Here is a 72,089-nt window from a genome sequence, read left to right as displayed (position 1 = left end):
CAGGGGCGTTACAAAGTCCAAATGGCATGCGTTTGTAAGCAAAAGTACCATAAGGGCACGTGAATGTGGTTTTCTCTTGATCTTCGGGTGCTATTGGAATTTGAAAATATCCGAAAAATCCATCTAGAAAACAATAGTAACTATCTCCGGCTAATCTTTCCAACATTTGATCTATGAAAGGTAAGGGAAAGTGATCTTTTCTGGTGGCGTCATTTAATTTTATATAATCAATACATACACGCCATCCTGTTACAGTCCTAGTAGGAATAAGCTCATTTTTCTCATTTGTAATGACAGTCATGCCACCCTTCTTAGGCACGCATTGAACTGGACTTACCCATGGACTATCAGAAATTGGATATATCAAACCTGCATCTAGCAGTTTAATAATCTCTTTTTTAACTACATCTTGCATATTAGGATTTAGTCTTCGTTGGCATTGCACATACGTTTTATGACCTTCTTCCATAAGGATTTTATGTGTGCAATACGAAGGACTTATTCCTTTGATATCATGAATCTTCCATGCAATGGCTGGTTTATGGGCTTTCAACACAGAAATGAGTTGTGATTTCTCATTTTCAGTAAGAGAAGACGATATTATTACAGGTAATTCAGATTCACCATGTAAATAAGCGTATTCCAAATGGTTTGGAAGTGGCTTTAACTCTAATTTCGGAGGTTCTTCTATCGATGATTTGTATTGATATCTGTCTTCTTCTTTTAGCATTTGAATTTCTTCTGTTGTTGGTTCATATCCATTAGCTATAAGTATAGCTAACATTTCAGCTTCATCAATTGGTTCATTACCTTCTCCTAAAGAACATTCTCCTGTTCCTTGTAATTCTGGAAATTCTTCTAATAATTCTGCATGTGCATCTATAGTTTGAATATAATAACATGTATCATCTGCAGATTGTGGTTGTTGCATTGCTCTATCAACTGAAAAGGTAACACTCTCATCCTCTATACTTAGGGTCAGTTTCTTACCGAACACGTCTATCATTGCTTTAGCCGTGTTTAAGAATGGTCTTCCTAATATGAGAGGAACTTGAGAATCTTCTTCCATGTCCAGAACAACAAAATCTACTGGAAATACTAAGGTACCAACTTTAACTAGCATGTTCTCCATTATCTCTCTAGGATATTTTATTGATCTATCGGCTAGTTGTATGCTTATTCTGGTTGGTTTCAATTCTTCAAGGTCTAGTTTAGCGTATAGTGAATACGGCATTAGATTTATACTAGTACCTAAGTCTGCCAATGCTTCTATTGAACTAAGACTACCCAGAAAACATGGAATTGTGAAACTTCCTGGATCAGATAGTTTTTCTGGTATCTTATTCAATAGCACTGCTGAACAATTAGCATTCATAGTAACAGCCGAGAGTTCTTCCATTTTCTTTCTATTTGAGATTAGATCTTTCAAGAATTTAGCATATCTAGGCATTCCTGAAATCAAATCAATGAAAGGAAGATTTACATTTATCTGTTTAAACATATCCAAGAATTTGGATTGCTCGGCTTCAAGTTTCTCTTTCTTCATTTTACTCGGGTAAGGAAGTGGTGGTTGGTATGGTTTAACATAAGGTTTAGCCTTAACTGTGTTATCTTCATTAACCTTTTCAACTACCGGTTCTTTTTCCTTATCTTGATCAGGTTGTGGTTCTTGTGGAGTAGGAATAGCTTCATCAGAAGTTACAGGTATTTCAGGTGGTTTAAGTGTTGTACCACTTCTTGTGGTAATGGCTTTAGCTGTTTCATTCCAGGGGTTAGCATTTGTATCACTAGGTAGACTTCCCGGTTTTCTTTCACCTATTAACCTTGCTAGGTTACTTACTTCTTGTTCCAGATTTTGAATAGAAGCTTGTTGATTTCTAAATGCTTGAGCATTTTGTTCATTGGTTTGTTTTTGAGATGTGAAAAACTGGCGTTTGAGTTTCAACTAGCTTCGTCATCATATCTTCTAAATTCGGCTTTTTATCATCGGTTTGTTGTGGTGGTTTGTTTTGAAAATTAGGTCTTTGCTGATTGTAAGTATTATTGGATACTTGTTGATTGCTAGGACCTTGTTGGTTATTGTATGGAATATTTCTGTTATAATTCGGGTTTTGATTGTAAATTGGTCTTGGCGGTTGATAATTATTCTGATAATTATTTCCAGGCCTTTGGTTTATGTATGAAATATTCTCTCTTTGTTCCATTGTTAATTCAATACTGAGACAATCTTTTGTCAATTGTGGTCCTCCACACTGCTCACAACTAATTCGTATCGAGTGAATATCTTTAGTCATCTTTTCCATTCGTCTCTCCACAGCATCTATCTTTGCGGAAATGGAATCTAAGTCATGGCTAGAATCGGCTCTAGCTGCTTTAGATGATCTAACGATATCTTTTTCTTGGTGCCACTCATGTGAGTGGGAAGCAGTGTTATCAATAATTTTGTAAGCATCAGTTTCGGTTTTCTTCATAATAGAACCACCAGCTGCTATATCTATGTCTTTCCTTGTAGTGATGTCGCATCCTTGGTAGAATATTTGTACTATTTGACAGGTGTCTAAACCATGTTGCGGACATCCTCTTAATAACTTTCCATATCTTGTCCACGCCTCATATAGAGTTTCATTCGGCTTCTGTGTAAACGTAACAATTTATGCTTGAAGTCTTACAGCTTTAGATGCCGGAAAGAATTGTTTAAGAAATTTTTCAACTAAAACATCCCATGTATCAATCACCCCTTCAGGTAACGATTCCAACCAATCTTTGGCTTCTACCTTTAAAGTCCAGGGAAATAACATGAGATATATCTGTTCATCCTCCACTTCTCGGATTTTAAATAGTGTGCAGATCCTATTAAAGGTACGTAGATGTTCATTTGGATCTTCCTTCGGCGCACCACTAAATTGGCATTGATTAGTCACCATGTGTAGAATTTGTCCTTTGATTTCATAATCTGGCGCATTAATGTCTGGATGAGTAATTGCGTGACCTTGGCCAGTGGGTTTAGCTCTCATTCGGTCTTCCATACTTAAAGGTTCCAGATTCTCCATAATTGAATTTGTTGAATCGGAATCACTAGAGGATTCTGATTTAATGGTTCGTTCCTCAACAATCTCTGTTTGAATGATTGGTGGTTCCGGAGGAAAGTTTAGTGGTTCAGGATCTACGAATCGTTCCTGAATATTCTCCGGATTCTCAATTGTGAGGTCGGGTTCAAAAAATGGATTATCGGAAATTTGAACTGAAGTACTTGGTCGACTGGATGACGATTCTAAAGAAAAATCAACGGCGGTAATATTTGTTAAATGTCTTGATCTAGTTACAGGTGGTGAACGTACAAAAGGTGGTGAACGTCTTGCTCGGTGCATTCACTGAATATCCTATTAGTTTTTAAAAGGAAAGAAAAATTATAATAAGTTATCCAATCAATAGACTTTTCTGATTTTGCCCACGTTTCGAATAGCCAAAAGAAGCAGCAGAGGGGCAGGATTTGTTTGGTCTCAATATAATTGAGGACCGTTTGGCTCCAATAACCCGGTCCACGTACAAATCCAACTATTACTACGAACCAGAAAATTTTGATGTCTATTAATTTAACCACTTAAAATAAATTTTCGTAATTTTAAGAAATTTAGATAAAAAGTAGAATAAAAATCTATGTCCTAAAAACTAGAATAGCGAGAAATAAGAAAGAAAAAGAGTTCGTCGAAAAAGGTCGAAAAAGAAAAATGGTTGAAAAATAAAAGGTGACGAAAAAATAAAAGAAACTTATAAAACTTAAAAATACTTGACTAACCTAACCTTATTACTACAACTAACTTAAAATTATAATCGCAAATTGAGATTACTAATTGGAATGATAATTGATACATAGGTAAAAGTGTCTAAAAATATTAAAGCTTACAATAAAAACTAAATCCCAAATGGAAATAACTTAAAAAGAAACTAAAACTTAAAAAGGCGTCGCAAAATTCTAAAGCACCTAAATCTTATATCACACCCCCAGTTAGGGCCTGGGCGAAATGTGATTCAATATCATAATACATACCAACATATTATAAAATGAGAACAAATACTATATGAATAAAACCAAATTTGCAGCGGAAGGATTATTAATGTCGTTACAAGAATTATAAATTGTTCAAATGCAGAAAAGTAAATATGCGATAAGTCTTGATCCTAGCCAAGTAGGTCATCACATAAGCAGTAGATATAGAGGTCCTGATCATTCGGTACCTGAGACAAACATGCTAAAAGTGTCAACCAAAAAGGTTGAGTGAAATTCATAGGTTTAACAAATATGATTGACCGTTTGTTCTTAGACCACAAGATTTGTTATAAAAGTAGATCACGCAGATCCAAAAGTAGTACTGATTCGTGATATTTTAGACTAAACGTTTGTTTTGTTGCCCCGATGATAAGTTGACAGTACCTTATCACCATGTTTAAATCATTATTAAGTAATACAAAGACATCGCGGTCAAATGTATCGGGGACGTTACTCCCGATAGGCCTACCCCCAATAATTAAGAATGCCTTATCCTGAAAGCAATTAAAAAATATCACTGTGGGGTCTTAGTAGCATAAGCTAGTCATAGTACAGTTTAGGTTCGTACTTGTGTCTAAGTTGTTTAAAGTATAAAAGCAGCATGTGTCTCACCCCAGTAAGTATAAAAAGTGCTATAGCAATAAGAGTAGGGCTATGAAAGTCACCTTAGTAATTCGGTGAGTGAAAGTATTCCTTAAAGAGAAAGTATGGATGATCGAAGCACAGAGAAGTCAACCTAAGAATAAGTTGAGAATAGTTTAGATGTTTTGCCCGTATTATGATAAGTGTAAGTATTTTCTTTTATAGTAAGTTTAAAGAAGGTTTATCGTTTTGGAAAGGCTTTTCATACTAGACAAGCTTCCAATCTAACACTTTCAATTTAAAATGGCCTTTTCAGGTCATAGGTTTCTGAGCCACAGGATCCTTTAACTCGGTAATCCAAACTCTCCGCCTAGACTTTCGAGCGTCCATCCACTCGAGAAAGATCAAGATCTATACCCATCTAATATACCGTTCCAATACGTTTTTAGGTGCGTATAGAAACACAACACTTTATATACTTTACTTATAAGTGTTTAATATATATATATTATATATATGTAAGGATACATATATATATATATATATATATATATATATATATATATATATATATATATATATATATATATATATATATATATATATATATATATATAGTTTAAATTATGTTTTAGATCAATATAAGCACCAATAATTATCTAATGATGCTAACAAGTGTTTTATTGATTTCATAACAGTAAGTAACTTGTATAAAACATAATAAAAATTTTCTATACATTAATATTAAGTTTTGTGTATTAAATATTACTTTTTATAATTGTTTTAATAGTTAAAATGCAAATAAATAGGTAAACAAGTTTAACACCACATCTGATATTTTTCTTAGGTTCTACTGATCAAAATAAACTTAGGAAAATTTTATAAATTTTTGTTATGGTGTAAAAGTATTTATTGCTAATTTCTTTTTCGGTTTGCAATAAATCAAAGTTTATAAAGTAATAATTATTAAATCAACTAAATTAATTCAACCAATAATTTTCGTGAGCTTATATTAGTATATTAAGCTTAGAAAAATTATTTGTATAATTATATTAATAGTTTAACTATTTAATTCTACTTTTGTATTGTTATTAGTTTAAATTCGAAATTAACTAGAAATATATATTCATTAATTCAAAAAAATAATTTTTATAACTTTCTTAATAGTTCCAAAGTAGTTTATATTAATTATTGTAGTCATAAAAATATTATACCATTTAGTTCTCTTTTTATTTTAAAAAATACTGTTTTCGGCTACTGTAGCAAAACTAAAGAAAATACAAATTAATTATTTAAAATGACAATTAAATCAAACATTAATTTTTATAATTACTTGTATAACATATGTGATAAGCGAAAATTGTAAAAACATATATATATATAATCGTTTACTATTTATTTATTATATATCTATATATACCGAATATAAAAAAAATCAGTTTTTGATTTTTAATAAATATAAATTCGAATGTATAATTCATAAAAATAATTTTTATAGTCATTAGGATACTTAATACTAATTATCATGTATTTACATTATTTATTATAGTTAATTTCGTATTTATTTGGTATTTAACATAAAACTAGCACAAAAATATGATAAAAACTAAATAAAAACTATAAAAATAATATAGAGAACTTACAAAAATAATTTTTGAAGAGGTTTGAGAGAGAATTCTTCAAGTTTTTGGTGTACAAAATTTGTGAACTAGGCTATGGTATTTATAGTTACAATTTTTGGTAAAGAGAAAATAAAAAAATACAAAAGTTTATATAAAAAAATAACTAGTGTCTTGTAAAAAAATTAAAAGTATTTATGGCCAGTCATGCCACCATTTCAAAATATAAATAAATAAAAGTAAAGTTAAAAGTAGGAATAAAATAAATAAAAGTGGATCTAGATCTAGTTTATATATAAAAAAATACTACTTTAAAATATATATATATATATATATATATATATATATATATATATATATATATATATATATATATATATATATATATATTTCATAGTTCTAAAAATGTTAACTAACTAAATTTCTATTTTTATTTAATTATTAAATACGAATTTTGATAAATATAAATATATATTCGGTATTTATAAAATTATAATTACTAAATGTGGTTTTTATTTAATTAAATTATTACTTTATAATTTTATTAGTTTTATATATGTTACTACATTTATATATACTTGTATTTATTAATTGTATAATATATTAACTAAATACAAAATTAATATAAGTATTTTATATGTAATCATGTTATGACATAAATTTTTTTTTTTTTTATAAAAATTCTTACGCGTACGTTGTTGAATAAAATTTATTATTCGTTTAACGTTCGTTAATTTCGTATGTATATAATGACCTTTTATTAGTACTTAGAGTTTATTCATTATACTTAAATCTTTTGTTCGGGCATTATATAGATGGAAAAATGAGGGTCGTTATAGTACCTCCCCGTTAATGAAAACTTCGTCTCGAAGTTTTAAGTGGAGTTCTCGTCTGCTTCATCAACAGTTGGGAAGAGATGGGGGTATTTTCGTATCATTTGGTCTTTGCGTTCCCAGGTATATTCGGGGCCTCTACGCGAATTCCAACGGACTTTAACAATAGGTATGTTGCTCTTACGAGTCTCTTTGACCTCTTCTTTCATAATCTCTATAGGTTCTTCGACAAAGTGCATTTGCTCATCAATGCGGATATCATCCAAAGGAATAACAAGAGTATCTTCGGCGAGACACTTTTTCAGATTTGAGACATGAAACACATCATGTACTTGACTTAGTTCAGCTGGAAGTTCTAATCGATACGCAATGGGACCGATTCTTTGAATAACTTTGAAAGGTCCAAAATAACACGGACTGAGTTTACTTCGTTTACCGAAGCGGATAACACCTTTCCAAGGAGATACTTTTAACATAACATTATCTCCAACTTGGAATTCTAACGGTTTTCGGTGAGGGTCGGCATAACTCTTTTGTCGACTACGAGCGGTTTCTAAAAGCTTCTTGATTTGCACGATCTTTTCGGAAGTTTCATGAATAAGTTCAGGACCAGTTAATTGTCTGTCCTCGAGTTCATCCCAACACAACGGAGATCTACATTTGCGACCGTATAAAGCTTCGAATGGTGCAGCTTTAATATTAGAGTGATAGTTGTTGTTGTAAGAAAACTCGACTAAAGGTAGGTGTTTATCCCACCCTTTACCGAAATCGATAACACATGCTCGTAGCATATCCTCCAAAGTTTGGATAGTTCGTTCACTTTGACCGTCCGTTTGCTGATGATAAGCTGTACTCATGTCGAGTCGAGTTCCAAGAGACGCTTGCAAGGATTTCCAGAAATTGGAAGTAAATCGACTATCGCGATCCGAGATAATAGAAGTAGGGACACCATGACGAGTAACAATCTCTTTAACATAGAGTCGAGCTAACTTTTCCATTCTGTCTGTCTCTTTGATTGGTATGAAATGTGCAGACTTAGTGAGACGATCAACTATGACCCAAATCGTATCATTGCCATTTGCAGTCTTAGGCAATTTTGTGATAAAGTCCATAGCTATACCATCCCACTTCCACTGTGGAATATCGGGTTGAGTTAGAAGACAAGAAGGCTTTTGGTGCTCGGCTTTGACTTTCTAACAAGTAAGACACTTACTCACATAAGTAGCAATGTCGCCTTTCATGTTGGGCCACCAGTAGAACTCTTTCACATCCTGATACATTTTACTAGAACCGGGATGAATAGAATACCTAGTCTTATGTGCTTCATCCAAGACTAGTTCACGGAGATTACCATAACGAGGAACCCAAATTCTATTACCAAAGTATCTTGTACCATTGGACTTAACTTGCAGTTGGTTTTCGAAATTTATAGGTCCTTCTCCTTCGATAAGTGTAGGTTTGATAGCTTCAACTTGAACTTCGCAGATTCGAGAGATGAGATTCGATTTGATCTTAAGATTCAAGGCACGAACACGCCTAACTTCGTCCTTTCGACTTAGAGCATCGGCAACTACATTTGCCTTTCCCGGATGATACTTTAGTTCACAATCATAATCATTTAACAATTCGAGCCATCGTCTCTGTCTCATGTTTAGCTGTTTCTGATTAAAGACATGCTGAAGACTCTTATGGTCGATGAATATCGTAAACTTAGTACCGTATAGATAATGTCGCCACATCTTCAGAGCGAATACCACAGCACCTAACTCCAAATAGTGTGTGGTGTAATTAACTTCATGTTTCTTTAATTGTCGGGAGGCATAAGCGATAACCTTCTTGCGTTGCATTAGAACACAACCGAACCCTTGTTTCGAGGCATCGCAGTAGACAACAAAATCGTCGGAACCTTCAGGTAAAGATAAGATCGGAGCAGTGGTCAACTTCTCTTTCAGAATCTTAAATGCAGACTCTTGTTCTTCGGACCACTCGAATTTCTTCCCTTTGTGAGTTAACTTGGTGAGAGGCTTTGCAAGAAGAGAAAAATCTTTAATAAATCTTCGGTAGTAATCGGCAAGTCCCAAAAATTGGCGAATATGCTTCGCAGTCTTTGGCACTTCCCAATTCTGAACAGCGGTGATTTTAGCGAGATCAACATGTATTCCATTACTATCTACAACATGTCCAAGGAATTGTATGGTTCTAAGCCAAAACTCACACTTAGAAAATTTTGCGTAGAGTTTTTCTTTTCTTAAGAGTTCAAGAATCAATCGTAAATGTTACTCATGTTCTTTCTCGCTTTTAGAATAGATCAAGATGTCGTCGATGAAAACAATAACGAATTTATCAAGGTAAGGCTTGCAAACACGGTTCATAAGATCCATAAATATGGCTGGAGCATTGGTTAAACCGAAAGGCATAACACAAAATTCGTAATGTCCGTATCAGGTGCGGAATGCAGTCTTAGGAATGTCGGACTCCTTGACTCTGAGCTGGTGATAACTGGATCTTAAATTAATCTTAGAATAAACGCTTGACCCTAGAAGTTGGTCGAATAGATCATCAATGCGAGGTAATGGGTAACGGTTCTTTATGGTAAGCTTGTTGAGTTCTCGGTAATCAATACACATTCTCAAAGTACCATCCTTCTTTTTGACAAATAAGATAGGAGCTCCCTACGGGGACGAACTTGGACGAATAAAACCTAGATCCAAAAGTTCTTGGAGTTGGTTAGAAAGTTCCTTCATTTCGGAAGGTACTAAACGATACGGTGCTTTAGCAATGGGTGCAGCACCTGGAGATAAATCGATTTGAAATTCAACTTGACGAGGCGGTGGAAGACCAGGGAGATTTTCGGGAAACACATCGGGAAAATCTTTAACAACCGGGACGTTTTCAATACGCGTTTCTTCGGATTCGATCATTTTAACGTGAGCTAGTAAGGCGGAGTAACCTTTCACAAGGTACTTACGGGCTTTAAGACATGAGATGATATTAAGATTGGAACAACTTCGTTCACCTTGGATAATAAGAGTTTCTCCACTTCCTAACGGAATTTGAACGGTCTTATCGAAACACATGATGGCTGCTCTCAATGGACCTAACCAATCCATTCCAACCACTACATCGAAACTACCTAGCTCGACCGGCAAAAGGTCTATCTTGAATTCCTTATCGGCTAGAATTAGGTTGCAGTTTTTATATATTTTATCAACTTTCATTAACTTCCCATTAGCCACTTCTACTAACCGTCTGGTTTGTAGGGTTTGGGGCTTTTCAGTAAAAAGGGTGCAAAACTCATTTGACACATAACTCTTATCGGCTCCCGTATCAAATAAAATAGTGGCATAACAATTATTAACGAGGTACGTACCGGTAATGACCTCATCCTCATCACTGGCTTCTGCAGTAGTAATCACAAAAGCACGACCTTTGGCAGTAGCATTTGCTCTAGTAGCTGGAGTATCTTTCTTCTTTGGACAACTCGGGCTAATATGCCCCTTTTCACCACAAGTATAGCATGTTGGAGGAGCTCTAGCCGGAACAATGGCTCTATTCTGAGGTAGGGTTCTACAAGTCTTTGCAGCATGGCCTATCTTCTTACATATTGTACACACAGCAGTGCACTTTCCCGGATGATGCCTTTCACATTTAGAACAAAACGGACTAGTACCCTGATAACCGGGTCTCGTACCATTCATCGGTTTCTTATTAACATTTTGAGCTGAACCCTGAGATGGTTCAAATTTCCTCTTATTGTCACCGTTTTTTAACTTCGACTTGTTTATTAACCGAAACTCTCCTACGTTTAGCCATCATTAAACTCTGTGCCATGTGGATCACAGCATCCACAGTAACCTTCTCGGCAGAAATCACATTCCCTTGAACATCCTCGGGTAGACCCTCGATATACCGCTCTATCCTGCGGGCTTCAGTTGGGAACATTTCGGGACATAAGGTAGAAAGCTCCAAAAAACGATTGGTATAGCTTTCGATATCGGTTCCTTTAACTCTGAGTTCCCAGTACTCAGCCTCGAGCTTTTGGACTTGACTTCTTGGGCAAAACTTAGTGATCATCATGCCTTTGAGTTCATCCCATGGGGTAGTATTAGCATTATCTATTCCCACAGATTTGGCATGAGCAGTCCACCATGTCATAGCATTGCCAGTGAGTGAACTTGTGGAAAACTTCACTCGATCATTATCTCCTCAGTTACAGATACGGAAGATTGATTCTAGCTTTTCAAACCATCGGACCAGTTCTACGGCTTCTTCTTTTCCACTAAAAGTGGGTGGTTACAGTTCTTAAAATCTTTATAGGAGCAAGTTTTAGAAGGAACATTATGATTGTTGTTGTTATTGTTATTGCTTTGGGTGGCCGCTAGCAACAATTGAAATTGCTCAGTAGAAAGAGTGACATTTGGTATAAGATTGTTGTTGTTGTTGTTGTTGTTACCACGAGTTGAGTGAGCCATTGATCTTCAATACATAAATACATTATTAGTTGAAGAATCAAGATGTTATAAGTTTACAATCATGATTTATAACGTTTGCACAACACACATAGGTGAATAAGACAATATGCTTAAATAAACACTTAACATTATTGGAAACGAGGCATTATATAAGCCTTTATTACACGAGTTTGGAACGGAAAAAGTTTAGGCATAAGCCTTTACATAGATGGGTAAATGGAAAATAGGAAAACAAAAGGTAGGTTTTAGTTCTTCTTTTTCTCGTTCTCAGCTTCCTTCATAAATTTCTCTATCTTTTCATTTTTCTCCTTTTGTTTCTCGTGGAGGTATTCAAAATTATCGTAGAGGTTAGTGATGCGGCTGTTGACAAAGTTGTTGTTGAAATCCTTGATAGCCAGTTGATGATTGATTCGGTTTTTCTCTATTTTTATCTTAGACTCAACTAGTTCTTGGAGGTAGGCAAGAGATTGCTTTCCCCAACGGGTATTCCGTTCTTCCTCAGTCTTCACTTTCATTACTGTCTCCATTACTTTGTCCATGTTATTTTTCACAAGTTTTTCTAGTTTTTCAGTTTGAGAGTCGAAGGACTCTTTGATGATTTCTTTCAAGATTGTGTTTTCTTTTTCTAGGTTGTTTAGACGCATTTCTATCCGAGCAACTTGGCGCCTACTATACTCTTTATTCTTATCACAACTTCGCTGAAGGTTGAGGATATCAGACTTCACCCTTACGTGTTCCATGTTATTACAAAATAATGGATCGGCTTCTCTAGTGGCGACGGGTTCGGGTTGTTTTCTCTTTCGAGATGAGTTTTCAGATGATTCTTTAATAGGCTCTTCTTCAGGCTCATAACCTGAGAAGTCACTATCGTAGTTAGGGAGGTCTTGAAGAGCATTCCGTTTGGGAGTATTCATCGGTTGATGAGAGTCAGCAGTATTGGCATGATGTTTTCCTTTGCTTTCATTTCTCGGGGTTGGATAATATTCGGGAGACCCACGCGAGTTGTAACGAGTGTTCGGGCTATAGTTCATTGGTGGTGAAGGAGGACTATAAAGTGGGCTTCGAACTGATTTTTCGGTAGAAGATCCTTCAGTATCTTTCTCAGCTGGTTTGAAAAGAGTCATTTTGTTTATTTGATGATAGCTTGACATCCTAACATTAAGATAGAGATTTTGATTAGATTTTTAAGCTAGGATTGTAAAGAATGAGAGGTAGGGTTGAACTCTTTGCTTTAACATTCTAAGGTAATCCTAAGTGATTTAAAGTCTAAGGCAGGAAAGGTTATAGTTTCCTAGATCGCTAAGGTACCCTAGCTAACAAGTAAGGCACACATAAAATGCAATCCTGGTTCTCTATAACAGCCTGGTTATGCTCTGATACCAATCTATCACACCCCCAGTTAGGGCCAGGACGAAATGTGATTCAATATCATAATACATACCAACATATTATAAAATGAGAACAAATACTATATGAATAAAACCAAATTTGCAGCGGAAGGATTATTAATGTCGTTACAAGAATTATAAATTGTTCAAATGCAGAAAAGTAAATATGCGATAAGTCTTGATCCTAGCCAAGTAAGTCATCACATAAGCAGTAGATATAGAGGTCCTGATCATTCGGTACCTGAGACAAACATGCTAAAAGTGTCAACCAAAAAGGTTGAGTGAAATTCATAGGTTTAACAAATATGATTGACCGTTTGTTCTTAGACCACAAGATTTGTTATAAAAGTAGATCACGCAGATCCAAAAGTAGTACTGATTCGTGATATTTTAGACTAAACGTTTGTTTTGTTGCCCCGATGATAAGTTGACAGTACCTTATCACCATATTTAAATCATTATTAAGTAATACAAAGACATCGCGGTCAAATGTATCGGGGACGTTACTCCCGATAGGCCTACCCCCAATAATTAAGAATGCCTTATCCTGAAAGCAATTAAAAAATATCACTGTGGGGTCTTAGTAGCATAAGCTAGTCATAGTACAGTTTAGGTTCGTACTTGTGTCTAAGTTGTTTAAAGTATAAAAGCAGCATGTGTCTCACCCCAGTAAGTATAAAAAGTGCTATAGCAATAAGAGTAGGGCTATGAAAGTCACCTTAGTAATTCGGTGAGTGAAAGTATTCCTTAAAGAGAAAGTATGGATGATCGAAGCACAGAGAAGTCAACCTAAGAATAAGTTGAGAATAGTTTAGATGTTTTGCCCGTATTATGATAAGTGTAAGTATTTTCTTTTATAGTAAGTTTAAAGAAGGTTTATCGTTTTGGAAAGGCTTTTCATACTAGACAAGCTTCCAATCTAACACTTTCAATTTAAAATGGCCTTTTCAGGTCATAGGTTTCTGAGCCACAGGATCCTTTAACTCGGTAATCCAAACTCTCCGCCTAGACTTTCGAGCGTCCATCCACTCGAGAAAGATCAAGATCTATACCCATCTAATATACCGTTCCAATACGTTTTTAGGTGCGTATAGAAACACAACACTTTATATACTTTACTTATAAGTGTTTAATATATATATATTATATATATGTAAGGATACATATATATATATATATATATATATATATATATATATATATATATATATATATATATATATATATATATATATATATAGTTTAAATTATGTTTTAGATCAATATAAGCACCAATAATTATCTAATGATGCTAACAAGTGTTTTATTGATTTCATAACAGTAATTAACTTGTATAAAACATAATAAAAATTTTTTATACATTAATATTAAGTTTTGTGTATTAAATATTACTTTTTATAATTGTTTTAATAGTTAAAATGCAAATAAATAGGTAAACAAGTTTAACACCACATCTTATATTTTTCTTAGGTTCTAATGATCAAAATAAACTTAGGAAAATTTTATAAATTTTTGTTATGGTGTAAAAGTATTTATTGCTAATTTCTTTTTCGGTTTGCAATAAATCAAAGTTTATAAAGTAATAATTATTAAATCAACTAAATTAATTCAACCAATAATTTTCGTGAGCTTATATTAGTATATTAAGCTTAGAAAAATTATTTGTATAATTATATTAATAGTTTAACTATTTAATTCTACTTTTGTATTGTTATTAGTTTAAATTCGAAATTAACTAGAAATATATATTCATTAATTCAAAAAAATAATTTTTATAACTTTCTTAATAGTTCCAAAGTAGTTTCTGTTAATTATTGTAGTCATAAAAATATTATACCATTTAGTTCTCTTTTTATTTTAAAAAACACTGTTTTCGGCTACTGTAGCAAAACTAAAGAAAATACAAATTAATTATTTAAAATGACAATTAAATCAAACATTAATTTTTATAATTACTTGTATAACATATGTGATAAGCAAAAATTGTAAAAACATATATATATAATCGTTTACTATTTATTTATTATATATCTATATATACCGAATATAAAAAAAATCAGTTTTTGATTTTTAATAAATATAAATTCGAATGTGTAATTCATAAAAATAATTTTTATAGTCATTAGGATACTTAATACTAATTATCATGTATTTAAATTATTTATTATAATTAATTTCGTATTTATTTGGTATTTAACATAAAACTAGCACAAAAATATGATAAAAACTAAATAAAAACTATAAAAATAATATAGAGAACTTACAAAAATAATTTTTGCAGAGGTTTGAGAGAGAATTCTTCAAGTTTTTGGTGTACAAAATTTGTGAACTAGGCTATGGTATTTATAGTTACAATTTTTGTTAAAGAGAAAATAAAAAAATACAAAAGTTTATATAAAAAAATAACTAGTGTCATGTAAAAAAATTAAAAGTATTTATGGCCAGTCATGCCACCATTTCAAAATATAAATAAATAAAAGTAAAGTTAAAAGTAGAAATAAAATAAATAAAAGTGGATCTAGATCTAGTTTATATATAAAAAAATACCACTTTTAAAAAAAATAAAATAAAATATATATATATATATATATATATATATATATATATATATATATATATATATATATATATATATATATATATATATATATATATATATATATATATATATATATATTTCATAGTTCTAAAAATGTTAACTAACTAAATTTCTATTTTTATTTAATTATTAAATACGAATTTTGATAAATATAAATATATATTCGGTATTTATAAAATTATAATTACTAAATGTGGTTTTTATTTAATTAAATTATTACTTTATAATTTTATTAGTTTTATATATGTTACTACATTTATATATACTTGTATTTATTAATTGTATAATATATTAACTAAATACAAAATTAATATAAGTATTTTATATGTAATCATGTTATGACATAAATTTTTTTTTTTTATAAAAATTCTTACGCGTACGTTGTTGAATAAAATTTATTATTCGTTTAACGTTCATTAATTTCGTATGTATATAATGACCTTTTATTAGTACTTAGAGTTTATTCATTATACTTAAATCTTTTGTTCGGGCATTATATAGATGGAAAAATGAGGGTCATTATATCTTAGTCTAAAGAAAAAGCACTTAAGGGATTTTACGGCAAAGCCTAAAAATCTAGAGGTAAAAATAACTATGGCAAAAACTAAGTTTAAAACTAAATATGAGCTAAAAATACAAATATTACGCTAAAACGATTAAAAAGGGACAAAATATAAAAAAATACAAAAAGTTGTAAAAATTATAATTTTTATAAAAATATTATTTTAATATTATTTATTTATTAAAACTACTAATTTTATAAATTAATTAAACTAATTAATACTAAATACATAAATTAAATAAAAATTAAAAGTAATAATAAAACTAATTATAATAATAATAATAATTAGGGTTAAATAGTAATAATAATTAATAATTACCCGTAATTAATGCTGAATTAGGGTTCTGTCAGCGTGTCAGGGAAACTCCGCGAGTTGCGGTATTTAAAGCAGCAAACCCCGCGAGTCGCGGGGTTCCAGAATTCAGCTGACAGGTTTAAATATTCGACGCGTTTTTCTTTTTTTTCCTTTTTTTTCTGTTTTATATTTTTTTTTCTGTTTTAAAATCTAAAATTTATATATAATAAAAACTTATATTTTAAAAACTTTAAATAAAAATTGAACTACTTTATAATTTTATAAATAAAAATCCTAAAGCTAGATTTATATATATATATTTTTTTTATGTTTTAAATAAAAACAAAATACTTAAATAAAACTTATATAAAAATAAAGAAACTTTATAAAACTTAAATATTTAACAAAATCTTAAAAATATTTATATTTTTGTTTTTTTTTTTATATTTTCGAATATTTAAAACGTATTTTTATAAAAATGAATTTTAATAAAAGTAAACTAAAAATCTTTTTTTTTCTTTCTTTTTTTTATATTAGCGTTGCGCTTCCGGCTTTTAAGAGCTTCCCCGGCAGCGGCGCCAAAAATACTTGATGTTAAAGCTAAGGGGTATAAAATATTATTAAATTTTACTAGAAATACTATTAAATACGATACAATTTTACACAAGATATTTATTTATTTAGAGAATGCATATACTTAAACCTTGCTACAACACTTATAGGCAGTGTACCTAATCGTACAGTAGTGTAGTTTTTAGTAAGTCCGGTTCGTTCCACAGGGAATCTTTTTAAACAAAGCTTAACGCTATATTAGTTTACTTTTATAAAAATACAAATATATATATATAAGTAATATTATTATTATTATAAAGGGGGTTTTTACCGTTTAATGACCGGTTTGTCGATTTTAAAACTTTAGTCGCAGTTAAAAACAAATGTAAAATAATAAAAATAAATACAAGACTTAAATTAAAGCATAAAGTAAATAACGATAATGAAATTGCGAATAATAAAAGTGCGATAAAATAAACTTGCGATAATTAAAAAGTACAATAATTAAAAATGCAATTAAAATATAATAACAATAAAAATGCGATAATTAGAAGTGCAATTAAATATAAAATAAAGGAAATTAAATATGAAATAAAAGAATTATGCTTATTTAAACTTCCGTAATCATGATGTTTGACGTGTTGATTTTAGTTTTATTGCCCATGGGTTAATTGTCCTTTGTCCTGGATTATTTAATATGTCCATACGGATTTATCCATAATAGTCCATCAGTCATAAATATAAAGAGTGAAAGCCTTCGTCAAATTATTCTTATTCCCGAAGTTAAATATTCCAACTAATTGGGGATTCGAATTGTAACAAGGTTTTAATACTTTGTTTAATGAATACACCAGGTTATCGACTGCGTGTAAACCAAGGTTTTACTACTTTGTTAACAATTACACCAATTACCCTTGAATGTAATTCACCCCTGTTTCAACAAGTCTATTAACTATTAATCCAGTTCCGTATCCGATAAAATGAATAATTATTGGTATCTATAGATATCCCGCCCACCGTACCCAGTCAAGCGTATGTGGTTATATATAAATACGTCGAATTATAAGTTTGTATATTAAATTAACAAGGTATTGTTTAGTTAATATAAAACCTATTAATAGCCCATAGTCTAATTTCCACAAGTGTCGTTCTTTTATCCAAACCCCAATTATGGTACAAAGCCCAATTACCCAATTTTAGTAATTAGCCCAACATCATGATTACTTCGGATTAAATAAGCATAATAATAACTTAGCTACGAGACATTAAATTAAAAAGGTTGAACATAACTTACAATGATTAAAAATAGCGTAGCGTTACACGGACAGAATTTCGACTTACACCCTTACAACATTCGCTAACATACCCTTATTATTAGGATTAAAATTAAAATTAAAATTAAAATTAAAATATAAATATAAATATATACGAAATATTGAGAGAAGAAGGAAAAAAAGATGATGAAAAATGCTCAGAATTCGGTTGGCTTTATAGGGAGTTTCAAAATTTGGGGCTCCGCGACTCGCGGCATTTTTGGCCTTCAAACTCCGCGAGTCGCGGAGATTGAAATTACAGCTCAGTCCCTTTTGGAGTCTTTCTTGCCGACGGTTTTAAATATTAATATAATATATATATAATTTTTAAGAATTATTTATATATTATATTATATTTATGTGCATAGTTGACTTGTAATTTTTAGTCCGTTGCGTCGAGCGTTGAGAGTTGACTCATGTCCCGGTTCTGGATTTTCGAACGTCCTTGCGTACAATTTAATATCTTGTACTTTGCGTTTTGAATCTTGTACTCTTGTAATTTCGAGACGTTTCTTATCAATAATTGGAACCTCTTTGATTGTCTTTTGTACTTTTGAGCTTTTTGGTCGTTTGCGTCTTCAATTCGTCGAATCTGTCTTTTGTCTTCACCTTTTATTATTTAAACGAATATCACTTGTAAATAGAACAATTTCAACTAAAAGCTTGTCTTTCTTGAGGAATAATGCTATGAAATATATGTTCGTTTTTAGCATTATCAGAGCCGATATCGCGTGCCATGAGAAATCTATTCGTGTGAAGACCCCTAGTGGGGGAGAGTTAATTATTCACGGTGATAAACGAAGAAGGCTTGTGACGTTATGTTCTTTTGCACGGGCACGTCGTTTTCTTGTTAGTGGTGGCATGGCTTTTCTTGCCCATGTTGTTGATACTCGCGATGAGTCACCCCCCATCCATGAAATTCCGGTGGTTAGTGAATTCGAAGACGTTTTTCCGGACGAGTTACCGGGTGTTCTGTCAGAAAGACAAGTTGAATTTCGTATAGAGTTGGTTCCGGGAGCTACTCTCATTGCTAAAACTCCTTATCGTTTAGCACCAACGGAAATGCAAGAGTTGTTAAATCAAACCCAAGAGTTACTTGAGAAGGGTTTTATTCGACCGAGTACTTCGCCATGGGGCGCTCCAGTTTTATTCGTGAAAAATAAGGATGGTAGTATGCGAATGTGCATCGATTATCGGGAGTTAAATAAGGTGACAATTAAAAATCGTTATCCATTGCCTCGGATTGACGATTTGTTTGACCAACTCCAAGGTGCGACATATTTCTAAAAGATTGACCTACGGTCCGGCTATCACCAAATGCGGGTCCGTGAGGAAGATATTGAGAAAACGGCTTTTCGAACACGTTATGGGCATTTTGAGTTTGTAGTTATGCCTTTTGGTCTTACGAATGCACCGGCGGCATTCATGGATCTTATGAACCGAGTGTGCCAACCTATGTTGGACAAGTCGGTGATTGTGTTCATTGACGACATACTAGTCTACTCAAAAATTATGAACGAGCATGAACGTCATTTGCGTGAAGTATTGAAGACGTTACGAAAGGAGAAGTTGTATGCTAAGTTCTCCAAATGTGAATTTTGGCTAAGGGAGGTTCAATTCCATGGTCACATTGTGAACAAAGACGGCATTCAAGTAGATCCGGGGAAGATAGAGACGGTGAAGAGTTGGAGACAACCGACTACGCCTACGGAAATCTGGAGTTTTCTCGGATTGGCCGGTTATTATCGTCGGTTTATCCAAGACTTTTCTAAAATCGCTTCTATATTGACGAAGTTGACAAGGAAGAACGCGAGATTTAATTGGGAGGACGAGCAAGAAATTGCTTTTCAATTGCTAAAAGAGAAGTTGTGTCAAGCTCCGGTGTTAGTATTGCCAGAAGGAGTGGAAGACATGAGGGTTTATTGTGATGCTTCGTTAAATGGACTCGGGTGTGTTCTAATGCAAAGAGGTAAAGTCATCGCTTATGCCTCTCGACAATTAAAGGAACACGAGACGAGATATCCGACCCATGATCTTGAGTTAGCGGCGGTTGTGCATGCGTTGAAAATTTAGCGCCATTACTTGTATGGTGTCAAGTGTACGATTTATTCGGATCATAAGAGTTTGAAACATCTCTTTAATCAACGAGATTTGAATTATCGTCAACGTAGGTGGATGGATGTGGTAAAAGACTATGATTGTGAGATACTTTATCATCCGGTCAAGGCGAATGTGGTCGCGGATGCGTTAAGTCGAAAGAGTCATCACCCGACGTTACGATTGGGATTGTTACGTATGATTATTACTAACGATTTTCTTGAAAAACTCGGTGTGATTCAAATAGAGGCTTACGTTCACAACAAGCATGCGGAGCGAATTGTGGGACAATCGGAGTTCATTACTATGGGCTCGCGGGGTTTGTTGTCTTTTCAAGGAAGAGTGTGGGTGCCTAAGATGGGAGATTATCGACAAGTGCTACTTGATGAAGCACATAAGTCAAAGTATTCCATTCATCCAGGCGCAACAAAAATGTATCTTGATTTAAGGAAAGATTATTGGTGGTCGGGCATGAAACGTGATGTTGTGATGTATATTGAGCAATGCGTCACGTGTTTGCAAGTTAAAGCCGAGCACCAAAAGCCGTATGGTAAGTTACAACCGTTAGAAATCCCGAAATGGAAATGGGAGCACATTAGCATGGATTTCATCACAAAGTTACCTAAAACGGCGAGAACCCAGTTTGATTCGATTTGGGTTATAGTTGATCGACTGACGAAGAGTGCTTTGTTTCTTCCCATTAAGGAAGCGATATCGTCGGAGACCTTGGCTAAGTTGTTTATCAAGGAAGTCATCTCTCGACACGGTGTTCCTATATCGATTGTTTCGGATCGAGATACTCGTTTTACATCTCGATTTTGGGAAAAGTTTCATGAGGATATGGGTATGCAATTGAAATTGAGCACGGTGTATCATCCTCAAATGGACGGTCAAACTGAACGTACGAATCAAATGTTGGAGGATATGTTACGGGCATGTATTATCAATTTTGGTGGTAGTTGGGACGAGCACTTACCTTTGGTGGAATTCTCGTACAATAATAGTTATCATACTAGTATTGGGATGCCACCTTATGAGATGCTTTATGGGCGAAGGTGTCGAACCCCGATTTGTTGGGGTGAAGTGGGACAAAAGGAAATCGGGAGTACCGATTTGGTTTTAGAGACGAATAGTAAGATTGATATGATTCGAGAGCATTTGAAGAAGGCTCAAGATAGGCAAAAGTCGTATGTCGACAAAAGTAGACGAACGATCGAATTTCAAGAAGGTGACATGGTGATGCTTAAGCTTTCGCCATGGAAAGGTATTATTCGATTCCGGAAACGAGGAAAGTTAGCTCCTCTGTTTATTGGACCATTTAAGGTTTTAGCTTGTGTTGGTGAAGTCGCGTATCGTTTGGAATTATACGAAGAGCTTGCTGGGATCCATAATACATTTCATGTTTCCCATCTCCGTAAGTGTCTTGCGGATGATTCATCTTGGGTGCCATTAGACGAGATCGAGCTAAACAATAAGTTAGAATATATTGAGGAACCGATTTCCATACTTGATGAGAAGGTCAAAAGGTTGAGACATAAAGAGGTTAGGACTTTTAAAGTTCAATAGCGTCGGAGTAAGGGTTCCGAGTTTACTTGGGAGCCCGAAGAGTTTGTGTTGGTTTATCTTCCTTCTTGTCATGCGACTTGGATCGCGAGGACGCGCTTCGATTTAAGTGGGGGAGAGTTGTAACATCCCGTTTTCCAGTACACGTCTAAAGGTGATCGAGCTGTTCAGATGCAGCCTTAAGCCGCGCCGCGACAAAGGGGTCCGCGCCGCGGCATATAAAGCAATTCCAGATCAGGAGGAGGGATAAAAGGGGTAGTTTTTCCTTCGATACATCGCGCCGCGACAAACGGACCGCGCCGCGGCATCTCTGCTGTTCTGACTCCGATTTCTACTCAATTTAAAAGGGTTTTTGGGGTAATTTGGTCTTTTCGCGTGTAGATCAGATTGGAGCATTAAATCATAGCCACTTATCCATTTATTTCATTTCCTTTTCTCTTTTCTTTCCAATTTCTCTCCCAAAACACAAAACCCACTTAGATTAATCTTGGGATTTGAAGGTGAAGATTTGTGAATCAAACCTAGGAGCAAGAATTAAAGTTGTTCTCCTTGTTGTTAGCTACAAGAGGATAGTCTTGGTAAGTTCTAACTTTATGTTTTAAGTTTTAATTGGGTAATGGCTAGGGTTTTGGTTACTAGAGATTTGTAAGACCCATTTGGTGGTAAAATGGGTGAATTTGAGTTATGTTGTTGTAATAAAACCCTAATAGCTACAATCTAGGGTTTTAGCCTTGTGATTTGAGGTTGTAAGTGTCAAATGGTGTTGTTAGTCACTAATGCACTTTTAGATTTATGAAAGAAGTGTTAATGGGTAAGTTTGACTTGATTGTGAGTCTAAGTAATATAAAATGGGTCAAAATGTACTAGTTGACCTAATTAGATGAAATGGGTATGGATTACCCTAAGTTTGTGTTAATTGAAGTTAGTAGACTTTAATTCACTAGCCTTTGTGATTAAAGTCGAGTCTTGTCCATTTAAGGGCGGTTTTGGGTGTGTTTGAGTCATTTAATGCGAATTGGGTCATTAAATGCTCAAAGTATAAGTAATGTGGTAAAAGCCATTAGTTGTGTATTGAATGTGTACCTATGTATTAGGTACTTTGCTCGAAGTGTACGGAAGCATTTGAATCACCACCAAAGTGTTAAGGTGAGTGGAATTATTATATATGCATGTATATAATTTATTTACTTGTGGGGTATGAGTTGAAGTTCGTTGTTGAAGATACCATACCCTAGAGTATATTATGTTATTGACGAGGGTTTAAAATTCGTTGTTGACGATACCTCACACGTATGGACTTAAAGTTCGATGTTGACGATGCCATACGATTATTATAGTGACGTTGATGAGGGCTTAAAGTTCGTTGTTGACGATACCTCATATGTGGGTTTAAAGTTCGGTGTTGACGATACCACATTAATATAGGCGAATGGGATTTAAGTTTGATGTTGACGATACCATTCGTTGGGCTAGCCTTGAGATCTTGAGTACTATGGATGTTGTGAACATCATCGTTATACTTGTGTTTTAGCATATTGTATTGTTGTGTTATATGCTATTGTTATACTAGCCTTGTTATCGTGATACTTAGCGTTATACATGTGAAAGGTATGCTAATTATGTAACTAGCCTGTATGTGGATTTGGTAAGTGTTTGCAAGTAAGTAGGTTATATATATGTATGTATAATTGTTGCACTCACTAAGCCTTGCTTACCCTCTCGTTGTTTCCCATTTTATAGGTTCCGGCTTGGACAAGGGTAAGGGCATACGTTTGGACTAGTGGTCTCCCGCTTATGTTGTCGGGGGGTGCTTTTGGTGTTAGCTTTTGAAGTTGGCCTAACGTTTTGGGTAGTTTAGCCCCAAACCATGCTCGAGTGTCGTTTGGATTATAAACTATCATTGTAGTGGGTCAAACTTGTATTAAACTTAATTAATGGCCTTCGTGCCTTTTGTAAACATTTAAATTGATGTACGTTTAAATGGAACTTGTGGAATGGTTTACATATTTAATTGGCGCGTAAATGTGTATTATATAAAAAAAAATTATCGTATGGAATACGGGTTGGGATGTTTCAACCACTTTGCATATCTTCCCTAATAGCTTGGTAACTAATATTTACATGTTGTAAGAACATGTATACGCGAATCCTATTGATAGATCTATCGGGTTTGACAACCCCAACCGGGCTAGTCGCTCTAGTATCGTAAACGGTTGCATAGTACTTCGTTTTTACTACACTTGATACAGTGTAGGGAGATTTCATAATAAAGGGAATATGCCACATTAATGGTTAAGTATGGTTACCGAAGCGCTCAACAACTTATAGAATACTTTTATACACTTGCGAGTGTACATATATTTATAACTATGAAATCTTGTGGTCTATATTTATATCGATGATAAACCTATATATCTCACCAACCTTTGTGTTGACTGTTTATGCATGTTTATTCTCAGGTCCTTAAGAAAGTCTTCCGTTGTTGCATTATCTGAGCAAGCTGTGCATGGAGTCTCATACTTTTATTTAAATAAAGTGTTGCATTCAATAAAATCTTTGTCATGTATTATATTCGACTGTTACGTCACGTGTGCAGTATTTGGAAACCGATGTATTTTGGGGATTATTTCTTAAATAATCGCCCACTTGTTTAAAACATGCATTATGTATAATAATGGTGTGCTTTTTATGAAACGAATGCAATATTTTCTAAAACGTATCATATAGAGGTCAAATACCTCGCTATGGGACCAATGAGAATGTACTACATTTATAGTAATATGGACGGGTCATTTCAAGCCATGACACCACTTGGAACTTCAATTCAATCAAAATCGTGTTTTAGCCATAACGGGTGATTCGTGGCTTGGATTTAGATGACCCGAACATGAAAGTTCGTCCCATCATTAATCCTAACACACTAACACACCCTAAAGTCACCAAATATGGTCACAAAGTTGGACCAAACCTGGTTCATATAAATATCACATTTCAATCTTAACAAAATACCATTTGATCATATTTAGGGCTCCGAAAATCGAAACGACATGAATCCGGAGTCTAAAATTAATGTCTTGATGAGAGGAACTCATCTAGATACTTTATTTTCACTTTTATAACAGTTAAAATACCAGAAAAGAACGTACAAGCTGCTGTCCCAATTAAATCAAACCGAAAACATATGTATTTGAGTAACTCTACGCATACAAACATCATTACAACAACAAGTAATCATCATACTATTAAAATAGACATCAAAAACAGAAAAATAATGAAAAATTAAAAATTCTAGGGTTAGGGTTTATACCCTAAACGATAATCAAGAAGTATAATCGCGTAGAGGAGATTGAGAGGAACACATTGATGCTATTTAATCCTTGATCCAAGCAAGATTGAATGATGATGATGATGTTGGTGGTGGGTGCCATCTCCAAAAAGAAGGAAGGGAGGAAGGAGAGCAAAAGTTTTAAGGTTAGGTTTAGATAAAAGTGGAATGGAAAAATAATAATGTTGCAAAAATAAAACAAATGGGAGTATACTCCCCTCCCATTCATTCGGCCGAAATTGGGATGGGGTGGGCCCCATAGTGGGCCAATCTTGATAAATGATAATTCCTTGTGGCCCGAAAGTCCGAACGAAACCCGAAACGCGAAAACACGCTTACGCGATTAAAAATCCGGAGAGATAATAACTACGCGACGAAAAATAAATATAAATACTATATATAATTATATGATCTTAAAATATCATATTTAAAATATTTAGAATTTAAAAATCCCAAAAGCTCGACCGTTGGTATGAAAACCGAAAAGATACGCCGGATAGAAATCTGCGACACGTAGAAACGTGTAACTTAAAATATGAATACAAATATTCACATAACACATAATAATTAATATTAATATATATATTATTACAAAAATAATAATATAGGTCATAGAAATGACGTGGCACGAATAACAGTTAACGGTCGTTAAATAATTAACGGTAAAAGATAACGGAAAAAGTAGGGTCGTGACAGTAACTTCCCGTTACAGAAATTTCATCACGAAATTTAAGCAGGTGCAGGGGTTGACTCAGCATCTGGGAACAAATGCGGGTACTTCTGCTTCATCTGATCTTCACGCTCCCAAGTGAACTCGGGACCGCGTCTGGCGTTCCATCTAACCCGGACAATAGGAATTCGGCTCTGCTTAAGAGTCTTAACTTCTCGATCCATAATTTCAACAGGCTCCTCAATAAAATGTAGTTGCTTATCAACATGAAGTTCCTCCAGAGGAATAGTCTCATCGGCCTCAGCCAAACACTTCTTTAAATTTGATACATGAAAAACATCGTGAACAGCACTGAGTTCTAGTGGCAACTTCAAACGATAAGCCGTCGGTCTAACTCTCTCAATGATCTCAAATGGTCCAACAAAATGAGGACTCAACTTTCTCCTTTTACCAAAACGTATCACACCTTTCCAAGGTGAAACCTTTAACATAACACGGTCACCAACTTGAAATTCTACATCTTTCCTTCCCCTATCGGCATAACTCTTTTGCCTACTTCTAGCGGTTCTCAATCTTTCCTTAATCTGTACGATCTTCTCGGTAGTCTCATGGATAATTTCTGGACCTGTGAGTTGAGCATCCCCAACCTCATTCCAACAAACGGGAGACCTACACTTCCTACCATACAGAGCTTCAAATGGTGTGGCTTTAATACTTACATGATAACTGTTGTTATAAGAAAACTCAGCTAGCGGCAAATATTTATCCCGCCCATTACCAAAATCAATAACACACGCTCGTAACATATCTTCTAATGTCTGAATGGTCCTTTCACTCTGACCATCCGTTTGAGGATGATAAGCGGTGCTCATATCTAACTTAGTTCCCAAGGCTTCCTGTAAGGATCGCCAAAACCTCGATACAAATCGACTGTCTCGGTCCGAAATAATAGATACAGGAACACCATGTCTAGAGACAATCTCCTTCAAATACAAACGAGTAAGCTTCTCCATTGAATATGTTTTCCTAATCGGCAAAAAGTGAGCCGACTTAGTGAGTCGATCAACAATCACCTAAATATTGTCATAGCCACCCGCAACTCTCGGTAACTTAGTAATAAAATCCATCGTAATTCCTTCCCACTTCCACTCAGGAATCTCAGGTTGCACCAAAAGTCCAGACGGTTTTTGATGTTCAGCTTTAACCTTAGTACAAGTCAAACACTTAGCCACATACGTAACTACATCACCTTTCAAATTAGGCCACCAATACAGCTCCTTAAGATCATGATACATCTTTCCTGAACCAGGATGAATAGAGTACCTAGACTTATGAGCCTCATCTAAAACAAGTTGTCGTAGTTCACCAAACTTCGGAACCTAAAGACGTCCCGTAAAGTATCTAGTACCATCTGCTCGTACCTCAAATTTCTTAGCCATACCTCTTACGTTCTCTTTCACAAAATTCTCTTCCTTTAACGCTTCTTGTTGTGCCTTAAGAATCTGCCTTGAGAGGTTTGTTCTAATTGTCATATTCAAGGCCCTAAACCTGCGAGGTTCAACCCTTTCTTTACGACTTAACGCATCAGCCACAACATTGGCCTTACCCGGATGATATAAAAGTTCACAATCGTAATCATTCAACGTCTCAATCCATCTTCGTTGTCTCATGTTCAACTGTTTCTGATCGAGGATATGTTGAAGACTTTTGTGATCTGTGTACACAGTACTCTTAACCCCATACAAATAATGTCGCCAAATCTTAAGCGCAAAAACAACGGCCCCCAACTCTAAATCATGAGTTGTATAATTCTGCTCGTGAATCTTCAATTGACGTGACGCGTACGCAATAACTTTCTTTTGTTACATCAAAATACAACCAAAGCCTTGACGCGAAGCATCACAATAAACAAAAAAATCATCATTACCCTCAGGTAGTGACAATGTCAGAGCAGTAGCCAACTTTTTCTTTAAAATCTAAAAAGCAGTCTCTTGTTCATCCTTCCACGTATACTTCTTCCCCTTGTGCGTTAAAGCAGTCAGAGGTTTCGCTATACGAGAGAAATCTTGAATGGACCTTCTATAGTAACCTTCTAATCCTAAGAACTGACGAATCTGAGTAGGAGTTTTCGGAGTTTCCCACTTTTCAATCGCCTCAATCTTAGCAGGATCAACTTGTATCCCTTATTTACTAACAATATGTCCAAGGAATTGAACTTCTCGTAACCAGAAAGCACACTTAGAAAACTTAGCGTACAACTCTTCTTTTCTTAACAGATCGAGCACTAACTTCAAATGTTCTTCGTGCTCTTCATCACTCTTCGAATAAATAAGGATGTCGTCGATGAACACAATAACGAACTTGTCCAGATAGGGTCTACACACACGGTTCATGAGGTCCATGAACATAGCAGGTGAATTTGTCAATCCGAACGGCATAACAAGAAACTCAAAGTGACCGTAACGGGTGCGAAAAGTAGTTTTCGAAACATCATATTCTTTAACACGCAACTGATGATAGCCGGAACGAAGATCAATTTTTGAATAGACAGATGAACCCTAAAGCTGATCGAACAGATCATCAATTCTCAGAAGAGGGTATCGATTTTTAATAGTAAGCTTGTTCAACTCACGATAATCAATGCACAAAAGGAAAGAACCATCCTTCTTCTTAACAAACAGAACAGGAGCTCCCCAAGGGGACGAACTAGGATGAATGAAACCCTTGTCTAACAACTCACGGAGTTGCCTTGACAATTCTTGAAGTTCGAAAGGTGCAAGTCGGTAAGGAGCACGTGCTACAGGAGCAGCACCGGGAACAAGATCAATTTGAAATTCTACCGCGTTTTACGGCGGAAGGCCAGGTAAATCTTCAGGAAATACCTCAGAAAAATCTCTAACAATATGAACATCACCAACGCTCTTCGTATCTTTATCGAAATCAACAACATGGGCTAGAATAGCATGACAGCCCTTGCGAAGATGTTTAAGAACTTTCAAACAGCTAATAAGATTTAACTGTCTGCATTTCTTATCTCCAAAAACTATCAGCGGCTCTCCAACCACATTAGTATTACAAATAGCTTTATCATAACACACAATCTCAGCATGATTCGCAGACAACCAATCCATCCCAATAACAATGTCAAAACTACCAAGTTCAATCGGTACCAAATCTATCTCAAAATCTCTACCAGCCAAATTTATGTTACACTTACGATACACAGTCTTAGCAGTAAGCACCTTACCATTAGCTATTTCAACAACATAAGTATTGTCTAAAAGAGTTAACGGTGTTTTGATTTTTGGACTTAATTTACTCGACACAAAACTCAAATCAGCCCCTGAATCAAATAATACATAAACTGATAAATCGTTGACCGAGAACGTACCCGTAACAAGTTTAGGATCTTCCTCAGCATCCCTGGCGTTAATGTTGAATGCTCTTCCACGTGCATTCTCCGTAGTCTTCTTGTTTGCACAGGTATCACGGAAATGCCCCGCCTTCCCACACTCGTAACAAACTCTCTGATTACCACCATTATTCGGCTTCCCATTACCATTACCATTTCCACCTCTATTACCAGCATTATTACCATTATTACCACCTGCAGCAGGAGTAGCAGAACCTGGCAGAAGCACCGTACAATCCTTAGTAATGTGTCCCTGTTTGGAACATCTCTTACAAGTAACCGTACAATAACCCTCATGAGCCTTATAACAACGAGGATACACACGCTGATTTCAGTTACTAGCACCGGAATTATCTTGTTTCTTTTGCTGACCTTGGTTCTGGTTGCGGTTATTATCCCACTTCCTTTTTCCCATTATCAGTCTTCTTAACAACCTCCTCACTTGCATCAGTCACAGTAGCCTTACTCCTCCTTAAAATCTTATCATTAAGTTTATGAGCCATAGACATAGCAGCCTCGATAGTCTGGGGCTCACTAGACTCGACTCTATGCTCAATTTTCTCAGATAACCCATCAATGTAAGCTTCAATCTTAAGATTCTCATCAGCATAGACATTAGGACACAACAAAGTCAACTCAAAGAACCTTTGCTCATAGGCATCTAATTCGGTGCCCTTCATTTTCAAGTTCTTAAGTTCAACCTCTAACTTCTTAAGCTCACCCCGGGGACGATAACGGGTGATCATTCTTTCTTTGAAATTATTCCAATTTAAACCATAAGCCACATCATTTCCCAAACTATTAACCAAGTTGTTCCACCAGGTCAATGCACTAACCTTGTCCTCCTCTCGAACTCGACTAACCCTGAAAATAGACTCGATTTTCTCGAACCAACGGGTAAGTCCTATGGGTCCTTCCGTACCACTGAATTCCTGTGGGCGACTTGCCATGAACGTTTTGTGGGAGCATCCTACCTGGTTGTTGTTATTCGCATTAGCATTAGCATTAGCATTTGCTGCCATAGCAGCAGCTATCCCTTCGGGGATAAGTCGTTGCATACGGGCTTCGTTGGACTCTCTAGGAGGCATGATCTTCAAAACAGAATAACACAACCGTTAGTACTAAGAATAATACCAGTGTTATAAAGGAATAGATCGAACACAAAAAGATTAACCATTAAAATAATAGTCAGTAAACACTATGAGTAATAACATGACAGTTATGATTGTTATAGAAATAACCACCACATGCATACATATTTTATGATAACATCATACAACATACATAGCACCTAACATACATGATCTACATTACGCATAATATAACATGCCAAGAGTCACAACATCAGAAATAAAATGTGATAATGATAATAGATGTCATAAAAATAACCATCCATACATAATGAAAAACATCCCATAACAAAACCTTAATAAAATCCTCGGCAAAACGCCGTACATAATCCAAAAATGTATGTATGAAAGGACATTAAGTCTTATAAAATAAATAATCAATCATGAATCATCATATCACATCTGCTTAGAGTGGGTGTGATAAGCTGGGCCGACATGAGTCTCGGCAGGAGGCTCATACTTCCGCAACTTTCCTTTCACTTCTTTCAACTCTGCCTTCAAACCACGAACCATGCTCTCGAGAGCCTCGAACCTTGCGTCCACCTCGCGATTACGCTTCCGGTCCTCGAACCCAACATTATTCTTGAAGCTAACAAAGGAATCCATACTAGCTCAAATCTGGTCCATCACCTCGTTATGTGGCAAAGTGCGCATACAATCACTAAGCGCATTAATACGCGTCTTGTCGGTATAAGCTCTGTTCATGTGAGTGAGAGTGGAAAAGTAATAGTGAACATGATCATCGATCAAAGGTTGATCAGCACGGCATCTTTCAGCAGCCGAAGGAGCAGGAGCACGAACGGAGTTGTTGCTCGAAGTCGACATCTGCAAACAGTAAAACCACAAACCATATACCAAATAGGAATAAATGCTTATGATATATCTCATACGAAATGAAATGCATAATAATGCTATAGCAAAAGGGTCGGGCTGTAGACTAGACACTAATGCACCCTAAGAACCACGGGTTGACCACATTATGACCGCCTAGTTCCCTACAACCAGAGCTTTGATACCAACTGTGATGGCCCTGTCAAAACACTTAATGGCTCCGTCACTTGGTCCCACAGCTTGATCGAACTTAAATGAATTTAACAAACGACATTACATTCTTTTATTTCAAAAGTTTCCCAAAAAAGAAAGCATACCAAAATATGTAGTTTAAAAGTAACCCAACATACTAATTAACCAAAGTTGACAAGAAACATTGTCAACAAATCACAAGTTTAAATTATACAAAAACAGAATGCAAGCTTAAGTTTCGTAATTGTTTCATTAAAATCTGCCCAAATGTATGCAGACTCTTCTAAACACAGCAGAAGCATCACATAAACTCAAGTACCTGTGAAAACATGCGAGTAAACTGTCAACACAAAGGTTGAGTGAATTATAGGTTTAAATAATTGAATAAACTTTAGACCACAAGATTTAAAAATGTTAGAAAACATTAAACATTATTCCATTATCAATGAGCCACCTGGTAACCACTTAACCCTTTATTTACCCTTGCCAAACACAATAATAATATACACTGGACAGTATATCTACAACAAAATACGAAGTACTAAACATTCCGATTATAAATTGCTAGCGCGACTAGCTCGAAATGGGGTTGTCAAACCCGATAGATCTATCCGTAGGATTCGCGTTCACCAGTAGAAACCAGTGATTACAGTTACCAGACTAGGGAATATTTTTGTCCAACTCACAATGAATAATTTAAATTTAATTGTCACTTGTGTCTAAACGTAAATAAAATACATGTAATCACATCCCAAAAATATACTTTGAAAAGTATGTAAAAACGGGACTATAACTCACCTTAATAGTAACGAAGTAACCAACACAATTAAGCGAACAGCAAATGAAGTACATTGATCAGGAATGATCACAACGCCGACCTATAAATAAAGCAGGTCGATGTAAATAACTAACTTAGGTCAAGTCTTAGTATGATAGCTATTGTACATGTTGCAAGTAGTCATAGAACAATACTCAGCATGCATCGGTTTGATCGGAACAGCTTACGGACACACACTTTCTATTTTTAGAAAGTTTCTATTTTTAGCAGGTTTCCATTTTTGGAAAGTTTCTAATTTAGGAAAGTTTCTATTTTTGGAAAGTTTCTATTTTTAGAAAGTTTCTATTTTTGGAAAGTTTCCAAATTTAGAAAGTTGCTGTTTTTGGAAAGTTAATAAGTTAGGAAAGTTTCCTTAATTAGAAAGTCAACAAAAGTCAACTGAAAGTCAAAGTCAACCGAAAGTCAACTCAAAAGTCAACCTTGGTCAAACATAGTCAGCGTTAATTTTAAAAGTGTAAGTTGTAATAATAATGCAAGTTATAATGTTTATTAAAGTTAAATATGTCTAATTATGTCATAACATAAGTTTAATTAAATTAAAATGAATTATTAAAGTTAATATAAGTTTAAATGGTATAATTAATATAACATAAGTATTTAATTAATTAATTAATTAAATATTAGTCATAATATAAGTATTATTAATTAATAATAAATTTTAAATCATATCATAAGTATTATTAATTAATAATGAATTATTAATCATATCATAAGTTTCTAATTATAATCATTAAATCATAAGTATTTAATAATTAAATTATAATTAAATAATAACTAAGCCTTATAATAATTAAATAATTATTTAATCCTTATTATAAGTCTTATTATATTAATTTCATAATATAAGTTTAATACTTATCATAAGTATTTTCTATTAATAATAAAAGTATTATTAATCATAAGTTTAATTAAAATGTTAATTAAATCATAAGTAATAATTAAATGATATAATAAATATATATCATAAGTCTTAAAATTTAATAATTACTTTTTATATCATAAGTAATTAAATGATAATGAAATTCATTATTTATATCATAAGTTTAATAATTAACCATAAGTTTTAAATTAAAAGTTCATCGGGTCGCATCTTGAGCCCCGGGTGTCGGTTTTCGGCGAGCCTTATATATATCTCCGCCTAATCAAACCACCCGACACATTAGTGCACTCAAGAACACACCAAGAACAGTCCACAAGTCGTGGTGATCAGCCATGACACCACTTGGAACTTCAATTCAATCAAAATCGTGTTTTAGCCATAACGGGTGATTCGTGGCTCTGATTTAGATGACCCGAACATGAAAGTTCGTCCCATCATTAATCCTAACACACTAACACACCCTAAAGTCACCAAATATGGTCACAAAGTCGGACCAAACCTGGTTCATATCAATATCACATTTCAATCTTAACAAAATACCATTTTGATCATATTTAGGGCTCCGGAAATCGAAACGACATGAATTCGGAGTCTAAAATTAATGTCTTGATGAGAGGAACTCATCTAGATACTTTATTTTCACTTTTATAATAGTTAAAATACCATAAAAGAACGTACAAGCTGCTGTCCCAATTAAATCAAACCGAAAACATATGTATTTGAGTAATTCTACGCATACAAACATCATTACAACAACAAGTAATCATCATACTATTAAAATAGACATCAAAAACAGAAAAATAATGAAAAATTAAAAATTCTAGGGTTAGGGTTTATACCCTAAACGATAATCAAGAAGTATAATCGCGTAGAGGAGATTGAGAGGAACACGTTGATGCTATTTAATCCTTGATCCAAGCAAGATTGAATGATGATGATGATGTTGGTGGTGGGTGCCGTCGCCAAAAAGAAGGAAGGGAGGAAGGAGAGCAAAAGTTTTAAGGTTAGGTTTAGATAAAAGTGGAATGGAAAAATAATAATGTTGCAAAAATAAAACAAATGGGAGTATACTCCCCTCCTATTCATTCGGCCGAAATTGGGATGGGTTGGGCCCCATAGTGGGCCAATCTTGATAAATGATAATTCCTTGTGGCCCGAAAGTCCGAACGAAACCCGAAACGCGAAAACACGCTTACGCGATTAAAAATCCGGAGAGATAATAACTACGCGACGAAAAATAAATATAAATACTATATAAATAAATATAAAATAAATATAAATGCGCCAATGTGTTGGTTTGTATGCATGTTTACGTTTAGGGTTTGGGTTTTGGTTGCTGGCATGTTATGTATGTATGTTCTTGTGTATACATGTTTACGTATGTTGGTATGAGTGCTTTTATGTTGGCCGGCATGTCTATGGTTATATGCTCGTTTGTTTTCATATGTATGTATACGTATGTTGGTATGTAGTGTAGCTTTTCCAATCATTCCTTGAGCTTCGCACGGCAGTCTAAGGTACGTTCCCATATATATATATATATATATATATATATATATATATATATATATATATATATATATATATATATATATATATATATATATATATATATATATATATATATATATATGGCTCTACTAAGTGAGTCAACGGCAATCGTCGATTTATTGGCGACTTTACCGCCACTTAGAGCCTAAATTAAACTCCAGACATGATTTAAAACCCATGAAAATTTGATCTCACCATTTTCATGGCGTCTCGTTTGTATAGTTTTTTTTTTTTTATCTATTTTTTATGTTGTACTCTTTTTTCTTTCTTTCCTTCCTACTTTCTGGCCGGAGGTCCCTGGAAGCACTCTCTTTATCCGTCGAATAGAGAGAGAAAGGACTTTCTATACTCTTTGGAGTGTTTCACTCGGGGTGGAGAAATGATTTCTCTGTATTCTAGGATAGAGGAAGGATTGTCTACGATCAACCTCCCCCATACCCCATATAGGTGGGATTGGGTATTGTTGTTATTGTTGTGTAAATATAATTATATGATCTTAAAATATCATATTTAAAATATTTAGGATTTAAAAATCCCAAAAGCTCGACCGTTGGTTTGAAAACCGAAAAGATTCGCCGGATAGAAATTCGCGACACGTAGAAACGTGTAACTTAAAATATGAATACAAATATTCACATAACACATAATAATTAATATATATATATTATTACAAAAATAATAATATAGGTCATAGAAATGACGTGGCACGAATAACAGTTAACGATCGTTAAATAATTAACGGTAAAAGATAACGGAAAAAGTAGGGTCGTGACATGTTGGCCGGTGTTGGTGGCAACACGCCACCATTAAAGGTGGTCTAAACACAACGAGAGCGCGTATATTTCTGCTCGCCGCGAATTAAATTTTTCCGACAGCATCGTTACACTCGAAAAAATTTATTGAACAAAACAAAACTAACTACGTTCGAAACGGATACTTTTTAAAAAACGCTTAACACAACGACATCTAAAACGGCGCTTAACACATGGGCCGTGTTCCCCTCTGTAAATACACAACGCTACGTTAAATATGAATACGCAGCCCTAAAGCCCCCGCCGCAACGCGCGGGCCGGTCCGGACTAGTTTATATAATATATAAACTAACAAACTAAAAAAAATTCATCTGAATAAATATATGAATATTATATATTATACAATACACTTATATACAATAAATATACATAATTGTTATCCTTATACAATACACTTATATACATAAAAAAAAAATTATTGTATATATTGTATATACATAAATATTAAATATTATACACTTATACAATACGGGGGATGATTCTCACACACACTTTTTTGATCCTCACACACCTATTTTAACCTTTTACTCTTCTAATAATACTCAATTGGTGTGTGAGGATCAAAAAAGTGTGTGTGAGAATCATCCCCCATACAATACACTTATATACAATATTATAATATTATATATTTAATTTAATTAATCACTATTTAAAAGTCAATATTAAATTAAACTACATCTAAACTACATCTTATTAATAATAATATATTTTAATAATTATAATTATAACAGTAGTAAAGAAAGATGATTGTTAAAAAATTAAAATAAAAAACAGAAAAAATCACAATTAAAGGAAAAAGTAGACAGACAGAGAAAGAAAACCGAAACCAGACACAGGGTGTGAAATATATGTACACATACGTAATGATACATACATACTTATGATATAAAGAAAGATCCATTACAAAGATAAATTTGTTAAGTTATAGGGTAAAAAGAACCCTTAAAAAACCTCATCTTTCACTCACTATATAACCCGATCGGGTAGCCCAATTTGTTAAGATTTTACCCTTTTCCTGTTTCTTAAAATCTGTGTGTAAAGTGTTGATAAATTATACATATATATATTTCTATATTTGTAAAGTTACTTTATATATAAATTGTATTTGTGTTTACAATGGAGATGCAGCAACCCGATCCCGTTACAAAATGGAGCCCATCTGGCGACCAAATAGGGTTGGAAGGTAAGTAAAGTTTACATTTTTTATGATTCTAATTTTGGGAATTTGGTTTGAATTTGAGTGTTGTAAATGTGAATTTGGAAATTGGGTATTGTTTAATTTGATTGAAAATGCAGAACCCATGTGGCAATTAGGGTTAGGAGATGAGTCTGAATCATATCCCGAAAGACCAGATGAAGCTGATTGTATCTATTATTTGAGAACCGGGTTTTGTGGGTACGGTTCTAGGTGCCGGTTCAACCATCCTCGTGATCGTGGCTCGGTAAAGTTGTAAACTTTTTGCATTTTGGTGATTTGTTGTGTGTTTTTATATGATCATTTTGTAGGTTTCCTAAAAAGGAAAGTTTTTCTTAGAGTTCAACAATTTGGGCATTGGATCTTTGAATTCAATTTTCTTGATTTCCTGTTTTACTCAAATTTGTACTCACAAATTGTTATTAATTGTTCAGGTTATTGGAGCTTTTAGGGGTAGTGGAGGGGAGTATCCAGAACGAATTGGTCAGCCTGTATGTCAGGTATTTTTTTTGAAATACATCTAAAAATCTAAATTTTAGAATTTGAAAGTTGAAAGATTGCTATTATAATAATGTTGAGGGACTAGATGAATGTAAATTAAGATTTTCAATTTTGCTATTCATAAGTCCGAATTTATCGATGCTTCCAAACTTGAAGTTGCTTGATGCATGTTCATGTTAAAAATGGATTCTTTATCAAATTCTATAATGTTGGTGACAAAAGAATGGCAGTATGCTATGGTAACCTATTTCCTTATGTTATACAGTATCATGTTGTTCAATAGATCTTAAATTTTAAGTTTGCTGCTGCTAGCATGTTCGTCTTTTTCTGTATTTCCAAATTGGAAATGTTACTCTATTTGTTTGCACAACATCTGTGTACAAATTGCTTTTTATCCATTAATTCATGTGCAATATAAAAAATGTGTTATTTAAACTAGTGACACTTCATCATGATATAAAAAGATTGAGACCAAAGTTTTTTTGAAAATGATTGGTTGATGTTAGAGGGCCTTAAACAATGCATGTGCACTAAAGTTATAAAACTTAAAATTATGTTTGAAGTACTCTATGCATGTTAATAGACAAGCTGCATAAAATTATAATATCTGAAAGGTACCATCTTGCTAATCAACAATGTACTTTATATTATCTGAAAATATTTGAACTTTGTGACACATTTCCAGTATTATATGCGAACTGGGATGTGTAAATTTGGGATGTCGTGCAAGTATCACCATCCTCGACAAGGAATTGGATCGTCAACTGCTGTCGCACTTAATGTATCTGGATATCCACTTCGTCCGGTCAGTTTTTTTCTTTTAGATCAATTGCTTTAATTGTGGTGAATCGCTTATCTTTTGTATCTTAGTAAAAAAAAATTTAATGTTCTTTTTTGTTGTTTTTCACAGGGTGAAAAAGAGTGTACTTATTATGTAAAAACAGGACAATGTAAGTTTGGTGCCACCTGTAAATTTCACCATCCTCAGCCAGCTGGCGTGGTACCATCACCGCCGCTACCACCACTCTCAGGAGGATTATTGTCTCCCATGCCGCCTTCTGCTATTTACCCGAGCGTGCAACCGTCTTCTCAACCGTACGGTGTATTTGCCAGTAACTGGCCTGTTGCAAGGCCTCCACTCGTACCCGGTTCCTATCTGCCAGGGAACTATGGTCCGGTGTTGGTCCCGCCTGGAATGGTTCCATATCCCGGTTGGAATCCTTACCAGGTATGCCATTTTCGATACGTTTTTAAAAATTTGATTTTTTTCTTTCTTCTTTTCTTTGAAGTTGTAGTAATCAGATTATTATACTGTTTGTATAATTATATACCGCAGGCACCTGTACATACGGCAGCCTCTCCTAGTGCACAGCCTATTCTTGGAGGAGGGCCTGCATACGCAATGACTCAATTATCTCCTTCGGCCCATTCATACCCTTTGACTAAAAGTCAAAAGGAGCATGCGTTTCCGCAAAGACCCGGTGAACCTGAATGTCAATATTACATGAAGACTGGGGATTGTAAATTTGGTTCCTCGTGTAGATACCATCATCCACCAGAATGGACTGTACAAAACACAAATTTTGGGCTTAGCCCAATGGGCCTTCCTCTCCGTCTCGTAAGTATCTTCATTCTTTTAAGACTTTATTGCAACGTATATGACTTAGTTATGGCTACTGTGGTTAAAGTTTTTGTATATTATGGTATTTAATATTTAATATTTTATATTATTGTTTGAGCATGCTTTGATTTGCCTGTTTATATAAGATTGCTTTGCAAAGTTGCTCTTAATAAAGATTGGTGGGTAATAGTTTAGACTATAGGTAGCAAAATGGGGCGGGTCAGGAGGGTTGGGTTGATAAAAAAAAGTACCTTTCTTGTTTCCATTTTATATTAAAACTATATTATTGTATTAAACTTGTTAATCATATTTCTCATGTTTCAGGGTGCACCTGTATGTTCACATTACGCTCAAAACGGGGTCTGTAAATTTGGGCCATCGTGCAAATTTGATCACCCAATGGGAACACTAAGTTATAGCCCATCTGCATCTTCACTAGCCGATATGCCTGTTGCACCCTACCCTGTTGGCTCGTACGTTGGTACTTTAGCACCATCTTCCTCCTCATCAGAACTAAGGCCTGGGCCCACTTCCGGTTCTAATACGGATCACGTCTCGACCACCATGCCAAGTGGGTCAAGTTTCTCAAAAAGCATGCAAATTTCTCAATCAAGTGGTAGCACTAGTAGCACCCACACAAACTGAGCACAAATTGGCACAACACTTCATCCTTTTTCTGTTTTTTTAATTTTTTTTTTCTTTTTGTTGTGAAAATGTGAGACCTTTGATTAGGACCCAAGTTCCTTTTTAGTCACTCGAACGGTTCGATGACAAGGTCTAGCATTTGTATCCGCGTGTTCATATATTTATATGGCATTCGTCTGCATATTTGAATAAGCCATATTTGAACCCTAGAAACATTTAGGAAAATCGTCTCATTTTCCCAAATTTTTAGCTCATTAAATAGAAGGAAAAAACATCCCGAGATTTGTATCTGCTGTAAAACTTTTTCGTTGCGAAAAAGATTAAACCAAGTTTTCGTTTTTGTTGTTGTTAATGGATTAAGAGATGATATTCCATTCCATCGTTTTACATCAGTATTCAAGATTTATTTGAGATTAGAAATATTTCTTTGTTGTTCCCGATTAATCGTCTTACATTAGTATTCAAGAATCAAGATTCGATCATTCGGTGAAGTTTCATTGTGATTTTTATACACAAGAATTTTTCTTGTATGCGATACACATGTAAAATCAAACGAAAGAATAGATAGTAATTATTTTTTAAACGTAAATCCTATATTGGTATACTTAGACTGTTTTTAATTGTGGCAGTAACGTCAAAGTCAAATGATGTACTTTGGCAAGGTGAAGTTTTTTAAATTTGAGTGTTAAAATATTGTGGTGGTGATGTGGTAAAATATTATTGGTAGTTGGATATAAAATATATTATTAATTAATGATATATAAAAATATTTGGTGAAATCTGATTGGCCCATCAAAATTTGACAACTTTTTTCCTTTCGTCAGATTTGTGACTGACGCCCCATTCTGTCAAATTTTGACGCCCCGTTAGGGGTGCTAGCGGCGTCAAAGAGGTGATACATGGGATTCCACGTAATTTGACGGATAAAAGTGACGTGGGGTTAAAACCAACCTTAATGATTCATTATTAATTTTAAAATGATGGAATCTCGCAGTACAAAAAGTACTTTTGTGCGTCACGTAAAGCTTATTGTTTGTTCACAAAAAAGGGGCAATGATAAATCCATCATTGAAAATGATTAATCTACTAAAATGTTGTATTAACAAGTTGTACAATATAATTTATTATTTCACAGTTTTGATGAATTTATCATTTTGGATGTTGGATATATCATTACTTCATAATGATTCATAATGATTGATTGTTAATTTTTAAGTGACAATAATCTAATTAACGGCATCGTATTGGTTACATTTCAAAAATCATAATAAAGGTACAACATCACGTACTTCTCATTTGTAGGTTCTCTTTCCCCAAAATAGTAAATTCGAGACTTTAACACAAATTTGTAAGGATGCTTTTGTTATTAGAATTGTACGCAGAATTGAACAATTGATCTTGTAAATGCAGTGAAGTAAGATGTGGGGTAATTGTTGATTTTTCTTTTTCTTTTTTTTCTTTTTTTATTTCTCTCCAATATTACAAGTGGGAATCATGGGTATGCACCCCATGACTTAATTCTGTTGAGGAAATCAAGCAAGCACTCAAGATACTCTTTGACTCCCTAACCGTTCCATAATTCTCGGAGGTGGGTGTTGACCGTATCGGATCAATACAGTATGTCGCCAAGTAATAACAAATCAAGGATACTTGATTCCTATCATAACTACTTTTTATTGCTAGCGTTTAATATAATTTCATCTCAGCATTCCAAATCCGATAAAAGATTTAACAAAGAAACTTTTTTATTGCAACTTATATAAGATAGCTTAAAGTAATTTAAAAGGATGCAGCTAATTAAAGTACCTGTTTGAAACTTGGTCAATTTTTGTTTGTAACCTTATATTCTAGCAAAATGATGCACATTTACCTTCGAAAACACTATTAAACTGTTAAAATACATCACCTGCCATTTATTTATTCCAGTTTTTCAAAAACAAAGTTTCTCTAATTTGACATTCAGGTGTAAACTAAGTTGCAAATAGCATAATGGCCTAATTTTTAGTTACTGTTCAAATACTAATTAATTGTAAAAACATATATAAACCATGTTATCCTCAGAAGACCCTCTGCACATGGCTTCTAGTTAGCAAAGGAGGAATGACATGTAAAACACAAAAGGCTCGATTCAATTAAACTCTTAAAAAACTAAATAAAAACAAATCATCAAGAAAAGCCAAAATAAATACAAGCTATTGTACACCTAAAAGTACTAATATCTCACATTTACATGGTTAAAGCTAAAAAACATGAAACATCATAGTGTGTGACCATATGTGCAGAAGAAACATATTACTACGAATTTATTAGGGCGGACGCTTACTTCACTTTACCAACAAGCTTAAACTGATTGTTATCTTTCTTCAGCCAAATTGTGGACCGGGTTCTCTTCACATTATCAACAAAAAGACGATGCCTGCCATCAAATATACAATAACTTGAGCTAAACAGCAAGTTCATTTATCCAACCATTAAAAAAAATATCGGCCAACAGCTGAATTATACACCATTTTTTGTGTGTGTGTGTGTGTGTGTATGTGTATACTAGAGGGCCCACCTTTCGTATTCCAGCCTTTGGGTGACAATGCCATTGAGTAGAAGCTCTGAACTATAGATTGCTGCTCCTGTAGGCGATCGAAAAATGTTCAGCTAATATTCATATATGCAATAAATCTATTATAGGTACCAAAAAAGTATTAAATAATGAGTATTTAAACCTTTTTCAAGAAAAGGCGAACAGACTGTGTAATCTTCTTCGCATGATAGAATCAGATATTTCTCGGGAAGTTTATCATCCTTCAGTCCACTTCTGTTCATCCGCTCAACCGCCTGAAAATTAAAATTTGCATCTCTCTTAATCAAAACAATTATTATGTGAACATATTACAATTTTTTGCAAGTATTACGCACCAAACCATGAACGGCTTTAACCAAGCTTGATAATATCTCTTTACCAGGCTTTGTATTTGGTGTGATCAAGACTTTGAACCCCTACATAAAAAAAATAAACTTTATCAAAGAAAGATACATAACAATTAACATAAAGCATACATAGAACAAACTAGTGTAGTACCTTTAGAAGTGGTTTTAGGCGTGCACGTGCTAATGAAGCTGGAAGATTAAAACCAAATTCTTTTTCCTTCTTAGCATCTCTCAGTATGAAGTTTTTTTCATCGATGTGACAACAAGCTTGTCCACAGCTCTCGAGCCATTGATGTGTAACAACTGGTTTCCCAAGAGCAATTGCTTCAAGCATATTTCTTGTACGTACAAAATCATCTGCTATAAAATGTGTTGCATCTGACATTGATGATGTTTCTGATGCCCCCAATCGAGATAAAATCTGTGATCCATGATCGTTTGCAATCCATAAATAAAAAAATATGATTCAAGATTGATCTACCTACTACATTGCTCATGTATTCTCATTGTAAGACTTCTATCTCATTCAAAAAACAAAACAAAAAAAGGTACAAAAGAGTCCCAATCCAACCCTACCTGACCCGTTTGAACCAATTTTACCCACAACCCGTTAACCAACCTGACCCGGTTGGACCCGTTTAACAATTTACCCATTTCAACCCAAAACTGGTTTAACCCATTACCCAACCCGACCCACTTTGACCAGTTACCCAATCTGACCTGTTTAACAATCTGACCCATTTCAGCCCAAAATCGTTTTGACGCGTTACCCAAACCGGCCCAACCTGACCCGTTTGCAAGATAAAGTAAAAAAAAACAAAACCTTTTTTTGCTGTTTCATTATATCTCCATCTAAGTGACGGCTGAACAGAACACAGATCAAAGAAACATCTTTCCTTTTTCTTGAATCTTTGTTTGGAGACAGGATCGCTGTTCCTGCAGGAGATAAGCTCATAACTTCTTTAATAAGAGAAGATCTCCTACAAGACTGCTTAAGATACTCGTCTCCTATGCAGATTGGAGACGATTCCTTCAAAGGGGTCCCACGACTAACAGGAGTAGTACATGCTGAACGACTTGGTTCAACCCTTTCGTTACTTTTTCCATGAACAGAGTGATGATTGATAACACCAGATATTTTTTCTTGCTCGGTCAACATAGCAGCTTTTGACCTTGTTGATCTAGAGACAGATTGGGCACCAAGTTGTCTTGCAGATGGTAACGTCGGACGGGTTCTTTTTCCTTTAGGATGAGATCCAGTAAGTACATGATCATTTGAAGCATCCTTAACCTTTTCAAACTCGTTATCTTTCACGGACTGTCTTGTTCGACGAGCTACAGGTGTAACATTTTGGATGCAATGTTTCTTGACTATTTGGTCAACAGCAACCAGAGCATCTACTGTGTCAACTTCTTTTCTTTTCAGAGACGTCTTTCCTCTTTTTTTCACAACATCAGACAACACGTCAAAATTTTCACTTTCTTTGGCAACAACGTTCTTCTTAGCAAATGACTTGGCCTGCTTTACTTCGTTTGACTGATCACTAATCCTCTTTGACTTGGATCGTGTTGTTCTCGAGGCTTGAATATTAGAAGAAGCCTTATGCGTTTGTTTGCAACTAGAATTGGCTTTAGTAGAATCACGAGCAGTTTCTTGTAACCCAAAGCAAAGGTCTTCCATTGCTTCAGCAGCCATTTGAGTGTCAAACCGAAACACTGTTGTTTCTTGAATATCCATGCCACCTGGCATATCTTTCGACTGTTTATCCAATTCATTAGTAAGATTTTTTATGAAAGTCGCATCCTTTATGCGTGTTCCTACACTTTTCTTTGATCTATTATTTTCTTGATTTTTACCCAACACCAATTTCGAGTCAGACTTTCCAAATTTTCTACCTTTTCCAGACGAAATGGACGATTTTACCCCCCGGCCTCCACTAGCAAAAAACGCTTCCTTATTTTTTCTGAAAAATTCACCTCCTTCATCTTCAAGATTATCATCCCAATCAAAAACCCTTACTTCATCAACAGCATTCATAAGACTGGCGCTTTTGGCAAATGTTCGAGTCCCTTTAGCACTTAAAACCGGCTTCGATTTGCCTCCAGTTGTCTTGTTCATGTCACGCTCGTTGTCACATTCAATATTGACTTTCAAAAAGTTATCCACAAAGTCAAGTGCGTTTGCTTGTGATGCATCCCCAGGTTCTTGAGAATCAATATAGCTTAACCCCGCAAACTCATTAGCTTCACAAGGGTCGGTACTTCCATTTTCTTCTTGAGTTTCATCAAGTACGTCCTCAGTAAAAAGTTTCCTTGCGATTGACCGACCAAATCTGCATCTATTTCCAGTTTCCGATTTATCAATTTGCTTGTCATGTATATCTTGTTCCTGTAATTGATCTTTTTCAGACAGTATTACTGTATGTTCAATATCAGGCTCTGAGCGTACAGTAAGACGTTGTGGACTCTTATTTCTTTGAGAAGTTTTGTTGCGTGCTGCAATGCCAGAAGCCCTAATAGATGCTGCACGAATTGAGGTAAACGTCTTGAAACCAATTCCTGTCAAGTGAATGACATAAGAAGCGTGTTAAAAAAAAATCAATAAAGATGAATCTGAGATATAAAAATGTCTTTTTCTTAGAAGTGACAGTTTCAATCCTTGTATTCTGGTTGTGTTAACCTTAACGGATGAAAAGGGTTTAATAATATTTCAGCTGATATGAAAGAGGTAAAGTAGTCCAAATGGAGCAAATTGGCTTAAATGCGCGACATGTTTCAATCCAGACCCGCTTTGCCTTATTACTTAATCTAGCCATATTGCCACATTTAAAATTTAACAACTACCTGAAGTATGCTGTTTACTCCTTCCATAATCTTTCTTCAAATTGTAATCCTGCAAATATCCCATATTCTGTGTATGTTTGATGTCTGCAAAGTTAGCACGTTCTTTACTACCACAATCTTCATCAGACAGATCAGAGTCATCCACTATTTCAGTCTTCTCAGTTCCTTCATTATCTGAAACATCAACTTCTTCAGTATCAAAATCAGTGAATAGTTGAGTTTCATTCTTGTCCGCAGAATCAGGAATGTCCATAACTTCAAATTCAGCATCAAAGTTCACAACTTGGGTTTCATCACCAAGGTTTAACAGTTGTGTTTCACCATCAGGATCCATTACTTGAGTTTCTAACGCGTCTTCTTCAAACATGACCGTGTCATTAAAAGGAACAGTACTTTGTAGATTGTCTAACTGGTCAGCACCATCACCCTTAAATTTATTACCTAGTACACAGAAGTTAAACCAATCATGAAATCGTTAATTAACTTATTTTAACTTATAACTGGTACTGGTATGAATCAGAAAGGCAATAACAGCATTCAAAGTGCAAGTTACCCGCATTTATGTTACAACAAGTTTTTTACTATTACCGCCTCTTAAACTACTTAGCTTAAGCAAGAACTCATCATAGTATACACCAAGCATGTACGCTAAAGTAACAAGCGATTAACTTTCAACAAAGTAACACTTCAAACCCATTAAGGACACTGACTAATATGAATCAAGAAGCCATATAACAGATAAAATTACACACTATATACATTTTAAACAACCTGACACTACAAACAAAAATGCACAAAAAATGGATATTGAAGGAAAATCAGATATTTTAAATAAATACTAGTCAATTATAAGTTAATTTTAATCCAATCACACTTTCATTAATCAAATCTTATGCACAGAAAAAAAAAAAAAAAAAAAAAGAACCCTAACTTAATTGCGTTTTAATTGACACATGTGTATGCATACAATCTTACCAGATTTTGAAGTTGCAGAGTCAGAAATCTGACTATCAAAGATTTGAGTCTCGTCAACGCCAAAATCCCAAGTACTACTATCCGATTCATTTAATTTGTTACCGTTATCATCATCATCACTACCCATATTATTATCTCACGTGCACAGTGTACTCGAAATTGAATTGTTAAATTTACAAAATTGGAAACTGGATGTTCAATTGGGGCTAGCGAGAGTGATGCGCTGTGCGAGTGGATTAGGATTAGGGTTAAGGTTTTTATTTTGGAAGTGGAGGGAAATTTGGGGAAAGTAATGAAATTGGGGCAAATTAAATCTGTTTTTAGAGGGAAAACTGAGCCCTAGTATTATTTTGCATGTGTGCATTTTTTCAGATCCGGGGTTTTCCAGTTTAACATTGAAATCATCCTTAAATGTCTAATAATGTTTCAAATTAGTTCCTGACTTAACTTTTGTTACACTCTCCGTTAGTCAAAAATACACGATTGGTCCCTAAAGTTTTTTAAAATATTGCAACAAAGATCTTCTTTATCATCTTCAAGATGAAACTTTAGAGTGAAATGAAACTTTAAAAATGATTGAATTGAATTGTCATAGATCCGAACTGAACAACTTTCAGATCTACTGCCTTTTAATATATCTAAAGTATCCATGCACATATTATTTCATTTAATTTATCCTACCCTAAAAAGTGACACAAAATTTATTTTAATTATTATTATTATTAGACTCATGTATCAGCACTCTTGCCTATACATCAAGTTTAGGAACTTTCCGGTGTGATTGTTGTTTTTCGTCCTCTCTCTTCTACCTCTTTTGCATATGTAATTTCTAGATTTATAGCATTTGTGTTAAACAATAAATCATCTAAAAATAAAATAAAAAAATGAAACAAATTGAAGATGTTAAATTGAAGAATACGTGCAATTTCCATTTAATCAATACTTGCAATTTTCAATTGAAGAAAGATCTGCAATCTCCTTTGTGAAGAAAAAAGCTCAAATTTGAAATTTGTTCGCATACATCTTTGTATATCTGCAAAAGAAGTAAAAAAGTCGTTAAAACCAAACACCATTATCAAAGAGTGTATGAACGTCTACAATTTGACACTACATTCTGTGAACGTCTAAAATTCGGTGAAAACGACATTGAATTTGCGAGTGAAACGACTCACGACAAAGAATGTATGCATGTCAGGGGAATATAAAATAATATACCAATATCCTATGAGATATTTAAATATGGCGGCGGCGGTGGTGGTGGTGGTGGTGGTGGTAATTATGATGCATGTAGTAATGATGGTGATAAAGATGATGGAGAGGATTGTGGGTGAAATTTTTAAGAAACTTCAGGAACCAATCGTGTATTAATGGAGAGTTTAACAGAAGTTAAGGCAGGGACTAATTTGGGACGTTAATTGGCATATAATGATGATTTATGCAGTTTTGTTAACACATGGACGATTTGGGCAAAAACCCACAAACACATGGACGATTTGGACAATTTTGTCTTCTTTTTTTTTAAAGCAAATAAATTTTCATTCCACAATTATAATACAAGGTTTACACACTACCTGCATGAAACAAGACAACATGCAGGCAACTAGTTCAGCAAAAATTTTGTACAAAAGTGATGCAAAGGTTGCATCAATACAAGCACACGAATTTACATAAGAAAAGTCGACGGACAATGAAGCCAATTATGCCAATCGATTTGTTTCCCTTTGATTCTTTTCGCGATTCACTCGAAGCTTTTGATTTGAATTTCGCTAAACTCCATTGGATCTGTCCATTCTTTGTTTTTGAAGAGCATTTGGTTTATATTTTTCCATATTTGGTAGGCACTAGTCCACATAACCACTTGCCACACAAGTTTACCCGCATCCGAGCAAGGTTGCCTCACGTTTCCTTGAAGAAGATCCTCGATGTTGCCATATGAGGTACTACCGAAACCCCACCAATCCTTGACTTTATTCCACACATCGTCTACTTTTTTGCACGAGATGAGTGTGTGATCTACCGTCTCGATATCGCCATCACACAATGGACAACGAACCGAGTGAAGGTCGATCCCCCATTTATATAGCTCCTTGCGTACCGGTAGACGTTTTTTCCTCGCCCTCCATATAAACACTCCCACTTTTTTTGGTACCAAGTTATTAATTAATGTTTCTTTCACGTCTGCGCACGCTTTCAACGTCTTTTCATCAATCAGTTTTGTTAGGTTTTTCGTTGTGAATGAACGATTCTTGCATCCACCCCAACCCCACGAGTCAGACATGTCGGGAGCCATTGTTACTGTGACGATCGCTCCAAATCCATATGGACGAACATGTCATTCATCGATTTCATTGCGAGGTATTTGACCTCTATATGATACGTTTCGTAAACATTGCATTCTTTTGAAAAGGCACACCATAAATGAATATTTAAATCAAGGGTTTTCGACATCTGATGATTTCTACATATAGACAATCACCGTAAATAATAGTTTACAATAGTACTTCCGTTGACAATGCAGTCAAAATAAGATACACGGTGATGATTTGGTGAATGCAACGTTTCCTTGAAAAATATGCCATGTAAGACTCCATGCACATAGCTTGTCTAACGTATAAGCAAACAGCGGAAGACTTCTAGGGAACCTGAGAATAAACATGCTAACAAGTGTCAACACAAAGGTTGGTGAGTTCATAGTTTTAATGTTTTGCATAATCTGTACATAAAGGTGGATCACAAGATTTCAGTTGTTTCATCTAGAAACGTTTATCAAAATATTCTACAAGATTGAGCACCCTGGTAATTAAACTTTAACGTTATAATAAGTACCCCTGTTTTAACATACATGCAACCAACATGTACAATACACGCAAACCAACATGTACTAAACTCAAATAGCATACGTCTGTTTTATAGTTCAGGCTAGGGTTTCTATACCTGGAACAGACGGGGATGTCAATCCCTATGGATCCATATACAATTATTCGCGCCCACCAGTCCATATCCTATGTACTGGCAGCTACTAGTTACCAAAGCTAAGGGATTTTCGGTTTAACTCAGTGTAGAATTTAGTATGTACTTGTGTCTTATTGCGTTTAAAATAAATTGCATGTATTCTCAGCCCAAAAATATTTAAAGTATTTAAAAAGGGAGACTATAAACTCACCTTAGCAGCACATAAAGTCGTTCACCGAAATGTGACCGAAACTCGGAATACCAAATAACCGTAGATCTCAACCTAAAGAACATATGTTGGTCAATAAATGTCTATCAAGCTAGGTCTGATCACAGTGTATCACAATCCTAATGCTCGAGATCGACATACAAAAGTTATCAAAAGTCATTTCAAAAGTCAATCTGACTCAATACTATAGTTGAATGATCAGGGCAATCGAAACATTTTAACATTTCACATAGTTTCCCAATTCTTGTAAAATTAAACTATAGTTTTTATAAGGCTTTAAAATATGATAAAACAATCAATTTTGACTATTGTTCAACAAAACAAGATGTGCCTTATATAGAAATTCATTTACTCGATTAGTAATATCTAAAATTCCAATTTATCAATCTCATAGACAAGTTGTTTAAATATTAATTTCAGATTCAAAAGCAATTCCAATTAACGTTGATCATAATTCAGTTGCCCATATCTTTTAATTCATTTATCGAAATTTCGCGATTTCTAAATGAAAAGTTATTAATTTTTCGTCAGCTTTCCAAAAACATGCATATCATATACCTTTTATCAGTAATATATGTATTTAATTCGTGATTCATCATAAACTGTTTAACGACGAAATTTAGCATACTAGCATGCATAAACATATATACTCGAGCACTGGACATGTATACACTATTAATATATAAAAGATAAGATATGAATGCTTACGTATCAATATTGTGATTCAATATTGCAGGAAAGTACGTAGACGCAACGGAGATGATAAACACTAGTTTGACTTACGAGCAATACCCCCGAATAATACCCATCACATCCTTAGCTATAACTCATAATTTCCTTAGCTCTATCCCGCTCGAAAAGCTTGTTTTGAAAATAACTTGCTCATGACCTCGTCGTAGTATTTTATGTATAATAATACTAATAATAATACTCCTAATTATAAGATTAATAATAATATTAATCTTAATAATAATAATAATAATAATAATAATAATAATAATAATAATTATAATTATAATTATAATTATAATTATAATAATAATAATATAAATATATATAAAGTGAGCAGAGAGATGTGAGGATATGTGGGTGTGTATTCGAGCAAAAACGAATTCAATTTATAGATCAGTCCTGAAATCTGACCCCATGCGATCGCATGGGTTTTATGCCTATTTCTCATGCGATCGCATGGCCCCAAAATTCAGCTCACAATTTTTTTGTTTTCTTGTTTGTCGACATATTATTATTATATATATATAATATATATATAATTTATATTAATTATATATATATTATATTATATTCATGTACATAGTTGACTTGTAATTTTAGGTCCGTTGACTCGCACGTTGATACACGGTTTATGTCTCGGTTCCGGATTTTCGAACGTCCTTTCGTACATTTAGAAAACTTGTACTTTACGTTTCGTGATTCGCACCTTTGTCAAAATATAATCTTAAATTATCAATAAACTATATTACTCAAAGTATAACTTATACATTTGAGTAATTTGGTCATTTGCTTCTATAAATCAACTCCTCGTTGTTTATTAAAATATATTTAATAATATCGAAACGTTTTATATCTAATTCAATTCTATGCACTATCACATTGTAAAATATATATTTTCGTTTAGAAAAATATAAATTTGTATATAATATTTATTTATCAAACTGAACAATAAATGGGTGTTACTATTGTTTACAAAAATAATTTCGAACCTTAATATATATATACAATATATATAAATACTTTTTCTATACACGTTTCAAGTTATTTATATATCATATACAGTTAAAAAGGAAAGATTTCTCAAATCAAGGTGAATCTCTCAACAAAGATTTATCACAATACTTACGGGATTTATAATTGTTGAAATATTTACTAATCCAATCGTTGGTATTATCTTCTAATTTCGTAGATGAATATATTAAGCATATGTTGAGACAAATACGTTTAATGTAAAATATTATACATTTAATACTTTGTTCACGTTTTAAAGTTATAATATATATATACATATATATATTCATATCCATTTATATATTCGTTCGTGAATCGTCGAGCATAGTCAAAAGGGTAATTGAATGTATGAACATAGTTCCAAAATTTTCGAGACTCAACATTACAAACTTTGCTTATCGTGTCGGAATCATATAAAGATTAAGTTTAAATTTGGTCGAAAATTTTCGGGTTGTCACAGTTACTGACTTGACTAGCTCATCTAAATCCACCAACTCACCTGCAACCCGACCCGAGGGGGGCCTTGTCCACGACCAGTTTGCTGTTGCTTTTCCGTCACTCCAAATAATTCGCTCACTAATTTTTGCCTCCATGTTTGAATCTAGTCTCGATAACATTTTGAACTGAGTGAGATCATGGGATTAATGGGGTTTGGGATGAAATGGTGGAAATGGATTCTTACTTGTCTTCAATCGGCTACGGTTTCGGTCCTTGTAAATGGTTCCCCGACAAATGAGTTTAAACTCGAGCGAGGGGTGAGGCAAGGTGACCCCCTCTCACCCTTTCTTTTTATCCTAGCGGCGGAAGGGCTTAATTTCTTAACAAAAATGGCGGTTCAAGGTAACTTATTTGTAGGTGTGGAAGTGGGAAAAGACAAAGTACCTATCTCACATCTACAATATGCCGACGATACGATTTTCTTCGGTGATTGGTGCGAAAACAATCTCACAAACCTTATGAAGATTCTAAAATGCTTTGAGTTTACGTCGGGTCTTAAAATAAACCATTAAAAAAGCATACTTTACGGAGTGGGTGTTGAGAAGTCATCAATTGAAAATATGGCTCAAAAATTCGGTTGTAATGCGGATTCGTTTCCATTCACATACCTCGGTATCCCGGTTGGTGGAAAGATGAATAAACTAGAAAGTTGGACCCCGGTTATTTCTAAGTTTGAGAATCGTTTGTCGGATTGGAAAGCATGTTCGTTGTCTTAAGGTGGACGTTTGACCCTTGTGAAATCGGTGCTGAATAGTTTAGTGTTGTACTTTTTCTTGCTCCGCCATGTGTGATTTTTCATTTCTCTCGTTGAAAAAGATAATTATGCACATTCAGCAAAAATTGACAAGGTTTTTTTGGTTCGAGAGGTCAAATACTTTTAATTTGATTTACGTTGCTTAATCGGATTAATCCGCTACCATTTTTAAACTTTTTCCACCTGAGACTTATAGTTAAAATATCAAAATACCAATTACTAGGCTATATTGGGATAGTTAATCAACAACACATTCCTTAAACTTTTGTATATTTGTAGAACTCTTCGACTTTGAGGTTGTGAGTTCGAGTCGCATCGTTGACAAAAAAAAATGTATTTATGTGTTGTTGTGGGGTTGTTCTGTTAATTTTAAGAGTTATGCTCAATAAGTAAAAAAGAGACCCTTTATATACTATTTTTTATATATATGTGACTAAGTACAATAATACTGCAAAAAAATGTAATAATAGTTTTAAAACCTAATACATTAATGGAGAATAAAATATATATTGTTAGGTTATATTTTGAGCTCCTTTAGAATTTGAGTCATGTGCGATTGTACGCCATGCACGCCCAAAAATCCGGCCCTAGTTTGTTATTAAAAAAAGTTTAGAATTTGTTGTGTTTGCTTTCGTTGCTACATTATTTTGGAATATAATACAAAGCACAACAATGTTCACCACCATCAAAGGCTATTAGACTGTTTCCAACGCAGCGTCAGACTTCCCTCCGTCATCTGATTTGGCATTCGTTGACGCCTATAACACAACATCAAATCTGGCGCTAGGGGGCGTTAATTGGAAAGTTGACGGAAGAGTGAGGGAGCGTGAGGGAGAGAAGGGGTCAATCAGCATAAGAGAGAGATTATATTTTTGTTATTTATTAATTTTTTTCTACCCAATTTCAAATCATATTTTACCACATCGCCATATAAATATTTGATACAAAAATTTGACACAATAAGTTAACGAGGGCTAAATACAGTCACAGTTAAAAACCCAATTTTTCACCAAAAAGTGCACAAGTTAACTCTAACATCACAGTCAGTTAGGAATAGTCTTAGACATTTGATGGACAAGGTTTGTAGGTATATCGTAAGTAAATAGTAAATACTGATATGAACACCTTAGCATGTCGAGGGTAGTTAATCCACGGTGTATTTGCAATATGATGAGTGTGTTGTAACAGAGCCCTAATATATTATATATGTATGGTATATTATATATGTATGGTATATTATATATGTATGGAAAGCTTAGTTCTAGAATGGTAGTCATGTGTATTCTTTCCATAACTAACTCGCTATATTTTCATGTTTACTATGAACAAGAAAAGAATTATAGTTAGTTATAGACATGATCCAAATATGCGTGTAGACTCCTGCAATTTTGAATAATCATGGGCAAAGTGACGACGTACAATTATGCGCTCGCTTACGGAATGCGTGAAGATGTGGCGCAAAGCTTGCACGGTGCAAAGTTTTAAGGGACGAAATTATGCGCATGATTAGAAACATTATCAACAAATAACACACCAAACACCAAAAGCAGAAAAACTTTAAACATTCAAACGTGCACCTTCTGTGAGCCGCCAATGGTGAAGGCTGAACGGCGGCTCAGAGTGGAGAATGGCAAAAAAAGCACTCCAAACCGTATGCTCTAATTAGGCTGTCTAAGTTCTACAAGCAAATGGTAAATATACTTATGGCTTACATGTTTATGTTGGGTAATTACGGTCTCACTAATTCCCACCACCCAGCCCAACAATAATAGTAAAGAAATAAGAACAGCACACAACACAAGATTTAACGTGGGCCGCCAATGGTGAAGGCTGAACGGCGGCTCAGAGTGGAGAATGGCAAAAAAAGCACTCCAAACCGTATGCTCTAATTAGGCTGTCTAAGTTCTACAAGCAAATGGTAAATATACTTATGGCTTACATGTTTGTGTTGGGTAATTACGGTCTCACTAATTCCCACCACCCAGCCCAACAATAATAGTAAAGAAATAAGAACAGCACACAACACAAGATTTAACGTGGGAACTCCAAAACAGGAGAAAAACCACTGGCCCTCAAAGAGAGAAATACACTATATCACAAATTGTTACAATGATATAGACGACTCTCTTAAGCCAACTACACTCTCCAAAATATTTAACTAATACAACTCTCAAACAAAGGTAAGAAAGAAAGAAATAATCAAATACTTAAAATGTATTGATTGATGCAAATTGGAATGAAGACTTAGCCCTCCTTTTATAACCAAGTCACCTACCTCCAACTTTCTCCTCCCACCTATGTGGGATAACATCCTTCACAAAGTAACCATATCAATTTTTCTATCAAAAAATAAAACCAACAAATCTCCACCTTTTTGATAGAAAAAGATAACCATACTTCAACATTATAAGGATAACCGATATAGATGCTTCCTCGACGACAACTTCAAGATCCTCATCTTCATGCCGATGACATTATCTCCCAAAAGACAAAACTTGCATCTTCATCGAACATCGTCTAAACCGACAATCATTGTCATCACAGACAATCATAACTCTTAACAATAATTATCATACTCCACCATTAAGAGTATAGCACTTAGAATATCACATTCCAAGCATTTCACCTCAGCACATGTTGTTGAACAACCAGCTGAAACTTTATGGTGCAACTTCCCTGTTTGGCTTTCCCTGGAAGTTTCATCAGCTACAACATCAGTTTCCACCACACAACATGCATCAATGCCAAACCAATGCCCATGTGCAATTGTGAAACCGCTAACGAACATCTCTTTCCATGGTGGCGCGGACACACCATGAGGATGGTGTGACTTCAGAGGAATTCGTCACTCTCCGTAACAACGGAGACAATGTTAGCGTCTTTGGAGCCATTTGCCGGATTAGCTCCACCTGGACAATTAACCCTTACATGCCCAGTCTTCTCGCACCTCCAGCATACCAGATTCTTCCCAGAGTTTCTCTTTCGCCTATCCGAACACAACACTATCGTATCTCCTGATGACGAGACCCCGTTACCTTCCAGTCTTTTCTCCTCGGATAGGAGCTTGGTAGTAACGTCTTCAAACTTCAGAGTTTTCTTCCCATACATCAAAATAGGTTTCATGTGTTCATAAGACGATGATAAAGATAATATCAACCTCAAAGCTTTATCTTCATCATCCGTTTTAACTCCAATAGCCTCCATTTCTGAAACAATACCGTTAAGAATACTTAGATGATCTGAAATCTTTGAACCCCCATCCATACGCAGAGTATGAAATTGTTCTTTAAGACACAACCGATTTGAGATGCCCTTGCCCTGGTGCAACTGCTCTAGTTTAACCCAAAGCTCCTTTGCCGTTAATAACCCGTGCACATTTGCAAGCACGTTCTTTGCAAGACACAAACGAATCGCACTTGCTGCCCTCAAATCCATATCATCCCATTCTTCTTCATCGAACTTACTGCTAGAATCACTGCCGGGAACAAAGGTGGGTTTACCTTTCAATGCCTTGTGTAACCCGGACTGAATCAACACATCCTTGACTTGAACCTGCCATAAGCCAAAATTGATCATCCCATCAAATTTCTCTACATCAAACCTCATTGGACTGAACTTCGACATCGTATCCGTATCCTATAAACAACACTTTCTCTGATTTTGCTCACGTTTCGAATAGCCAAAAGATGTAGCAGGTAGCCAGGACCCTTTAAATCGGAAATCCACAACTCGCCACTAACAAATCCAACTATTACTACGAATCAGAAAAAATATTGTCTAACCAGATACCCTATACGATCAATAGAACTCGTTTCTGATGTGGACGATCCACTCCCGTGGCAACCACAGAGCATACTCCGACTCCTATAACCGAGACCCCCGTCAAACCTGACGCTCTGATACCAGTTGTTGGGTAATTACGGTCTCACTAATTCCCACCACCCAGCCCAACAATAATAGTAAAGAAATAAGAACAGCACACAACACAAGATTTAACGTGGAAACTCCAAAACAGGAGAAAAACCACCGGCCCCCAAAGAGAGAAATACACTATATCACAAATTGTTACAATGATATAGACGACTCTCTTAAGCCAACTACACTCTCCAAAATATTTAACTAATACAACTCTCAAACAAGGGTAAGAAAGAAAGAAATAATCAAATACTTAAAGTGTATTGATTGGTGCAAATTGGAATGAAGACTTAGCCCTCCTTTTATAACCAAGTCACCTACCTCCAACTTTCTCCTCCCACCTATGTGGGATAACATCCTTCACAAAGTAACCATATCAATTTTTCTATCAAAAAATAAAACCAACAGTTTGCTAGTGATTTCTGAAAGCAATAATGAATGACAAATAATGTATGACAAATTGAATTTATATTTATATTTATATTCATATTATCTATATATCTAATAGACAAAACCTTGTAGCACTATTCATCAATAGTAACCAGGGGTATTTTCGTCATTTCACTTTTTTTCGGTCTCCAACGATAAAAGAAGCAAATCTCATAAAAGAACTAACACTTCAATCTTACCAAAAGATGTCGGAAAAAATTCTTTTTCACCAAAAAAATCAATTAACTTTTTTTTCCTTTTCTTCCTCAACGATAAATGAGTCAACTTTCATAAAAAGAACAACTCTTCAATGCCACCAAAAGATGTCGAAAAACATTCTTTTTTACAAAATAGATTAACTAACTTAAAAAAAAAAAACGAATAGATGTCGAAAAAAATTCTTTTTTACAAAATAGATCAAGACTTTTTTTTAACTCACATTCAAAACGGAGCCCCCGGCGCGAATCGAGGGCTCCACAACTAGTACTATCTAATAACCAAAAATGATGAATAGTAACCAGGGGCGTTTTCGTCCTTTCACCTTTTTTTCCTTCCCATCTTCTTTTTTTTTCCAAAAAAAGCCCCCATACTTTGTTCAAATATTCAAATCGACCCCCCAAACAGGGGTTAAAGTGTCAAATACTCATTTCCATAAAAAAAAAAATCTTAAATAAACTCCACCCAAATATTCAACGAGCCATATCTTCTCGCTCGCAACGAGTTAAATTTTTCCGACACCATCGTTAAACTCGAAATAATTTTAGGAACACAATGTTACTAATTATACGCAAAACGGACGTTTTTTAAAAAATGCTAAATATTTGAGGTATTTTTCATACACGTTGATTTTGCGTTAAATTTTTAAAAGTCGACAATTCCATAGCGAAACGCGAGGATGCACATATATTGTTAATTTAGAATAACATTTAAATCTTTCACAGATTATACCTTTTAGTTCGACTCGAGTTGCGCTTCAACGACATCATCGTTAGCCACGAAATAATTTTACAAACTAAACGCAATAAAATACATTGAAAACCGAACCCCCGACGCGAAGCGAGGGTTCGAACACTAGTTGAATATCAATTAGCGAATCAAATGGATTGAAAGTCAGTAAGTACTAAGTACCCCATCATTTGCAAAATCAGCATTGTAATTATGTTAATGTGCTTTAAACTTTTTATAGGTGACAGAATCTTGACCTAAGGTAGTAAGGTATCAACATGCATTATGATATTTGTCGTAATTAACTAATTATAGTGATATTAACCAAGATCTCAACATCAGCTTATGAACATTTGCAAGAACTCACTAATCCTAAATCAGAGCTAACGAGTCAATAAAATTCACAAAGAAACAGTTAAAAAAACCGTCACAATCTCACCAAATTATCATGTCTAACTAATGTAACCTCTTGAAACCAACTGCGCCATGCGGATTTTTTCATCTTCACTGAGCCGATCATACATAAAGGAAAGTGGTGCCCTCCTACCAATCACAGACATAGTTTTGAGACGCTTGTCAACAGTTAGAGTAGATAAATCATTCATCTGAGTCATCACTTTGTCCATAAGATCAGTGGCTTCATTGACACTTAAAGTTGCTAATTTCTCAGTCAAAGTCTGCGCAAAATCACCAATCGCATTATTCTTTTTCTCCAATGACTCCTCACAACTTTTGCTTAAGTCACTCGCCTCATATTTTTTGCGTTTAAATCCCATAGTCTCATTGCTAATTTGGCCTCTTTCACCTTCAAGAACGTTTGTTTGAAAACCCCTTGATCTGTCATCACCAAAGATGATGCAAAGCTTGTCATAATAGGGAAATGGCTGACATCTCCAACGACCCACAATCTGATGAGTCTGCAAGCCATTTACAAACACACAATGAATCATGACTCATGATGTATCATCACTACTGAGATAAAGTATCAAAGTATGGCCTAGATCATGCCGAACATATTAATAAAAATTAAAATTAAAATAGAAATATAAGTAATTCTGATCCAACTCAATTATTGTAACATATCCATAGACCTTAAATGTGTTGGAAAACTTTACAGGGTTGAAGCCTAGACAACATAAGAAGTTCCCACGACTTATCTGGGTTTCTTATGATCTCAGTGATACATTGAACATATTATCAGATAATGGGTCAATTTGGGTACAATCGAACGACAGATGCTTATTGCTACACTAAATGTAAACTAGTTAAATACATTGAATTGTTAAGAAATAGCCCAAATTCAACCACTGCACTGTTTCTTTATGAAATAGAATCTAGAAGATTATTATGATATTAGCTTCTGTAATGGTAGTTAGAAAATAGAATTTGCAGGTCAATACCCATTTTGACCCTATACTTAAACTAATGAACTTGTCCACGTTCAACTTATAATGGCGCATATGACACATCGAGCATCATCCTTGAGATAGTCTAGGGATTCTTTGAATTGTTACATTCAAATCAGTCCTATTTAAGCTAACTAAGTTCCTCTATTACTATTACTACTGCACATGTGATGTGTTTATCATCTCCAAAAACGAACACAAATAAAGAAACAAATTTCTTCTAGTGTCGAGAAAACATACTTTGATGTATGCATCCCATACATGATCATCTGCAACAACACACGACTTCTTCGGGTCCCAACTGAATCCCCTTGTGGCCAAAATGCGTTGCACAATGCGAAAATTAGCTCTAATATGCATCATGATCTTTCTTAAACACCTGACTGACGTAAACAAATCTGGGCCTATCAACTGTCTCACTGCATGAACATACTCCATAGTAAACTCAGAACCTACAAACCTGCCTGATACTCGTAACTCATAAAGCGCGTCAACTAGAATTGCTCGTTTGTCTTTTGTCACATATTTTGTGTCTCCACCATAACTAAAACCCGGTTCTACATCTTTCATTTCTACAACGAACACGAGCCAACATCAATAACTATACGGCATTATAATGCATGTTTTTTAATATATAACTAGTACTAATATATAAATGCAACACACAATACTCTACATAAACTCCTTATATGGGGGCTAATTATTTATCATACGATACACAGTTTAGATTAAGCAAATAAAAATGTAAACAATTTTAATATACCGGTTAATTACATGTTTTGGTAATTCAATTGCTCTTGACTAGTCAAAATTTCCGTAATACAATAAAGGATTCATCTAAACGTATATGTTTAACAAAATAGTTCAAACATAAATGATCATTCGTGAAGATTTGAAGGCGATTATTAACAAGTTAGTGAGGTGATTATTAGCAAGTTACAACTAAATAATCATAGTCATATCTGAAAATCAAAACATAGCCATCAGGATATGTTAGTAAACTCCTACCATAAACCCTAATTATAATCTTACAGAGTGACACAACGAGAAAAATAGATTTAGATATTAGGCAGATTCATTATAACTAAAAAGGTGCAATTTCTTACCAAATGATGAAACTGAAAAATTAGGGCGAGAAATCGTGATTTGAAATAAGAAGATGAGATGTAAAGGGATTGAAATTAGGGAACAGTTTTGGGGCTTCAGTTTTGGAGAAAGAGTGGGGCGTATATGGTGAGATTTTATTATGCGAGGGATCCCCGTAGAGGCATGTTCATCATCCTCTCTTCCTCTTCCTCTCTAACTATTAAAATAAAGCCTATATTAGTTAATAATTTCAAAAAACTTCTTTCAAATTAAATCTCATCCCTTAAAAAAGTTGATCTAACGGCTAGGATTTATCTTAACTTGGATTAATCTAAGTTAAGATTAATTGTGTTTATCTATTTTACCCATCAACACTTAAACTGACAGCAGTTACTTACTCCTAAACCTAACAAGCTCTCAAAACCGTTCCCACTCAAAATTACTCATACTATCGTCAGTTTCTTTTTAACCCTAATTCACCACCACATTCAGCGATGGATTTCATCATAAATTAAATCGAACAATTTAGGGTTTCGATTCAAACAAAGTGTCGGTGGTGGGTTTCAACATTGGAACTTTCAAGATCGGACTTTGGCCTAATTTACTGGTTATCGGATTTTGCAGGGGACTGAAGGTATATCGATTTTAGTACATCATCTTCATTCTATTAATTTCATTAATAATTTTACTAATTTCAGTATATCATTTTCATATAAATATATGTTTACTAATTTCAGTGTATCAATTTCGCATTCAAAGGAGTAATCTGTCAAACATATTAACCACGAGCACCTATTTTTTTATTGTCGAATACGGACAATATGACCGGTGAAGTTGATGATGTTGTTTGCTGTGTTGGTGATTATTGGTGATTTGGATAAGAGTCTAGGTGAATTCGATGATGTTGTACATTTGCCTGAGCCGAGCCACATGTGTATTGAGGGTTAATCGACAAATATGGGTCTAAGGTGATAATGTCATTTACAATTTCTTTGTATTCTTTGTTTTGGTCGTTCATATCTCATTATACTAGGATATGTTTAATTATGTAGTTGCAGACACTTATCCTGTAGCAACACACACTGTTGGTGTTTCGCATGCTACTAACTTTGTTACCTCTTATGATACTGGGATATTAACTTCCAAAGGTATATTCAACTTTATAATCGAATTCTACTACATGAGTTTCAAGCAGTTATGTTGGTCACAACTTTTATGTGTGAGGTTTTAGTTGTTAATATCTCATTTATACTAGAACATATTGATTTATATAGTTGTAGCCATTGCTCCTATACCTCAGAAGGTATGTTTAACTTTGTATACCGCTTCATGCGCTTTGGGTGGTAATGTCGTTCTAAATTCTTTTGTGTTCGATAATTTAGTAGATCAGATTTCATTTATAAGTATTTTGCATTTTGTAGTTGTGGGCAGTCATTCTGTAGATACACCATCTGATGCCGTTGCGGATACCGCTAGGAATGTGTCCGCTAATGATACCCAAACATTAAACGCCGAAGGTACGTTTAACTTTGTAACATGAGTTTTTAAACAACTTTAGAGTTCAGGCAAAATAAGACGAAATGTTTCGATAGTCACAGCTGCTTGGTAAAAATAAATAAATTTTGACTATTGAAGTCAAATTAAACTCTATGAAGTCTTGGGGTGAGCATGAGTACCTAAATACCGATACCGAACCGATACCATACCGGTACCGTACCGAACCGGTACCATACCAAATATAGACGGTACGGTATTCGGTATTTAATTTTATGTGAATTTTAAATGCGGTACTTAGCGGTACGGTACCGGTATTTACCGGGTTTTTTACCGGAACCGAAAGGCTAATGGTTTTTAATGGCCCATACTTGATGTTATGTTTTGCCTATCAAATTATATGTTCTGTTAACAAAATGGGTCATATGATACCCAACTCATTTTGTTGCTAAAACACGAACGTTTCTGTTCAGTTTATTTGATTTTATTATATGATGTTAACTTTCTTTATAATTCAGTCAATGTAAATTACTATAATCACTATAGCTTGATAATTGTTTATGTTCAATGATCTTAATCGTTCTTTTTTATTTGTGTTGGGAGAGTAGAAAGTTGTCAGAAAATCAATGACACCCTCCATTATGAATTATAATTCAACATAAATCATAGTAGCATATGTTATACATTATGATGACAGCAGACAGTATCATGATGATACAATTTGCCCTAAACGGGCAATTTTTGATTCTCAAGTACCACTAATACATTAGATCAGACTCTCTTAACTTTTGTCATGCCATGGTAATATGTTAATTAAGGTATGACACTTTATTCGTAGCGATAATCACAACATGTACACGTTAACCTATTTCGGTACCAAACGAGTATAGTACCAATTTTTACCGTACCGATACCGGAACCGTACCGGTACCGAACCGATTATATCGGTACAGTATTCGGTACTCAAAATGTGATTAAAAAAAGTAGCGGTACCAACCGGTTCGGTACGGTTCGGTACCGGTATAGTACCACGCTCACCCCTAATGAAGTCTCACATTTATAGGAGTGTATATGCTTTAATGTGAGAAATCTGAACAGTGATCACATCGTGATGCAAGCATCTCAATGGTAACTTTGACACATTACAATGTGTAATGAATTTGATGTTCCAAAATAATGAAAAGGGAACTTTTTTTTAAATCAATCAAGCTTTAAGATCTTGGAAGTTGTCACAAATACTCTTATGGAATATACATATCACTTGTATCATGAATTTCCTAATTCCCTACAATTTACCAACCAAAATCCTTTCTTTTTGGAACCTGCTAATTCATATGATCCAGTTAGTCCATATTGAGCTTGATAACTTAAATGGTTATTTAATATATATAACGACCCTCATTTTTCCATTCTATATTTTTCCAATATTAAATGCCCAAACAATATAATCAAAACTTAATGATTAAACTTTAATCAACAATTGTTAAGTATTAAGAGTTAGAAAACATATTAATTAACTTTGTGCAATAATTGACAAGTTAATAAAAGATGAAAATAATAAACTGTTAGTCGACACTCACTGCTAATTAAAATTTATGCATTTATGTAATATTATAACTGATAACCTATAAGTAATAAATAAAAATTGACATTTATATAAATAATAAAACAATTGAGAACTAAATATATACAAGTCATGAATTAGTAAAAAGAAATAATACTTATCATGTAGTAAATGTAAAAATAATAATAGTAATAATAGTAATAATAATGAGACTAAAGAATCTTAAACAATTACATCCTTATGTTGACTAAAAATTAAAATAATATATATATAAACTAGTACCACCTATTGTTGACTAAAAATTATAAAATAAAATAAAATCATTAATTAGAACATCCTTATGTTGACTAACACTCTAATACTTGCACTATATAAACTCCTAGTTTCTCATTCACAAATCACACCAAAATCCTCTCTCAAAAACAATCTCTCCCTCTCCCTCTCTTGTGGTATTCGGATCTTCAAGCTTGTTCTTCGTGTTCTTCAAGAATCTTCAAGGAGTTCTTCAAGATTTTTAAGGCTTTGATCTTCCATCTTCATCGTGTTCATCTTTTCTTTGTTAATTATCTTGAATCTTCAAAGGTATAACATAAACCCTAAACTATTTACATAAACTTTAATCTTTGTTAATTCATATTCATATTATAAACTTGTTATCCATAAACACACCTAGATTTATATATACATATATACATGTAAAAAAAAAAATATATATATATATTTTTATATATACATATACATATTAAAACCTTAAACCCTAATACTACTTATACTAGTACTTAACATGTATATACTATTACTATTACTAGCACCTATAACCTACTACTTATATTGTAGCACACAAACATTTTGGGATATGTATTAGAGATGTATAGATCTTCGAACTTTCTTGACGAATGGTTTCTACGAGATTCTAGGCAGAGGGTTTGGACTTCCGATTTAAAGGGTCCTATGGCTCAAGCCCCTAGATCTAAATTAGCCATTCGAAGGGAAAGGGGTGATTGGAAGCTTATCTAATACGGCAAGTATCCTAAAATGGAAACACTCATAAAAGTAGAAACTCTCTAGTCATAGAAACTTAGTAAAATAAGAAACTTTCTAAAAATAGAAACTTTATAAAAATAGTAACTTACTAGGAATAGAAACTTAGTAAAACAAACTATACTTAAACACATACTTAAACTTAAACATGGGCAAAACACTTAACTACTCTTAAATGTCAATAGGTTGACTTTCCTGCTCACTCGTTCAACTCTCTATTCTGAGGAATAACTCTCTCTACTTACTAAGGTGAATTTCATAGCCCCACTTTTTACTATTTCATTACTGTTTTGAAACTAAGGGGTGAGACACATGCTTGCTTTTAAATTTTTAACATGCAATATTTTAATAACTGTTTTACAATATTTATATACGTGAATTTCATAGCCCCACTTTTTACTATTTCATTACTGTTTTGAAACTAAGGGGTGAGACACATGCTTGCTTTTAAATTTTTAACATGCAATATTTTAATAACTGTTTTACAATATTTATATACGTGAATTCATAGCCCCACTCTTTATTGCTAGCAAACTTATTTAACTTTTTGGGGTGAGACACATGCTGCTTTTACTATTTACAATTTAGACACAAGTACCAACTGCTAAAACTATGCTATACCCGGCTATGTCCGACTAAGTCCCTACAGTGATATTTTTAAGTGCTGCGGCATGCTTATTTATTGGGGGTAGGCCTATCGGGAGTAACGTCCCCGATACATTTGATGTTATCTTTGTATTGCTTGATAATGAAATTTAAACCGACAAGGACAGACACAACTTGTCATGGGGCAAACTTGAACGTTTAGTCTAAATATCACGCACTGGCATAACTTTTTGATCCTGCGGGAGATCAACCTTACAAATTAAATCTTGTGGTCTAAAACAAACGGTCAAAGTTATTTGTTAAACCTATGAACTTCACTCAACCTTTTGGTTGACACTTTAGCATGTTTTGTCTCAGGTGCTGTTTGATTCAAGCTCTTATACTTACTGTTTATGTGATGCTACTTGGACATAGGATCAAGAGATATCGCATTTATTACTTCTGCATGTGAACATTTCCATTATTGTTACTCCTATCATTGTAACTACGTTTCATTTTCCGCTGCGTGCTCAATAAAGTTTGTTTTATCATTTAGTATTGTTCTCGTATATTATAATATGTTGGTTGATTTGATATTAAGTCACATTTCACCCAGGCCCTAACTGGGGGTGTGACAGATTGGTATCAGAGCAAACCAGGCTGTTATAGAGAACCAGGATTGCATTTTTATGTGTGCCTTACTTGTTAGCTAGGGTGCCTTAGCAATCTAGGAAACTATAACCTTTCCTGCCTTAGACTTAAAGCACTTAGGATTGTCGTATAATCTTAACAATTATGCTTTAATAAACTTGACTCAAAGATTCTAATCAAGGTCTCTTTCCTAATGATAGGATGTCAAGCTCAAACGTTAACAAGCCCAACAAAGCAACTCACAACCCTACCACCGAAGTAGGTGTTAGACACTCTTCAACTTCGAGACCAGTTCGAAGTCCTCTTTATAGTCCTGCTTCACCACCGCTGAATTATAGCCCGAATACTATTTTAGATTCACATGGGTCTCCTCAATACTACCCAACTCCGAGAACCCAAGATAAGGGAAAACGGCATGAAGAAGTTGGTCCATCAAGGAAGAGAGCCCGATCTCCTTTTTATGATGGTCCTAAGTATGAAATCATGAGATTACGAAATGATACCGAGAGAAACATTGGAGGTCTACTTCGCCACATGGAAAGAGTGGATCGTCGAATGAAGAAACTTATGAAAGAAAACGTCGAGCTAAGAAAGGAGTTGCTGATGCTAAAGTGCGAGGAAGAACGCAACACTCGCTGGGGAAAGCAATCACTTGCTTACCTCAAGGAGGATGTTGATGTCCGAATGAAAATGGAGAAAGGTCGAGTCGACGAACAACTTGCCATAAGAGAGTACAACACTAATGCCGTAAACAGTCGTGTTACCAACCTTTATGACAACTTCGAGTATCTCTATGAGAAACAAAAGACGAAAAATGAGAAAGTTGAGGAGTTTATGAAGAAGGTTGGAGACGAAATATGAAGACTACTTCAATCTTAATATTTCCTAGTTATTTTTCCTATTTTCCATCTATGTAAAGGCTGTGCCTTAAACAATTTCTATTTCCGAATCGTGTAATAAAGGCTTATTTAATGCCTCGTTCTAATAATATAAAGTGTTTTATTAATATCATGCGATATCAATACTTTAGTTTATTCATACTTGTGATTACTCAAACTTATAACTTGTTAAACTTATCAAACATATGTTCACTTTTATGTAGTGACATCATGGTTCGTCCAGCTGCACCTACCGTTAACAACGTTGTGTTAACTACTGAGCAATTCCAACAGTTACTCGCTGCTGCCCAAGGCAACGCCCAAGCTAATCATGCTAATACTCAACCAAAACCTTGTTCCTACAAGGACTTTACAAACTGTCACCCTCCCGCTTTTAAGGGAAACGAAGAAGCTGTCGAACTAGTTCGTTGGTTCGAAAAGATGGAATCTATTTTCCGTATTTGCAACTGTGGTGATGATGATCGAGTAAAGTATGCCACTAGCTCGTTGGGTGGTAATGCTTTAACTTGGTGGACTGCTTATGCCAAGTCCGTAGGAATTAATAATGCTAATGCAATTCCATGGGACGAACTCAAAAGTATGATGGTCAACAAATTCTGCCCAAGGAGTCAAGTTCAGAAGCTTGAAGCTGAGTTCTGGGAACTCAGGGTCAAGGGTACTGACATTGAGAATTATACCAATCGTTATCTGGAGCTTTCTACTCTATGTCCTGAAATGTTTCCTACTGAAGCTAGAAGAATTGAGCGGTATATTGAAGGTCTTCCCGAGGATGTTCAAGGGAATGTTATTGCTGCTGAGAAGGTTACTTTGGATGCTGTGATTCTCATGGCACAAAATCTCATGTTGGCCAAGAGAAGAAGGGCGTCGGCCAATAAGCAAGTTGAAACCAAGGGTAATGATGGTAAGAGGAAGTTTGAGCCGTCTCAAGGTTCTAATCAGAATGTTAGTAAAAAGCTTATGGATAGTACAAGTACGAATTATAAGGGCACTTATCCTTTTTGTGTTCGTTGTGAAAGGCATCACCCGGGGCAGTGCACTGCCACTTGTTCGTTGTGTAAGAAAGTGGGACACGTAGCTAAGACGTGTAGGACTCCTCCAAAGAATAAATCTATTGTTCCTGCCAAAGCTCCTCCTACTTGTTATACTTGTGGGGAAAAGGGACACATTAGTCCAAATTGCCCTAAGAAGAGAGATAATCCTGCTACTGGAGCCAATACTACTGCTGCAAAGGGTCGTGCATTTGTTATTACTGCTGCTGAAGCCCGAGATGAAGATGAGGTCATCACGGGTACGTATCTCGTCAATAATTGCTACGCAACTATTTTATTCGATACTGGTGCCGACCGAAGTTACGTATCTAATGAATTTTGTACCCTATTTACTGAAAAGCCTCAACCCTTAGAAACTAAACGATTAGTAGAAGTAGCCAATGGAAAGATCATGAAAGTTGATAAAATTTATAAAAACTGCAACCTAATCTTAGCCAGCAAAGAATTTAAGATAGACCTTTTGCCGGTCGAGCTAGGAAGTTTCGATGTCGTAGTTGGAATGGATTGGTTACGTCCATTAAGAGCTGCGATCATGTGTTACGATAAAACCGTTCATGTTCCATTAGGAAATGGAGAGACTCTTATTATCCAAGGTGAAAAGAGTGGTTCCAATCTCAATATTATCTCCTGTATTAAAACCCGCAAATACCTTATGAAAGGTTATCCAGCTATTCTAGCCCACGTTAATCTGATTGAATCGAAAGAGAAGCGAATTGAAGATGTACCAGTAGTTAAAGACTTTCCCGATGTGTTTCCCGAAGATCTTCCGGGTATTCCACCTCCTCGACAAGTTGAATTCCAAATTGATTTAACTCCTGGTGCTGCTCCTGTTGCTAAAGCACCATACCGTTTAGCACCTTCCGAAATGAAGGAATTATCTAACCAACTCCAAGAACTATTGGATAAAGGTTTCATTCGTCCAAGCTCGTCCCCTTGGGGAGCTCCTATTCTGTTTGTTAAAAAGAAGGATGGTACATTAAGGATGTGCATTGATTACCGCGAACTTAACAAACTTACTATCAAGAACCGTTATCCGTTGCCACGTATTGATGATCTATTTAACCAACTTCAAGTGAAAGCTAATGGTACACGGTACTTTGGCAATAGAATCTGGGTTCCTCGTTTTGGTAATCTTCGCGAACTAGTCTTGGATGAAGCACATAAGACTAGATATTCTATCCATCCCGGTTCCAGTAAGATGTATCACGATGTGAAGGAATTCTACTGGTGGCCTAACATGAAAGCCGATATTGCTACTTATGTTAGTAAGTGTCTCACTTGTTTGAAAGTCAAGGCCGAACATCAAAAGCCTTCTGGTCTGTTGACACAACCCGACATTCCGCAGTGGAAGTGGGAAGGTATCACTATGGACTTCGTTACTAAGTTACCTAAGACTTCGAACGGTAACGATACTATTTGGGTCGTAGTTGATCGTCTTACTAAATCTGCACATTTCATACCAATCAAGGAAACCGACAAGATGGAGAGATTAGCACAGCTTTATATTAAAGAAATCGTCTCACGTCATGGTGTTCCTATCTCGATCATTTCTGATCGCGATAGTCGATTTGTTTCTAGATTTTGGAAAACTTTACAATCTGCTCTTGGAACTCAACTCGACATGAGTACAGCTTATCATCCGCAAACCGATGGTCAAAGTGAACGAACCATTCAAACTATGGAGGATATGCTACGTGCTTGTGCAATCGATTTCGGCAAAGGATGGGATAGACATCTACCTTTGGTTGAATTTTCTTATAATAACAGTTATCACTCCAGCATTAAGGCTGCACCTTTTGAAGCTTTATATGGACGGAAGTGTAGATCTCCTTTGTGTTGGGATGAACTTGAGGACAGACATTTAACTGGTCCTGAAATTATTCACGAAACTACCGAAAAGATCGTTCAAATCAAGCAACGTTTAGAAACTGCCCGTAGCCGACAGAAAAGCTATGCCAATAAGAAACGAAAAGACATCGAATACCAAGTTGGAGATAAAGTCATGTTGAAAGTATCCCCTTGGAAAGGTGTTGTCCGCTTCGGTAAGCGAAGTAAACTCAGTCCACGATATGTTGGACCATTCACAATCACTGAAAGAGTCGGTCCCGTGGCATACCGATTAGAACTGCCAACCGAACTTAGTCAAGTACATGATGTGTTTCATGTCTCAAATCTTAAACGGTGTCTTGCCGATGACACACTCGTTATTCCTCTGGATGATGTCCGCATTGATGAGCAAATGCACTTCGTTGAAGAACCTATAGAAATCATGGAAGGAGAGGTCAAACAAACGCGTAAAAGCAATATACCTATCGTTAAAGTCCGGTGGAATTCGCGTAGAGGCCCCGAATATACCTGGGAACGCAAAGACCATATGAAACGGAAATATCCCCATCTCTTCTCAACTGCTGATGCAAACGAGAAAACTACCTAAAAACTTCGGGACGAAGTTTTCAATAACGGGGAGGTACTATAACGACCCTCATTTTTCCATTCTATATTTTTCCAATATTAAATGCCCAAACAATATAATCAAAACTTAATGATTAAACTTTAATCAACAATTGTTAAGTATTAAGAGTTAGAAAACATATTAATTAACTTTGTGCAATAATTGACAAGTTAATAAAAGATGAAAATAATAAACTGTTAGTCGACACTCACTGCTAATTAAAATTTATGCATTTATGTAATATTATAACTGATAACCTATAAGTAATAAATAAAAATTGACATTTATATAAATAATAAAACAATTGAGAACTAAATATATACAAGTCATGAATTAGTAAAAAAAAATAATACTTATCATGTAGTAAATGTAAAAATAATAATAGTAATAATAGTAATAATAATGAGACTAAAGAATCTTAAACAATTACATCCTTATGTTGACTAAAAATTAAAATAATATATATATAAACTAGTACCACCTATTGTTGACTAAAAATTATAAAATAAAATAAAATCATTAATTAGAACATCCTTATGTTGACTAACACTCTAATACTTGCACTATATAAACTCCTAGTTTCTCATTCACAAATCACACCAAAATCCTCTCTCAAAAACAATCTCTCCCTCTCCCTCTCTTGTGGTATTCGGATCTTCAAGCTTGTTCTTCGTGTTCTTCAAGAATCTTCAAGGAGTTCTTCAAGATTTTTAAGGCTTTGATCTTCCATCTTCATCGTGTTCATCTTTTCTTTGTTAATTATCTTGAATCTTCAAAGGTATAACATAAACCCTAAACTATTTACATAAACTTTAATCTTTGTTAATTCATATTCATATTATAAACTTGTTATCCATAAACACACCTAGATTTATATATACATATATACATGTAAAAAAAAAAATATATATATATATTTTTATATATACATATACATATTAAAACCTTAAACCCTAATACTACTTATACTAGTACTTAACATGTATATACTATTACTATTACTAGCACCTATAACCTACTACTTATATTGTAGCACACAAACATTTTGGGATATGTATTAGAGATGTATAGATCTTCGAACTTTCTTGACGAATGGTTTCTACGAGATTCTAGGCAGAGGGTTTGGACTTCCGATTTAAAGGGTCCTATGGCTCAAGCCCCTAGATCTAAATTAGCCATTCGAAGGGAAAGGGGTGATTGGAAGCTTATCTAATACGGCAAGTATCCTAAAATGGAAACACTCATAAAAGTAGAAACTCTCTAGTCATAGAAACTTAGTAAAATAAGAAACTTTCTAAAAATAGAAACTTTATAAAAATAGTAACTTACTAGGAATAGAAACTTAGTAAAACAAACTATACTTAAACACATACTTAAACTTAAACATGGGCAAAACACTTAACTACTCTTAAATGTCAATAGGTTGACTTTCCTGCTCACTCGTTCAACTCTCTATTCTGAGGAATAACTCTCTCTACTTACTAAGGTGAATTTCATAGCCCCACTTTTTACTATTTCATTACTGTTTTGAAACTAAGGGGTGAGACACATGCTTGCTTTTAAATTTTTAACATGCAATATTTTAATAACTGTTTTACAATATTTATATACGTGAATTTCATAGCCCCACTTTTTACTATTTCATTACTGTTTTGAAACTAAGGGGTGAGACACATGCTTGCTTTTAAATTTTTAACATGCAATATTTTAATAACTGTTTTACAATATTTATATACGTGAATTCATAGCCCCACTCTTTATTGCTAGCAAACTTATTTAACTTTTTGGGGTGAGACACATGCTGCTTTTACTATTTACAATTTAGACACAAGTACCAACTGCTAAAACTATGCTATACCCGGCTATGTCCGACTAAGTCCCTACAGTGATATTTTTAAGTGCTGCGGCATGCTTATTTATTGGGGGTAGGCCTATCGGGAGTAACGTCCCCGATACATTTGATGTTATCTTTGTATTGCTTGATAATGAAATTTAAACCGACAAGGACAGACACAACTTGTCATGGGGCAAACTTAAACGTTTAGTCTAAATATCACGCACTGGCATAACTTTTTGATCCTGCGGGAGATCAACCTTACAAATTAAATCTTGTGGTCTAAAACAAACGGT

The 72,089-nt window shown here is 34.6% G+C and overlaps 4 protein-coding genes across 7 annotated transcripts; 1 reads left to right on the top strand and 3 right to left on the bottom strand.

Annotated features, from left to right (window-relative positions):
* Positions 1-36,386: 36,386 nt before the first annotated feature.
* LOC139891360 (zinc finger CCCH domain-containing protein 34-like) lies at positions 36,387-39,870 on the top strand. 3 transcript variants are annotated; one of them, XM_071874325.1, is made up of 8 exons: positions 36,387-36,401; positions 36,693-36,747; positions 36,861-37,006; positions 37,194-37,259; positions 37,946-38,065; positions 38,171-38,488; positions 38,597-38,878; positions 39,206-39,870. In XM_071874325.1, the coding sequence occupies exons 3-8, from the start codon at positions 36,866-36,868 to the stop codon at positions 39,524-39,526; spliced, it is 1,248 nt and encodes a 415-aa protein (XP_071730426.1). In that variant the 5' UTR covers positions 36,387-36,401; positions 36,693-36,747; positions 36,861-36,865; the 3' UTR covers positions 39,527-39,870. The 3 variants fall into 3 exon arrangements, with proteins under 3 accessions (XP_071730426.1, XP_071730424.1, XP_071730425.1); XM_071874324.1 differs by lacking the exon at positions 36,387-36,401 and adding an exon at positions 36,430-36,559; XM_071874323.1 differs by lacking the exon at positions 36,387-36,401 and having other exon boundaries at positions 36,426-36,747.
* Positions 39,871-41,654: 1,784 nt separating this feature from the next.
* On the bottom strand, positions 41,655-46,587 carry LOC139891359 (uncharacterized). Of its 2 annotated transcripts, none has more exons than XM_071874320.1 (8): positions 46,268-46,587; positions 45,293-45,733; positions 43,272-45,007; positions 42,600-42,869; positions 42,437-42,517; positions 42,244-42,355; positions 42,084-42,150; positions 41,655-41,942 (listed from the first exon to the last, which is right to left on the bottom strand). In XM_071874320.1, exons 1-8 carry the CDS (start codon positions 46,392-46,394, stop codon positions 41,846-41,848), a joined length of 2,931 nt encoding a protein of 976 aa, XP_071730421.1. In that variant the 5' UTR covers positions 46,395-46,587; the 3' UTR covers positions 41,655-41,845. The 2 variants fall into 2 exon arrangements, with proteins under 2 accessions (XP_071730421.1, XP_071730422.1); XM_071874321.1 differs by having other exon boundaries at positions 42,269-42,355.
* A 1,418-nt stretch (positions 46,588-48,005) lies between these two features.
* Positions 48,006-48,557, bottom strand: LOC139888245 (uncharacterized). The gene has a single exon (XM_071871268.1). It carries the CDS (start codon positions 48,555-48,557, stop codon positions 48,006-48,008), a length of 552 nt encoding a protein of 183 aa, XP_071727369.1.
* Positions 48,558-58,032: 9,475 nt separating this feature from the next.
* Positions 58,033-59,699, bottom strand: LOC139891358 (uncharacterized). The gene is made up of 2 exons (XM_071874319.1): positions 59,379-59,699; positions 58,033-58,649 (listed from the first exon to the last, which is right to left on the bottom strand). Exons 1-2 carry the CDS (start codon positions 59,574-59,576, stop codon positions 58,185-58,187), a joined length of 663 nt encoding a protein of 220 aa, XP_071730420.1. The 5' UTR covers positions 59,577-59,699; the 3' UTR covers positions 58,033-58,184.
* Positions 59,700-72,089: the final 12,390 nt, after the last annotated feature.

Source organism: Rutidosis leptorrhynchoides, chromosome 2 (assembly GCF_046630445.1).
Source record: "Rutidosis leptorrhynchoides isolate AG116_Rl617_1_P2 chromosome 2, CSIRO_AGI_Rlap_v1, whole genome shotgun sequence".
NCBI classification, from domain to species: Eukaryota; Viridiplantae; Streptophyta; class Magnoliopsida; order Asterales; family Asteraceae; genus Rutidosis; species Rutidosis leptorrhynchoides.
The sequence above is the reverse complement of the archived record's forward strand: the minus strand, read 5'-3'. Positions and strand labels throughout refer to the sequence as shown.

Bases quoted from the DNA above. Each gene is read 5' to 3' on its own strand.
- LOC139891360 (XM_071874323.1), top strand. From the start codon at position 36,681: ATGGAGATGCAGCAACCCGATCCCGTTACAAAATGGAGCCCATCTGGC. The intron at 37,260-37,945 runs GTATTTTTTTTG...ACACATTTCCAG, and splicing joins TTGGTCAGCCTGTATGTCAG to TATTATATGCGAACTGGGAT. The intron at 38,489-38,596 runs GTATGCCATTTT...TATATACCGCAG, and splicing joins CCGGTTGGAATCCTTACCAG to GCACCTGTACATACGGCAGC.
- LOC139891359 (XM_071874320.1), bottom strand. From the start codon at position 46,394: ATGGGTAGTGATGATGATGATAACGGTAACAAATTAAATGAATCGGAT. The intron at 42,356-42,436 runs GTGCGTAATACT...TTTAATTTTCAG, and splicing joins TTAAAGCCGTTCATGGTTTG to GCGGTTGAGCGGATGAACAG. The intron at 42,151-42,243 runs GTTTAAATACTC...GATCGCCTACAG, and splicing joins TTCGCCTTTTCTTGAAAAAG to GAGCAGCAATCTATAGTTCA.
- LOC139888245 (XM_071871268.1), bottom strand. From the start codon at position 48,557: ATGGCTCCCGACATGTCTGACTCGTGGGGTTGGGGTGGATGCAAGAAT.
- LOC139891358 (XM_071874319.1), bottom strand. From the start codon at position 59,576: ATGGAGTATGTTCATGCAGTGAGACAGTTGATAGGCCCAGATTTGTTT. The intron at 58,650-59,378 runs GTATGTTTTCTC...AATGGCTTGCAG, and splicing joins TATGGGATGCATACATCAAA to ACTCATCAGATTGTGGGTCG.